The following is a 72089-nucleotide window of genomic DNA, read 5'->3' as shown; positions in this document are numbered from 1 at the left end:
GGGTTGGGTAGGAGGGGTTGGGGGGGAAACACTGTACAACTGTACAAGCAAAACTGTACATTGGAATATTGACAACCATCTATGGTTTGGGGGGGAAACATGCACTTTTAGAATCACCAGAAAGGCGTTCGAAATAGTGAAATGCCATGTTGGCCTCAATATTTTCAAAACAAATTATATGAAAAGGTTATGAAATGAACAAGAATGTGATAAAATATGTAATAAAAACGGAGCTCAACGCATACATTTGATCAGTAGAAATCCGTTTGTTTCCCCCAATACCAAGATGGCGGCGGTCTCGGACTGCAATTCGAAACTGGCCCCTACAAATGTCCTAACCCAGTTGTACAGTAAAGACCAAGTATGGCTTTGTCAGTATTCCAATGTACAGTGTACAGTGTCCCCCCCCCCTACCCAACCCCCCCCCCCACCTCCAATGTACAGCCCCACCCACCCAACCCCACCCCACCTACCCAACCTCCTCCAATGTACAGTTTCTATGTCAAATGTATATACTGTAGTGACTGTACATAATTCACACAGAACTGTTATTGGGAATAGTAGTTCCCCCCGGACGATATTGTGTGTAGCACTTCCTGCCACGGTCATTCATTCTATCTATCGATTCGACTACGTTGACATTGTTGTTATGTTGCTGATGAATAAAGGAATTAGGTTCAACTTCGATACACCGCCTCCGACTCCTTTATCTCAGCGCTACACTGGTGACCCCGACATTAGTCTCGAGGAAGTTTCCGAGAATATGACGAACATGGCAAACAACGCTGTTTTTCTCACACTGCCGGAGTTTTGGGAGCAGTCGGCAGCTGCGTGGTTCGCCCAAACTGAGGCGCAATTCGCCCTAGGGGGAATCGTGGATGACGCCGCAAAATACTTCCACGTCGTCTCGAGCCTGAACAACACTACGGCGGCGAGGACGGTAGGCTTCATTACCGCTCCACCGGCCCAGAATAAATATGAGGTGTTTAAGACGCACCTACTCAGGATTTTTGAGTTATCACAGTCTGAGCGGGCCCGACGCTTGCTGGATATACGGGGCTTGGGAGACAGCAAGCCGTCAGAGCACATGGAGATGATGCTGAACCTACTGGGCGCCGAACAGCCACATTTTTTATTTAAAGAGCTGTTCCTCAGACACATGCCGCCACAGGTACAGACGGCACTCGCCAATACAACAATTGTGGATCCCCGTGCTCTAGCAGAAGAGGCGGACCGTTTCTACCTGGCCACGCAGCACTTAGCCCCACAGGTGCTAGCCCCCACACGGGCGCACATGCCCAGAGGGGGAGGGGCGAAGATGGAGAGAGGCGCCGCGGCCGACGGCAATAATGACACAGGCCTGTGTTATTTCCATGCACGCTTCGGCGCGAGAGCAACAAAGTGCCGCCCACCTTGTACTTTTGTCAGGGCGGGAAACGCCAACACCTGCGCCCAGTAGCGGCCGTGAGCGCAGGTACGTCGAACAGGCTACTCTTCATTAAGGACACACTCTCCGGTCGAAAATTCCTCTGCGACACCGGAGCACAGAGGAGCGTCCTACCGGCGACGGTGGAGGACACCGCCGGCGGGGATGGGGGTCCGCGACTGACGACCACCAACGGTAACCCATTCCGCACCTACGGCACGAGAACCGTGGAGTTGTGTTTTGGGGGACAGCGTTTCACGTGGGAGTTTGTCACGGCCGACATCTCGTTCCCACTACTCGGGGCGGATTTCCTCTGTGCACATGGGCTCCTCGTGGACGTGAGGCACGGCCGCCTGGTAGACGCCCAGACATATGCTTCCTTGACCTGTGTGCGCAATGAAGTAGTATACAGCGGGCTAGCCAGCTCGCTTGCAGAAGGTGACGTGTACCAACGCCTACTGCGGGAGTTTCCCGGCTTGACACAGCCTACGTTCTCGGCCGCGACCACCGAACACAGGGTCGAGCATCACATCGAGACTCAAGGAGCTCCCGTGTACGCTAGGGCCCGCCGGCTCAACCCTGACAGACTAGCAGTCGCTAGGTCAGAGTTCGCCAACATGGAGAGGTTGGGGATTATCCGACGCTCGGACAGTCCCTGGGCCTCGCCGCTGCACATCGTGCCTAAAGCGGACGGGGGATGGAGACCGTGCGGTGACTACAGACGCCTCAATGACGCTACCACGCCAGACCGCTACCCGGTCCCCCACATCCAGGACTTCTCAGGGCACCTGGCGGGTAAGCTGTTCTTTTCAAAAGTAGACCTGGTACGCGGTTACCACCAAGTGCCGGTACACCCCTTGGACGTCCCGAAGACGGCGGTGGTAACACCCTTCGGTCTATTCGAGTGCCTACGGATGCCGTTCGGACTTAAGAACGCGGCACAGTCTTTCCAGAGGCTAATGGACTTGACGCTCAGAGACATGCCGTTTATTTTTGTCTATCTGGACGACATCCTCGTTGCCAGCTCCTCGCCCGAAGAGCACCTGGCGCACCTCCGGTGCCTCTTTACGAGGCTTGGCCAACACGGCCTAATCATCAACCCGGCTAAGTGCCAGTTCGGGTTGACCTCCATACAGTTCCTCGGACATCTCATCGACAGGAGGGGGGCGCCCCCCTCCCGTCGAAGGTGGAAGCCGTTTCCGCTTTCCCACGACCCCCGACGGCCCGAGCACTCAGAGAATTCCTCGGGATGGTGACGTTTTATCACTGGTTCATCCCCCGGGCAGCCCACACCATGTGGCCGCTTTACGAGGCTCTGAAGGACAAGTCCCCCAACCAGCCTGTCGACTGGACGGCCGAGAGGACGACAGCCTTTGCGGCCACCAAGACGGCCCTGGCGGATGCCGCCAGGTTGGCTCACCCGTCGCCGGGGGCCCCGGTCGCCATTACCACCGACGCGTCAGACTACGCGGTGGGCGCGGTTCATGAACAGTACGTTGACGGCGCCTGGCAACCGCTGGCGTTTTTCAGCCGTCAACTGACCCCCAGGGAGCGCAAGTACAGCGCATTTGACAGAGAGCTCCTAGGCCTGTGGTTGGCGGTGCGCCATTTCCGTTTCATGCTGGAGGGCCGGGAGTTTACGGCCTTCGTCGACCACAAACCCCTCACGTTCTCCATGTCCAAGGTGGCTGAACCGTGGTCCACGCGACAACAGCGCCAACTCTCGTATATTTCCGAATACACTACAGACATACGGCATATCGCCGGGAAAGCCAACGTGGTCGCAGACTGCCTATCCAGGGTCGTCATCGGAGCTGTGCAACTGGGCCTCGACTACATGGGCTCGGAACAGGCCTCCGACCACGACATCCAGGCCCTCAGGACAGCAGATACCAGTCTGCGCCTCAGAGACGTCGCGATTGGCGGCTCGGGCGCGTCCCTGCTCTGTGACCTCTCCACCGGGCACCCCCGGCCGCTGGTCCCTATAGGCTGGCGCAGGCGGGCTTTCGAGGCGGTGCACGATCTGTCTCACCCCGGTAGGAAGCCTTCAAGCAGGTTGGTGTCACAGAAATTTGTGTGGCGAGGGCTCAAGAAAGACGTGATGACCTGGGTCGACGCGTGTGTGTCCTGCCAACGGGCTAAAGTGCACCGACATACCAAGGCCCCGCTTGTGACATTCGTAGTTCCCGAGAGGAGATTCGACCACGTCAACGTTGACCTCGTGGGCCCGCTTCCTTCCTCTCACGGGTTTACCTACCTGTTCACTATGGTGGACAGGACCACCCGATGGCCGGAAGCCGTTCCCCTCGCCTCGACATCTTCCGACGTGGCCCGCACCTTTATCAGCACGTGGGTCGCATGTTTCGGCACCCCGTCTGACCTCTCCTCCGACCGGGGCTCGCAGTTCACCTCGGAGCTCTGGAACGCGGTCGCCAGCGGCCTGGGGGTTAAGCTGCATCGTACCACCGCGTACCACCCGCAGGCCAACGGGCTATGCGAACGTTTCCACCGGTCCATGAAGGCAGCGCTGTGCGCAGGCCTGACGGACGGCAACTGGGTGGATAAGCTGCCGTGGGTCATGCTCGGACTTAGGAGTGCCCCCAAAGAAGACCTGCAGTCCTCGTCCACGGAGCTGTTATACGGCGAGACATTGCGCGTCCCGGGGGATTTTATTCCGGATGCGACAACCAGCCAGCGTTCCACCCTGCGGGAAGCGGCTCAGACATTCGCCCCGATTCCCACGTCGCAGCATGGTACCCCCGTTTCCCGGGTGCCGCGCAGCCTGCACACGGCGGAGTACGTTTTTGTTCGCCACGACGCGCACCGTGGGCCCCTACGCCCCCCTTACGATGGCCCGTTTAGGGTCCTGCGACACGGTGTTAAGGACCTCATGGTCGACATGGGCGGTAGGACGGAGACCGTGTCAATAGACAGGATCAAGCCCGCTCACGTGGACGTTTCCCAACCTTTGGAGTTGGCCCTTCCCCCCCGCAGGGGTCGTCCGCCGTTGCCCCGGGAGCCGCCTCCCACAGAGTCACCGGCAGCCTCACCGATGCCAGTGCCCCCGGGTGTCGGAGAGGGTACGGGCGCTTGCGACGCTTCCCCCTCTCCGCCCCTGGTTTTCCGCACTCGCCGAGGCCGGGCAATTGTTCCCCCACGCCGGGGGGATTTTGACTATGGGTGAATTCTGGGGGGGCTTGTGTAGTGACTGTACATAATTCACACAGAACTGTTATTGGGAATAGTAGTTCCCCCCGGACGATATTGTGTGTAGCACTTCCTGCCACGGTCATTCATTCTATCTATCGATTCGACTACGTTGACATTGTTGTTATGTTGCTGATGAATAAAGGAATTAGGTTCAACTTCGATACACCGCCTCCGACTCCTTTATCTCAGCGCTACAATACACTCTTTTTCTGGACACTTTTTGTATCACAAACAGTACTGTATTTGCAAATCTGGTATGTCATAAATGTATAGATGTAGCAGTAGCCTACTGTCTATGGGTACGTGGGTTGGTCATTACCATTATTACTGTATTTATGACACCATCTGAACATCAGGTTAGTATATGTAAATGTGTTATGTTTTGTATGTGATGTGTGTGTGTGCCATGATGGCTAATGCTGTCCCTTTCTCTTTCTCTGTCAGGTGCCGCCCGTCCCTACACTGAAGAGTGCCGATTGCCTAATGAATGACAGCTGATGGCAATCACCTCGAGAGGGACGGGTGGACAAATGCCTGACAGCACACACACGTCCTGGCGCCTCTCTGTGTCAGTTACCAGTGACCAGGGTGTTGGAGGTTGCCACTGTTCTGCCATTTACCACTGTGTGTGGACAATTGTATATTGTGTTGGCCTTTGTGTGTTCCACTTCCACTGTTAGGTGGTAAGTTAATTTGGTTCACACTGTTGTTTTTGGTACTGTAGTTTCACTGTATTATACTACCCTTTGTTTCCACTTTGTGTGGCCTTATATATATTGTTGGCCTCTGTGCCATTCACCACTCTTAAGTGGATCCTTACATATATATATTGTACTGCCCTTTGTTTCCACTTTGTGTGGGTTTGTATGTGTAGTTGGCCTCTGGGCCTATTTTCTTCCCTGTTAAGGGATTACTATACATACTGTTGGCTTTTAGGCCATTTTTGCCACTGTTTCCCCGTGGGAACTTTATACTGTGTTGGCCCTTGCCAACACTTGTGCCTACTCTATTATATTACTTGTTTGTTCTCCCCTTACCCTTCTCCCTGTTTGTTAATTGTTTGTGGGTTGTTTTTTCCCTTCTTTATATATATATTCATATTGCATGTGGAGGTTTCAATCCTTACCACAGCTAATAAATATCATTTACCTTTTGAAAGCGCCTTTGTGTTGTTTCCTACCTGCCCGGGACCATGCTTTAAAAGCATCTACTGAGAGGGGCTGTTTTTTGTTCATGTGCAGCCTGCTTCAGTTATATTCTATTATTATTATTATAATATATATATATATATTATATTATTATTATAAATATATATTATTATTATTATTCTATATCTAAGTATTCTTGTTTACCAGAGAGGAGATCTGGTACAAGAATCTAGTTCTTTGGTTGACTTTTTTGATTACATTGGATGCCATTTTGTCACAGGAAAGATTTGCCTCTAGGATGGAACCCAGGTATGTAATTTCATCTTTCCTTGTGACAATATTGTCACCCACTGTAACTGCGAAGCAGTCGGTCTTGCTGAGTTTGTTATTTTAACCGAAGAGAATGGACTCTGTTTTCCCCAGGTGGTGTAATGATAGACACTGTACAAACAAACAAAATTGTACATTGGACTATTGACAAAACCATACTAGGTAAATGACTGTACATTGGAGGGGGTTGGGTTAGGATATTTACAGGGGCCAGTGTTGAATTGCAGTCTCCCGTAGGTGTCCCTTGAGAGAGGTTTTGAAAGTGGGTAGTGATCCACATTCCTTTACAGCTTTGGGTAGGGCGTTCCACATTGATGTGGCATAATTGCGAAACGTGTTTAGTCCCTTATTTGAGCCGAATCTGGGTTTAACATGATTTGTGGAGCTCCCTCTGGTGTTGTGATCGTGGTATTCACTGACCTTTGGGAAGTATTTTGACATGTACATGGGTACCTTGGTCGTGTAGTGTATCTTGTAGTAGTCAAGCGTACTATTTCACAAACGCAGCCCTTCAGTGCCGTGTTGTTTATGCAGTTTTGCAAGAGGAATGGATTGTCGTAGATAACGAGTTTCCCCACTAAACGGCTAAATTAATTAACTTCTCAGATGATTCTGTACGGTTCTAATCCTGACGGGCGACGGGGTTGTTTGTGTTTATTTTTAGGCATGTTGCCATTTCCCCATCATCCCCTTTTACGGAGATGAATGCCACAAGGAAGCATACTAGGACCGTTACTGTTCCTAATTTATGCAAATTACATTACAGCTTGTGACTGCAACTTGTTCCTGTTCGCGGACGACTCAGCCCTGCTGGTCGCTGACAAGAACAAGTTACAGGTTGAAAAAACCCTCAGCTCGGAACTCGGCAGAATCTGCACCTGGCTTCATTAAGGACACACTCTCCGGTCGAAAATTCCTCTGCGACACCGGAGCACAAAGGAGCGTCCTACCGGCGACGGTGGAGGACACCGCCGGCGGGGATGGGGGTCCGCGACTGACGACCACCAACGGTAACCCGATCCGCACCTACGGCACGAGGACCGTGGAGTTGTGTTTTGGGGGACAGCGTTTCACGTGGGAGTTTGTCACGGCCGACATCTCGTTCCCACTACTCGGGGCGGATTTCCTCTGTGCACATGGGCTCCTCGTGGACGTGAGGCACGGCCGCCTGGTAGACGCCCAGACATATGCTTCCTTGACCTGTGTGCGCAATTAAGTAGTATACAGCGGGCTAGCCAGCTCGCTTGCAGAAGGTGACGTGTACCAACGCCTACTGCGGGAGTTTCCCGGCTTGACACAGCCTACGTTCTCGGCCGCGACCACCGAACACAGGGTCGAGCATCACATCGAGACTCAAGGAGCTCCCGTGTACGCTAGGGCCCGCCGGCTCAACCCTGACAGACTAGCAGTCGCTAGGTCAGAGTTCGCCAACATGGAGAGGTTGGGGATTATCCGACGCTCGGACAGTCCCTGGGCCTCGCCGCTGCACATCGTGCCTAAAGCGGACGGGGGATGGAGACCGTGCGGTGACTACAGACGCCTCAATGACGCTACCACGCCAGACCGCTACCCGGTCCCCCACATCCAGGACTTCTCAGGGCACCTGGCGGGTAAGCTGTTCTTTTCAAAAGTAGACCTGGTACGCGGTTACCACCAAGTGCCGGTACACCCCTTGGACGTCCCGAAGACGGCGGTGGTAACACCCTTCGGTCTATTCGAGTGCCTACGGATGCCGTTCGGACTTAAGAACGCGGCACAGTCTTTCCAGAGGCTAATGGACTTGACGCTCAGAGACATGCCGTTTATTTTTGTCTATCTGGACGACATCCTCGTTGCCAGCTCCTCGCCCGAAGAGCACCTGGCGCACCTCCGGTGCCTCTTTACGAGGCTTGGCCAACACGGCCTAATCATCAACCCGGCTAAGTGCCAGTTCGGGTTGACCTCCATACAGTTCCTCGGACATCTCATCGACAGGAGGGGGGCGCCCCCCTCCCGTCAAAGGTGGAAGCCGTTTCCGCTTTCCCACAACCCCCGACGGCCCGAGCACTCAGAGAATTCCTCGGGATGGTGACGTTTTATCACTGGTTCATCCCCCGGGCAGCCCACACCATGTGGCCGCTTTACGAGGCTCTGAAGGACAAGTCCCCCAACCAGCCTGTCGACTGGACGGCCGAGAGGACGACAGCCTTTGCGGCCACCAAGACGGCCGTCGCCGGTAGGACGCTCCTCTGTGCTCCGGTGTCGCAGAGGAATTTTCGACCGGAGAGTGTGTCCTTAATGAAGCCAGGTGCAGATTCTGCCGAGTTCCGAGCTGAAGGTTTTTTCAACCTGTAACTTGTTCTTGTCAGCGACCAGCAGGGCTGAGTCGTCCGCGAACAGGAACAAGTTGCAGTCACAAGCTGTAATGTAATTTGCATAAATTAGGAACAGTAACGGTCCTAGTATGCTTCCTTGTGGCATTCATCTCCGTAAAAGGGGATGATGGGGAAATGGCAACATGCCTAAAAATAAACACAAACAACCCCGTCGCCCGTCAGGATTAGAACCGTACAGAATCATCTGAGAAGTTAATTAATTTAGCCGTTTAGTGGGGAAACTCGTTATCTACGACAATCCATTCCTCTTGCAAAACTGCATAAACAACACGGCACTGAAGGGCTGCGTTTGTGAAATAGTACGCTTGACTACTACAAGATACACTACACGACCAAGGTACCCATGTACATGTCAAAATACTTCCCAAAGGTCAGTGAATACCACGATCACAACACCAGAGGGAGCTCCACAAATCATGTTAAACCCAGATTCGGCTCAAATAAGGGACTAAACACGTTTCGCAATTATGCCACATCAATGTGGAACGCCCTACCCAAAGCTGTAAAGGAATGTGGATCACTACCCACTTTCAAAACCTCTCTCAAGGGACACCTACGGGAGACTGCAATTCAACACATGGCCCCTGTAAATATCCTAACCCAACCCCCTCCAATGTACAGTCATTTACCTAGTATGGTTTTGTCAATAGTCCAATGTACAATTTTGTTTGTTTGTACAGTGTCTCCCCCCCCCCCCCCCCTCAATGTACAGTTTTGCTTGTTTATACAGTGTGCCCCCCCCCCCCCCCCCCCAACCACCTCCAATGTAAATTACCCAGTATGGTTGTCAATATCCCAACGTACCCAACCCCCCCCACCCAACCTCCTCCAATGTACAGTTTCTACGTCAAATGTATATACTCCCTTTTCTTGACTCCTTCTGTATCACAAACAGTACTGTATTTGCAAATCTGGTATGTCATAAATGTATAGATGTAGCAGTACTGACTATCTGTATGTCATGTATGTCATATATGTCCTGATGAATTGAAAATGGGGGAACCTGATGTAAACAAGACGAAAGTCTTTCTCTGGTCTGCATCCCCTTAACAATTGTGTGTATTGAGCTGTACTGTATTGTACCCATTCTGCAATCTGTTAATAAAGTTTTCAATCAATCAATCAATCAGACTGCTGTCATTATGAATAATGCTGTAGACTGCAGTGTGCGTGTGTGGTATTGATTAATGCGGTTCGGGTGCGATTTTTAGTTTAGTTCACTTCACAGCAGCCTGGTGAGCGAGGCGCCGTGCAGCAACGTCCGCCTGCAACACGGAGATAACAAACACAAGGTACTCCGCTGTCTCCGCACTCACACTGCTGCTTTACCCTGACACAAACCCAGACTACAACTACCTACAGCAATGTTTGTCCAGTCGGTTCATACAACATTTAAACTACAACGTAAACATAACAGAAGGTGATAAGAAAATCTGGTTGTTTGCATGCATTTTTTGGGGTCAGCCCTATGTTCCCACAGCCCAATGGTCCCACAGCCCTATGTTCCCACAGCCCCATGTTCCCACAGCCCTATGTTCCCACAGCCCAATGGTCCCACAGCCCTATGGTCCCACAGCCCTATGGTCCCACAGCCCAATGGTCCCACAGCCCTATGGTCCCACAGCCCTACGTTCCCACAGCCCTATGGTCCCACAGCCCAATGGTCCCACAGCCCTATGGTCCCACAGCCCTATGTTCCCTCAGCCCTATGTTCCCTCAGCCCTATGTTCCCACAGCCCAATGGTCCCACAGCCCTATGTTCCCACAGCCCATCGACTTATTCATCAACTACAGCTCAGCATTCAATACCATAGTCCCCTCCAAACTCGTAGCCAAGCTCAGGGACCTGGGCTTGAACTACAACCTCTGCCAGTGGGTCTTGGACTTCCTGACGGGAAGACCCCAGGTGGTGAGAGCAGGCAACTGCACCTCCTCATCCATCACCCTCAACACAGGGGCCCCCCAGGGCTGTGTTCTGAGCCCCCTCTTCTACTCGCTGTACACACATGACTGTGTGGCACAGCGGAACAACAACACAATCATCAAATTTGCTGACGACACAGTAGTGGTGGGCCTGATCTCTGCAAACGATGAGAGGGCCTACCTGGAAGAGGTAGAGGATCTGGCGCGGTGGTGTCGGGAGAACAGCCTCTCCCTGAACGTCAGCTAAACGAAAGAGATGATTGTGGACTTTAGGAGGTCGGGGGTCAGGGACTACAGCCCCCTCAGCATCGACGGGGCACCGGTTGAGAAAGTGAACAGTTTTAAGTACCTCGGACTCCACATATCTGAGGACTTGACATGGACCACACACATTGACAGTGTAGTGAAAAAGTCACAGCAACGCCTCTACTTCCTTAGGCGCCTAAGGAAGTTCAAAGTGAGTCAGAAGATACTCAAGAACTTCTACTCATGCACAATAGAGAGCATCCTGACTGGTAACATCACCTCCTGGTTTGGGAATAGCACCGCACAAGACCGTAGCAGACTACAGAGAGTGGCCCGTTCAGCCGAACGCACAATTGAAGGTGGGCTTCCCACTCTCCAGGACATTTACAACAAGCGTTGCAGGAGCAAGGCTAAGAGAATAATCAAAGACTCTAGTCACCCAAACAACTGCCTCTTTGAACTGCTGCGGTCAGGCAAGCGCAACTGGAGTCTCATGGCCAGCACAGAAAGACTCAGAAGGAGCTTCTATCCCCAGGCCATCAGGCTGCTCAACGACAATGACACTATTTAACAACCCATCTTCTACACTCACTTTAAATAAACACTCACCGTAACACCCACTCTACTCACTTTAAACACTTTATATTTATTAGCAAAGATTTGCACTACAACTCATACCTCATTGCACCTTACCTTAAGTTATACCTGATCCCATTGCTGCATTGTACCTCACTCTTACTCTTTTCACTCTGTATTGTGGTATATTGTATGTATATTGATTGAACTTTGTTTACGTACTCTTGACTTTTTCTATTTTATACTTTTTATCTAGCACTCTCAGGAGCTCATACAGAAAAAAGCATTTCATGGAAAAGTATTCTGTATTTTACTATGACAACTACTTGAAACCCAATGTCCACACAGCCCTATGCTCCCACATTTCTAAGATTTCTTTTTCACAGAAAATGAGGCCCTATGTTCCCACAATTCTAAGATCTCTCTCAAAATGAGGCCCTATGTTCCCACATTTCTAAGATCTCTCTCAAAATGAGGCCCTATGTTCCCACATTTCTAAGATATTTCTCTAAATTAGGCCCCATGTTCCCACAGCCCAATGTTCCCGGACAAACCCTCTATACTACCAAAGGACAATTGGATAATAGGTTGGGTGTAATTGGCTACCAAATTAAGAGAAAGGGGGATCAAATCAGATACAAATGTATGAAAAAAGGAAATGTGGGAACATGGGGCCTAATTGAGTGGGAAAACAATCTTAGAAATGTGGGAACATAGGGTTGTGAGAGCACTGGGCTGTGGGAACATCAAGCCATTGGGTCTCATTCTCCAACAGACTTAAGACAAAAGATTGCTCTTAGGGCCATTTAAGACATCTTAGGGCCGATTTTGGGATTCCCCAACTGTCCAAGCTTGGATTCGGCCCTGACTAAGAGCAGGATTTAGGAGCAGTCTTAACTTGACACTGTTATGCTCAGTGTTCTTAAGGGCTTTATTTGGGAGGAATCATAGTGATTCCTTCATGTCAACTCTACAGGCCTCCTTGGAATTAATAAATCATCATTTAAATAAATGTGACAATGTGTTATAATTATTTAAACTTTATATTTACTGTTATGTTAGTAGGGACGGTTGGGGAATCCCAAAATCAGCCCCAAGATGTCTTAAATGGCCCTAAGAGCACATTTGTCTTAAGTCCGTTGGAGAATGAGACCCAATATTCTTTCGCCTATAAAAAAGGTTATTAAAAGTAAAATTGTTTAAGTCTACACAGTCAATTGAATGCAGGAAAGGTTTACATACATTACATTTCCCATTAAAAGAGAATGTCACGCTTTTTTCTTTTATTTATAGCATTCAGCTTTTTCTGGCCACGCAGGACCGATAGAGGGAGAACGGGAGGAGAGGTATGAAAGACATGCGGCAAATGGGTCGCCGGGACTGGGAAACGAACCCGGGACGACCGCCTCGCGACATGTGGTGTGGGTGTGCTACTGGAGCGCCCAATGCAACCCATTTTAACAATTGAGCGGTTTCTTCCTGTGCCTCTTCAGTCAGTATTGTGAACACCCACCGATCTCTCCTAAAGCTAGAAACCAGAGAGAACCCGCCAATCGGTGATGTCACTGGGATGTAAAAACTGGGGCTGCTCGATAGTCTAACATTGTATGATCAGAGTGCCAGTCTTACGCCAACATTGTATGATCAGAGTGCCAGTACCAATATTACTTAAAAATCATATGGTCTCAAATCTAACACTAATGCCTCATCTCCATTACTAGCCATGGCCGGGTTTTGGTATGGTATAGTTGGGTTTGAGTCTCCATTGAGTTTCTGGTCAACTCTCCAGTTACTAGGCAACCTTTCAAAATTCACACCACCAACTGTGGTACACGAGCTTAAATCCATGAGGATACCGGGTTAACTTTGGCCCGGTTGTGAAAGGTGGCCGTCCAGTCAGGTTCTAAAGACAATAGAGATGCTCACTGTGTGCCAGACAGGCAACAGCATGGCTGAACCCTGGCTAGTGGAGACGAGGCATAACAGTGAAAAATGCCACTTCTACAGCATAACTTGAGGCAGAGCTTTTGTAAAAATGGATAGCGATTAAACCATGGCAGGAAATACAGAAACTACTGCTAACCCATTTATGTGTACCCTTCAGTTTATGATGTGCATGTTTCCGTTTATGATAATATTAGGGCTGACCCCTATTAATCGGTTAGTCGACTAATCGGTCGAAAGGAGCCGTAGTCGACTGGCCAACCTCTTAGTCGAATATAATGAAAATAATTACACTTTTTTTTTGTCGACCAATAGTCGACTAACGGCATATTTTGGCCAATCCTAGTCGACCATCCAAATCCTTAGTCGGGGACAGCCCTAGATAATATGTACCGTACATCTTTCTAGCAGGGTGTAACAAAGCTTCATACTGCAAAACCCAGATGAAGTGTCTGGCATTATTATTGACTTTATGAAAATCCAGGTCAGAACAAGAAAACGAAAATGCATACAGAATAAATGACAATCCCAATTTATTCACAGCAGACAGAAAAAGGCAAAGAGAGTAGAGGAATTAGTGCAAGGAATGTCTCTGAACATCAGAGCCCATGTGCAACACAGAACTATATGACAAAGTCATCCTTTGTGACCATCATGACAAGTACTCGTCTTTGAAGTAAGCTTGGGTTTGCACAAAGCGACCCCATTTCCCCCAAGCAGTAACAAACAGCACCTAATGTGGTCCGTCAGGTAGAGAGAAGCTCAAGCCTCCTCGAGCTCAACAAGCACGCCGTCACAGTCTTTAGGGTGAAGAAACATGACCAGTTTTCCGTGAGCACCGATTCTGGGTTTGGCCGACAGGGTTCTGATGTTCCTCGCCTTCAGGTCCGCGATCGCAGCGTTGATGTCGTCAACCTACAACCACAGGAAAAACTTCAATAAATCTTACTTGCATAAACCACTCTTCCACCCAGTCATCTTCCTCGTCTACATTACCAACTACTATACCAATATGTCTACTACTATGCACTCAACACTGCAGCACCCACGTTTAAACAACGTTTTGATGAACATGGGTTACTCGGCTGAAAGAGTTGTACCCTTCCTGCTGACTTGTCGTACAGAACTTTTAAGTCGCTTCAAAAGCATCAGCTAAATGACTAAATGTAATTTGATACATCACTAAGAAAAGGTTGGAATAGAAGCTGTAATATATATTATGCAACGGTTGTCATATCGTCACCTCAAACTTCGATGCCCCAAGGGAGTTTTGAACCCTGGTCTCCCACGCCATAGCACCGCTACTCACCACAGTCACTTCACAACATCTGTAGTCCATCGTGACTGGGCCTCGCGGTACCATCCGTTACATATACATTTTTAAAGCACTTATTGGTAAACAACCCGTTTATATCTCTTCACTGTTAGATTGGAACCTATTCAACTCGATCGAATGACTGGATGGTTCTTAGGGTTCCTCAGATTTGTTCTGAGCTAGGGAAGTCAGCCTTTTCCTTTGATGCCTCCAACTCATGGAATGTCCTTCAACTCACGCTAAAATTGGAGGTTCTCCCTTCCCTTGGAATGTTTAAATGTATGATTTCAGACCATTGTGTGACTACCTGTAACTGTTTTAGTTGATATTTTAAAATTATTTTTAAACGTTTTAAATTCTCTGGTGTTTAAATTTGTGAATATTGTTTTCATTATGTACTGTACAATAGTCGTTTCTGTAAATGAGGGAAACCTCAGATGCTTACGATTTTAAATAAAGATTGAAATGAAATACACAGTATACTGTATGTGGGGACACATTCTATCAAACTTGATCAGGTCACTCACCTCAATGCAGATATGGTGCATCCCTCCAGATTTGTTCTTCTGCAGGAAGCCAGCGATGGGGCTCTTCTCACCCAGAGGATGAAGCAGCTCCAGCTTGGTGTTCCCCAGCTCCACAAATACAGTGTAGACGCCGTGTTCCGGCAGGGGCACCTTGTCGCTGACCGTGGCCCCCAGGACGTCTCGGTAGAGAGCCGTGGCCTTCTCCATGTCCGGCACGGCGATCGCAATGTGGTTCAGCCTCCCTAGCTTCCACAGCGAACTGGGGACTTCCTGGTGGACCGTGGCGGTGGTGGAGTGCGCTCTCAGCAGTGTGTGACGCGCACACCTGGAAAGACCTGAAACTGAACAGAAACATGAACGCGATGAGATATGTATAACATGAGGTTTTTATAAGATGTCAGCATTTGTCACATAGTGAAATGCTTGGTTCTGTGCGAGAGTTCCCCCGAGATTGTGCTTCATACCAGAAAAGTATGAAGAATAAAGACCAAACACTATACAAAACTAAAGATTTACTAAATGCAAAAATGCCAAGTGCAAATATGAGGTAGTGCAGGGAGGGGGGAGGAGTAGTCCTCTACCTACCAGGCAAGGAGTAAGTTGATCCTAGCCAAAGGTTAAGTTGAGCCACACATGTGAGCTCAACTGACTTTTTCCAAGTAAAAGATTAACTGCATTTCTTAGTGTAAGACTATGGAATTAGCCAGCCGTTTTAATATGGCTAGCGATTCTACTTGAACTTGTATTTTTAGATCCTCTTCTCCCCCCCCCCCCCCCCCCCCCCCCCAAAGGGTGAGGGTGAGTCAACTTGCTTAAATAAAATATTTTGCTAAATCCAAGCCTCATTGCATTTGCACAGATGGATCTCTACCGAATTGAGTCGTGCGCCATCATGTGGGCAAACTCTAAAGTGTTCACAGAACATCACATAAGGAATAGCCTCCCGTTTGTACCCCGTTGGTTTGTACCTAGGCTAATCATGATATTGGCCATGTGGCAAGAGGGTTAATAAGTGTAAACGGACAAAAACACCCGGCGCTTATCAAACATTGCACTTGAAAGTTAGAAAAAAGCAGAGTGCAAGAACACGAGAAATGTAACGTTAGATAAACTATGCTCTTCTCGCAGACAAACATTAGTTTCGGCTAAGTGACATTGATTGATTGAAAAGTTTATTAACAGATGCAGAATGGGTACAGTACAGTACAGCTCAATACATACAATTGTTAAGAGGATGCAGACCTGAGAGACTTTAGTCTTGTTTCCATCAGGGTCCCCCATTTTCAATTAATCATATGACACACACGACATACAGATAGACAGTACTGCTACATCTATACATTTATGACATACCAGATTTTCAAATACAGTACAGTTTGTGATACTAAAAAAAAAAATCCAGAAAAAGTGTATATACATTTGACATAGAAACTGCACATTGGAGGAGGTTGGGTAGGTGGGGTGGGGCTGTACATTGGACTACTGACAAAGCCATGCTTGGTCTTTATTGTACAACTGGGTTAGGACATTTGTAGGGGCCAGTTTTGAATTGCAGCCTCCCGTAGGTGTTCTTTGAGAGTGTTTTTGAAGGTGGGTAGTGATTCACATTCCTTTACAGCTTTGGGTAGGGCGTTCCACATTGATGTGGCATAATTGCGAAACGTGTTTAGTCCCTTGTTTGAGCCGAATCTGGGTTTTACATGATTTGTGGAGCTCCCTCTGGTGTTGTGATCGTGGTATTCACTGACCTTTGGGAAGTATTTTGACATGTACATGGGTACCTTGGTCGTGTAGTGCATCTTGTAGACCAGGCCCATTGCAAGTTGCTGTACTCTGTCGTCTACTCTAAGCCATCCTAGGTTGGCAAAGTGTGCAGGGGTGAGGTGGGTTCTAGGAGTCAGGTCAAGCAGTAGTCTGACTAGTTTGTTTTGAGATGTTTGTAATTTGGTTTTTAGTGCCTTTGAGGTGCTTTGGTACCATGAGGTGCAAGCATTGTCGTAGTACGCTTGAATGAGTGCTCCTGCCAGAGTCTTCAGGGTATTCTTGTTTACCAGAGAGGAGATCCGGTACAAGAATCGAGTTTGTTGATTGACTTTTTTTATTACATTGGATGCCATTTTGTCACAGGAAAGATTAGCCTCTAGGATGGAACCCAGGTAGGTAATTTCATCTTTCCTTGTGACAATATTGTCACCCACTGTAACTAAGAAGCCGTCGGTCTTGCGGAGTTTGTTATTTGAACCGAAGAGAATGGACTCTGTTTTGCCCATGTGTAATGATAGTTTGTTGTCGGCGAGCCATATGCAGATTTTGCCTAGTTCAGAGCTGAGGGTTTTTTCAACCTGTAACTTGTTCATCATGTTACAACAACCAGAGAGAAATCACTCAGACCATACATTGTAGTTCATGGCCCATAACACCAAATATTGTCCATTTAGAAACGTAGTTATGACAAGAAGATCATTGACACACACTCACCTGCAACCTTTAACACGCTGGACGCCATATTGGATGATGTTGTTGTAACTCGGAACCTCTTGCGATATATATAGTGTTTCGGGGGAGCCTATTAACCAGTGACACGTTTTATTTTTATTACGTTTGTATAGGGTGGTGATGTTAGGCTTGGGTATTTTGTTTTGTTTATTCTGGGTTTATTGGTTTTTCTTTATTGTTTTCTTTTCTTTACCTGGTTCTTGCCTTATTCTCGAAGTCAACTTCCTGTCTGTATACCAAACCAAGCCGCATTTCTCGGAGACGCTCTCTGATTGGCACTGACTGACGCTCTCTGATTGGCCACTGACGCGTTTGCCCAATCCGTGACGAGCTGTGTCTTTGCCCATTTCCACGTCAAACAGCCTGCAAACTACCTGGCGTTCTATCGCCATGCTCTAAGACAGACCTGGGCATTGTACGGCCCGTCTGACCGGCCCGCGAAATTTTACATGATAATATATATATATATTTTTTTAAATTAAAACAAATAATTTTAATTTTTTTTCTTTTACTTTTTTTTTCTTTTCGTGTCAACGTTCACACGCACAATATACGCTTACCTAGGATTTGACTTGATTCAACAACAAAGCAGTCGGGGCAAGCCGAAAACGGTCGAAAGTGTGGTTATTTGAAGTTTGGATTTTTTTTTCACAACTGAGGTAGGTAGATTACATTTTTAGAGACTAAAGTACAGAAAAAAGGTACCGTTGGGTACCGGTATCGATTCACAGGTACCGGTACCCTATCGGTTCAAATGTGAACGGTACCCATCCCTACTGAACACACAACTGCAGGGCAAGGGCATTTTTGCTCATGAAATGCATAGCCATGTGAAAGCCTTCATGACAAAGTTGCAATTAATTTCAAGGCAACTAGGCAGCAACAATCTCAAACACATGAAAACCCTGAAAGAAGTCAAACCATCAGCTGATCACCGGCACAGGTACTCATCCATGTTGGGAGCACTGCATGATGAATTTAAGGCGTTTTCAAGATTTCAAAAAGGTTGAGGATGAAATGCAGCTGGTTTCCTCTCCCTTTCCCTGCAGTGTTGATAGTTGTTCAGCTTGAACTCATTGACCTGCAGTCTCATTCACTACTGAAAGAGCACTTTAAGTCAGCATCACTGCTAGAGTTCTACTCTGCTCTCAAGGAGGAGAACTTTCCAAACATGAGGAGACATGCTCAGAAGATGTTGGTTCTCTTTGGATCCACCTACATATGTGAACAGACATTCTCAGTCATGATGTTTACCAAGTCCAGGTACAGATCCTCTCTCACTGATGAACATCTGGCAGCTGTGCTTCGCATCTCCACCTCAAACATGCAACCTGACTTTGATGGACTTGTTAAAGCTCAACAGAGACTGGATTTCTCACACTGAATGAAAAAAAAAGAACTGAAGAACACTAAAATGTGGAAATATAACAAGTGAAATGGGACACTTGATATTTTTTTTCTTTTTTTTGCACAATTCTGAAAACATTAAATGTTTAATATAGGCATGTAAAGTAAAAAAGGCTACAAAACTGGGACACTTTTCTTTACACAGTTCAGTGACATGTCTTGTTTATTTTTGCTATAAGATGGTGTGATGTCTTTAGAAAGCTAAGAAAATCCTTGTTTCAATAGTATATGAAACTCAAAATGCCCTTTGTTATTAATGTTTCACATTTTGTTTATCATTTTGGAAATATATTCTATTTGAATAAATGATCTTTTTGAAAGCGAACCTCACCTTTTAATTGCAAAATAATAACATACACTGTTACCAGGGGTCAAAACAATGCCATTTACTGCTTTTTATATTGAAATAAAATTTATATTATGCATAATTGAGTTTGGAATTTTGGCCCAGCCCTCCAACATATTTTCAGTTGCTCATTCGGCCCCCTGGGAAAAATAATTGCCCACCCCTGCTCTAAGACAAACTCTAACCTTAACCAACTTCGAAGAGTGCCTAAGCTTAACCAGTGTAGAAACAGGCGTCGGCCAATCAGAGAGCGTCTCCGATAAATGCGGCTTGGTTTGGTATTCACGCGTCTAAGTGCATGTCTGATTGATTGATTGAACTGTATTAACAGATTGCAGAATGGCTACAATACAGTACAGCTCAATACACACAATTGTTAAGGGGATGCAGACCAGAGAAAGACTTTCGTCTTGTTTACATCAGGGTCCCACATTTTCAATTCATCAGGACATATATGACATGACATACAGATAGACAGTACTGCTACATCTATACATTTATGACATACCAGATTTGCAAATACAGTACTGTTTGTGATACAAAAAGAGTCCAGAAAAGAGAGTATACACATTTGATGTAAAAACTGTACATTGGAGGTTGGGTTTGGTAGGAGGGGTTGGGGGGGAAACACTGTACATTGGAATATTGACAACCATATGGTTTGGGGGGGAAACATGCACTTTTAGAATCACCAGAAAGGCTTTCGAAAGTGAAATACCATGTTGGCCTCAATATTTTCAAAACAAATATGAAAAGGTTATGAAATGAACAAGAATGTGATAAAATATGTAATAAAAACAGAGCTCAACACATACATTTTGATCAGTAGAAATCAGTTAGTTTCCCCCAATACCAAGATGGCAGCGGTCTCCGACTGCAATTCGAAACTGGCCCCTACAAATGTCCTAACCCAGTTGTACAGTAAAGACCAAGTATGGCTTGGTCAGTATTCCAATGTACAGTGTATGTATGTATGTCACTGGGATGTAAAAGCGGGGGCTGCTCGATAGACAGTCTTACACCAACATTGTATGATCAGAGTGCCAGTCTTACAACATTGTACCAGTACCAATTTTACTTAAAAATCGTATGGTCTCAAATCTAACACTAATGCCTCATCTCCATTACTAGCCAAGGCCGGGTTTTGGTATGGTATAGTTGGGTTTGAGTCTCCAATGAGTTTCTGGTCCAACTCTCCAGTTACTAGGCAACCTTTCAAAATTCACACCACCAACTGTGGTACACGAGCTTAAATCCATGAGGATACCGGGTTAACTTTGGCCCGGTTGTGAAAGGTGGCCGTCCAGTCAGGTTCTAAAGACAATAGAGATGCTCACTGTGTGCCAGACAGGCAACAGCATGGCTGAACCCTGGCTAGTGGAGACGAGGCATAACAGTGAAAAATGCCACTTCTACAGCATATCTTGAGGCAGAGCTTTTGTAAAATGTATAGCGATTAAACCATGGCAGGAAATACAGAAACTACTGCTAACCCATTTACGTGTACCCTTCAGTTTATGATGTGCATGTTTCCGTTTATGATAATATTAGGGCTGACCCTTAATCAGTTAGTCGACTAATCGGTCGAATATAATCATAAAAATAATTTACACTTTTTTTTTTTGTCGACCAATAGTCGACAAAATCCTAGTCGACCATCCAAATCCTTAGTCGGGGACAGCCCTAGATAATATGTACCGTACATCTTTCTAGCAGGGTGTAACAAAGCTTCATACTGCAAAACCCAGATGAAGTGTCTGGCATTATTATTGACTATGAAAATCCAGGTCAGAACAAGAAAACGAAAATGCATACAGAATAAATGACAATCCCAATTTATTCACAGCAGACAGAAAAAGGCAAAGAGAGTAGAGGAATTAGTGCAAGGAATGCCTCTGAACATCAGAGCCCATGTGCAACACAGAAACATATGACAAAGTCATCCTTTGTGACCCATCATGACGAGCACTCGTCTTTGAAGTAAGCTTGCGTTTGCACGAAGCGACCCATTTCCCCCCAACCAGCAACAGCACCTAATGTGGTCCGTCAAGTAGAGAGAAGCTCAAGCCTCCTCGAGCTCAACAAGCACGCCGTCACAGTCTTTAGGGTGAAGAAACATGACCAGTTTTCCGTGAGCACCGATTCTGGGTTTGGCCGACAGGGTTCTGATGTTCCTCGCCTTCAGGTCCGCGATCGCAGCGTTGATGTCGTCAACCTACAACCACAGGAAAAACGTCAATAAATCTTACTTACATAAACCACTCTTCCACCCATTCATCGTCCTCGTCTACATTACCAACTACTATACCAATAGGTCTACTACTATGCACTCAAACACAGCAGCACCCACGTTTAAACACCGTTTTGATGAACATGGGTTACTCGGCTGAAAGAGTTGTACCCTTCCTGCCGACTTGTCGTACAGAACTTTTAAGTCGCTTCAAAAGCATCAGCTAAATGAAATTTGATACATCACTAAGAAAAGGTTGGAATAGAAGCTGTAATGTAACGTTTGTCATATCGTCACCGCAAACTTCGATGCCCCAAGGGAGTTTTGAACCCTGGTCTCCCACGCCACAGCACCGCTACTCGCCCCAGTCACTTCACAACATCTGTAGTCCATCATGACTGCAGCCTCGCGGTACCATCCGTTACATATACATTTTTAAAGCACTTATTGGTAAACAACCTGCTTATATCTCTTCACTGTTAGATTGGAACCTATTCAACTCGATCGAATGACTGGATGGATGGTTCTTAGGGTTCCTCAGATTTGTTCTGAGCTAGGGAAGTCAGTCTTTTCCTTTGATGCCTCCAACTCATGGAATGTCCTTCAACTCAAGCTAAAATGGAGGTTCTCCCTTCCCTTGGAATGTTTAAATGTATGATTTCAGACCATTGTGTGACTACCTGTAACTGTTTTAGTTGATATTTTAAAATGACTTTTAACGTTTTTACTCCGGTGTTTAAATTTGTGAATATTGTTTATTATGTACTGTACAATCGTCGTTTCTGTAAATGTGGGAAACCTCAGATGCTTACGATTTTAAATAAAGGTTGAAATGAAATACACAGTATAATGTATGTGGGGACACATTCTATCAAACTTGATCAGGGTCACTCACCTCAATGCAGATATGGTGCATCCCTCCAGATTTGTTCTTCTGCAGGAAGCCAGCGATGGGGCTCTTCTCACCCAGAGGATGAAGCAGCTCCAGCTTGGTGTTGCCCAGCTCCACAAATACAGTGTAGACGCCGTGTTCCGGCAGGGGCACCTTGTCGCTGACCGTGGCCCCCAGGACGTCTCGGTAGAGAGCCGTGGCCTTCTCCATGTCCGGCACGGCGATCGCAATGTGGTTCAGCCTCCCTAGCTTCCACAGCGAACTGGGGACTTCCTGGTGGACCGTGGCGGTGGTGGAGTGCGCTCTCAGCAGTGTGTGACGCGCACACCTGGAAAGACCTGAAACTGAACAGAAACATGTGATGATATGTATAACATGAGGTTTTTATAAGATGTCAGCATTTGTCACATAGTGAAATGCTTGGTTCTGTGCGAGAGTTACCCCGAGATTGTGCTTCATACCAGAAAAGTATGAAGAATAAAGACCAAACACTATACAAAACTAAAGATTTACAAAATGCAAAAATGCCAAGTGCAAATATGAGGTAGTGCAGGGAGGGGGGGGGGGTAGTCCTCTACCTACCAGGCAAGGAGTAAGTTGATCCTAGCCAAAGGTTAAGTTGAGCCACACATGGGATGTGAGCTCAACTGACTTTTTCCAAGTAAAGATCATTCTGGACATAAGATTATCTATTCCTTTATCAAATACAACTGAACAGCCCATTTTCATTAAGTTTACATTTAACAATTCACTGCATTTCTTAGTGCAAGACTATGGAATTAGCCAGCTGTTTTAATATGGCTAGCGAGCTTCTACTTGAACTTATATTTTTAGATCCTCTTCTCCTCCCCCCCATCACTGGCTCATTTGACACAGTCACCATTTTGAAGAAATTGCCCAAATGCAGCAATTCAAAGCCAAGTAGCTAACCGTTTCACATGTTCCTATACCTTGTGGTAGTTTATGACCATGTATGCTATACATTTCAAACCCTGCTGAATTTGCAGCGACAGTCCTGAGAAATAGGATGGGTTCTTCTTCCTACATTTGTGGTGAAATTACAATTATTTGACCCAAGTTCAACCACACATTTAGGAAGCACCCATCATTTTACTCAAGTTTCTTTATTAGTTGTCATACAGAATTATATAAAATGCTTCCGTTTTGCGCCAGATTGTGCTAGATAGATAAGTATAAAACTACTCTGGACTCAAATTGCAATTTGTAATTTTGAGGGTGAGTCAACTTACTAGACTCTCTCCAATTATGACTTGCTTAAATTAAATATTAAATATTTTGCTACATCCAAGCCTCATTGCATTTGCACAGAAGGATCTCTACCGAATTGAGTCGTGCGCCATCATGTGGGCAAACTCTAAAGTGTTCCCAGAACGTCACATAAGGAATAGACTCCCGTTTGTACCCCGTTGGTTTGTACCTAGACTAATGATATTGGCCATGTGGCAAGAGGGTTAATAAGTGTAAACGGACAAAAACACCCGGCGCTTATCGTCAAGCATTGCACTTCAAAGGTTAGAAAAAAGCAGAGTGCAAGAACACGAGAAATGTAACGTTAGATAAACTATGCTTTTCTCGCAGACAAACGTTAGTTTCGGCTAAGTGACATCATGTTACAACAACCAGAGAGAAATCACTCAGACCATACATTGTAGTTCATGGCCCATAACACCAAATATTGTCCATTTAGAAACGTAGTTATTATGACAAGAAGATCATTGACACACACTCACCTGCAACCTTTAACACGCTGGACGCCATATTGGATGATGTTGTTGTAACTCGGAACCTCTTGCGATATATATAGTGTTTCGGGGGAGCCTATTAACCAGTGACACACAGGTTGAATTTTATTTAATTTATTTTGTTTTGTTTGTGTTTAGGTTTTATTTTTATTATGTTTGTATAGGGTGGTGATGTTAGGGTTGGGTATTTTGTTTTGTTTATTCTGGGTTTATTGGTTTTTCTTTATTGTTTTCTTTTCTTTACCTGGTTCTTGCCTTATTCTCGAAGTCAACTTCCTGTCTGTATACCAAACCAAGCCGCATTTCTCGGAGACGCTCTCTGATTGGCACTGACTGACGCTCTCTGATTGGCCACTGACGCGTTTGCCCCATCCGTGACGAGCTGTGTCTTTGCCCATTTCCACGTCAAACAGCCTGCAAACTACCTGGCGTTCTATCGCCATGCTCTAAGACAAACTCTAACCTTAACCAACTTCGAAGAGTGCCTAAGCTTAACCAGTGTAGAAACAGGCGTCGGCCAATCAGAGAGCGTCTCCGAGAAATGCGGCTTGGTTTGGTATTCACGCGTCTAAGTGCATGTCTGATTGATTGATTGATTGATTGATTGATTGATTGATTGATTGATTGAAAACTGTATTAACAGATTGCAGAATGGGTACAATACAGTACAGCTCAATACACACAATTGTTAAGGGGATGCAGACCAGAGAAAGACTTTCGTCTTGTTTACATCAGGGTCCCCCATTTTCAATTCATCAGGACAATTATGACATACATGACATACAGATATAGACAGTACTGCTACATCTATACATTTATGACATACCAGATTAGCAAATACAGTACTGTTTGTGATACAAAAAGAGTTGACAACCATCTATGGTTTGGGGGGGAAACATGCACTTTTAGAATCACCAGAAAGGCTTTCGAAATAGTGAAATGCCATGTTGGCCTCAATATTTTCAAAACAAATTATATGAAAAGGTTATGAAATGAACAAGAATGTGATAAAATATGTAATAAAAACGGAGCTCAACGCATACATTTTGATCAGTAGAAATCCGTTTGTTTCCCCAAATACCAAGATGGCGGCGGTCTCGGACTGCAATTCGAAACTGGCCCCTACAAATGTCCTAACCCAGTTGTACAGTAAAGACCAAGTATGGCTTTGTCAGTATTCCAATGTACAGTGTACAGTGTGTGTGTCCCCCTACCCAACCCCCCCCTGTCGTATTCGATTAAATAGAATAATCTTCAGGACGAGGAGATAGCGTTTATATGTTTATTCAAAGGTAAGCATCGTTCAGCATGAGTGTAACTCCATTCACGGCTGGCAGCCAACTGCCTGTGAGGACCCCTGGTCAGGTATACATAAGCAAGGTGCGCCTGGCGCACCTGTCGTAAATGATATATTCACAGCATGAATAATATAGTAAAGATATATTCAAAGCATGAATATTACATCCTCCTTCTTTTAGAGAAAGCTTAATAAGCTATGAACAAAATTGAAATTAGGAATGGTTGTGCAATACTCTGTAAGAGTTTCTTTGTAAACAATAACAAGTGCGTTACCTGTGTCAGGACCAGGCAATGTAAACAGGTAGGATTAATATGTTAAACATAAAGATTCATGTATCAAGGTATTATAGTTCGTATTGTGTGCCCTCTTATTCTGGATAGTCTGCTTTAATATTTGAATACTTCAGCTGTGAATAAGGTATGTATTCATGGCTTATTTGGTTGTGTCTCAACACTCTTACCATATGCAGTTCTTATTTGTAGAAGTAGCTTGCTAACAAAATGGGAATATATCGACAATTAAGCAAGGTAAGTAGGTCATAGATTCAACACATATAGTAAGTCATCATTTCAGCATACATTAATATTTGTTACATTTCACCACCCCCTTTTTTTTTTTTTTTTCTTTTCAATGGGGCAAATGGTGTTATAATAGGGCAGCGATCCGCCTGCACCCTGTACATTTATAGGTCTAAAATGTCCCGAGGCTTCACTGCTCGGCCGGATCTGGTGTAGTATGAAGCTGAGTTCTCTTCTGAGTCCTCTGGCAGTTCAGGGTCGTTGGTCTCCGGCGGTTGATCGACGCTCTCTGGACTCGGCATACCGTCGCTGTCCTGGAAGTGTTCCTCTTTCGTGTCCCTCAGGTGCCTGCGGTTGCGGCGGTATTCGCGTCCATCTTGGGTGCGAACGTGGTATGACCGCGCAGTGTCAGCTGGTTGTATGACTACTGCTGGCCTCCAGCGTCCAAGTTCTTGTAGTCTGACAGATTCACCACAATGTAGTGGGGGCAGCGGTCTAGCTGACCTGTCATAGTATTTCTTCTGGTGCTGTTGTTTTTGCACTCGCTTGTCATGTCCATCTTTTTGGCTTACTATCCCTGGCCGCAGCTGTTGGTTGGTGCTCGGGAGGGTTGAACGTAGCCTGCGGCTCATCAACAGTTGTGCCGGCGATTTGAAGTTGTCAACTGGGGTATTACGATACTCCAGGAGGCTTAGGTACGGGTCTCTTCCGTCTGCCTTAGCCTTGTCCATGAGTGATTTTGCCGTCTTCACGGTTCTCTCCGCTAGTCCGTTGCTTTGCGGATAGTGTGGGCTTGACGTGACGTGTGTGAACTCCCACGACTTGGCGAATGCCTCGAACTCTTTAGACTTGTATTGTGGTCCGTTGTCCGAGACTATGGTCTCTGGGACGCCATGCCTGGCACAGGCTGCCTTTAGCTTGTGGATAACAGCTGCCGATGTGGTGCTGTGAAGTCTGTCTAGTTCGAAGAATCTGCTGTAGTAGTCGACGGTCACAACATAGTCCTGGTTGTTCCAGTTAAAGAGATCTGTCCCTACAACCTGCCAGGGGCGGTCTGGGATACGATGAGGCATCATGGGCTCCTTGGTGTTTGATGGGCGGCGCTCTTGGCATATTGAGCACTTCTCCACGACTTGCTCTATATGTCTACCCATTCCAGGCCAGAACATGATGTCTCGTGCTCTCAGTTTGCATTTTTCCATTCCCATGTGGCCTGCATGGATCTTGATCAGCATATCTCCTCTGAGGCTGGTAGGGATGACTATTTTCTCCCCCTTGAAAATTATTCCATTCGTCTTGGATAGTTCATCTCTGTGATTCCAGTATTCGGTAATGTTCTGGGGGCATTGTTTTCTTTCCTCAGGCCATCCCTCCAGGATAGCCTGGCTGAGCAGCTTTAGCTGTGTGTCATTGTCTGTCGTTTCTCTGATCTCCTGTAGCCTGTCGTCGTGTACAGGTAAGCTGTTGTACACCATGTGTACCTGAAGGTCCATCCCTTCACTGAGACCGTCGTCGTGAGAGGTGAGTGATTTCCTGGACAGCGTGTCGGCTACTGGGATGTCTTTCCCAGGGCGGTGCACGATCGTGAAGTTATACTTGTGTAGTTGCAGTATCATCCTCTGTAACCGCGGTGGGGCTGCGGCGATCGGCTTCTTCATGATCGACTCCAGGGGCTTGTGGTCAGATTGCACCATAACATGGCGACCGTAGGCATATTGGTGGAAACTTTTGAATCCATAAAGGACTGCGTACATCTCCTTTTCGATTTGTGCGTAGTTGACCTCGCTGTCCGTGAGTGATCTGGATGCGTAGCTAATGGGCCTTCCTTCCTGCATCAGCACAGCACCCAGACCATACTTTGATGCGTCCACTTGTAAGCTGAGCTCCTTATCTGGGTCAAAGTAGATGAGGACTGGCCCAGGTTCACTGGTAAGTATGTCTTTCATCTTTTGGAATGCAGCGTCGTGCTGCGCGTCCCACAGGAATTCATTCGATTGTTTAAGCAGCTGTCTCATGGGTGCGTTGATCTCGGAGAGGCTCGGGGCGAATTTCGCCAGATAGTTGACCATACCTAGCACGGTTTCCAGTTCTGCACGGCTCTTTGGCGCCTCCATCTCCTTGATGGCAGCTATCTTGCCTGGGTCAGGCTTCATGCCGTCAGCTGAAAGGATGTGCCCGAAGTAGCTCACTTCGGTGGCTCCGATGGTGCACTTGTCTGCGTTGAGCCGAACGCCTCTCTCCCGTGATCTCACCATCATTGCATGTAGGTTCTTATCGTGTTCCTCTCTGGTCGCGCCATATACAAGGATGTCGTCTACTATAGCTGCTACTCCGTTCAGTCCCTCGTATGTCTCGTCGATTTTTCGTTGGAACTCGTCTTGGGCAGAAGCGAGCCCAAATGGTAATCGTAGGAATCTGTACCGTCCAAACGGTGTGTTGAACGTCGTCAGCTTCGATGATTCTGTGGAGAGCTTGATGGACCAGTATCCCGACCTTGCATCCAGTACGCTGAAATAGCGTGCGCCTGTTAGTCTGGGTGTGATGTCCTCTAGTGTCGGCAGAGGGTAGTGCGGGCGCTTGATAGCCTTGTTTAGCTCCTTAGGATCCAAACAAGCAACTCAAATTGGTCTTAAAATGTTTTTTTTATCTCTTTTATCATAACTTGGCTTTTATTTCTTTTATCATGAGTTGCTTTTAAGGGTTTGCGGATTTTCTTTTAACATTAGTTAACTGTATGAGTTGTCAGGTTAGGTGTTTTTATAATTTTTTTTTTTTTTTTTTAGAATGCGTCCTGTCAGTGTACATGTCCATTTGTGTTTCTGTGCCTTTTTATGTTCCATGTATGGACCACAATGGAAACAAGCCTTGGCTTTATTGTGTTTTATCCATTTTTGACCTGCGTTATTGACACTGTTATTGTCTTGTCTTTTAAAATGTTTTTTTTGTCATACGATTTGTGTCAAAATAAAGTATTCAATTCAAACATAGTCTGAGCTTGCCTGTGCGTGGCTTCTCAACAATGACCAGTGCACTGACCCACTCCGTTGGTTCGATGATTCTAGCGATGATCTGTGTGTCTTCCATACTCTGTAGCTCCTTCTTTAGTCGGCCACGCAGGGCGATCGGTGTCCTTCTCAGTGGGCAGACTACTGGCTTGGCGTCTGGGTCTATATGGATGTGACACTCTTCTGGGAATAGTCCTATCCCTTTAAACACGTTGTGGTATTCTTCCATGATGGACTGTTTATCTGTGTGTGCATTCACTGACAATACTAGTTTAATGAGGTCCATATTCAGGCATGCCTGTAAGCCTAGAACTGGGGGTGCCTGAGTGTCTACTATGTAAAAGTCTAACAACATGCCACGCTCTTTGTATTTACACTTTAACGTGCATGTGCCCTTTACCACTAGCTTCTCTCCACCATATCCTGTCAGTCTGCGTGAGGTAGGCTGTATTTTGCGTTTATCTTGTAAACTGTGATACTCTCTCAAAGGAATTACATTTACTTGTGCACCTGTGTCTAACTTAAATTTAAGCTCTGTGCCCTGGTTTCCTACTTGTATGTCTGCGAACGCTTGTTCTGTTGCATCAAACCGTCTGTCTGTCACGGTGTCTACATACAGTTCGTCTGACTCTTCTCCTGACTCAGAGCGCATGCTAATCTCGTGTACTGACTTTTTCTGGAAGCTACCGGCCCTGCAGACTTTGGCAAAGTGGTTCCATTTTCCACACTTCGTGCACTGTTTTCCCCTAGCTACACAGTTATCCCCTTCCTTGTGAGCTCTACCCCCACAGTATCCACAGTTCTTACGTGTGTCTGTGTCGCTCGCTCTGTTCGCTCTCTCTGTCCACTCTGCTCTGGGGCGATATCTCTGAGCGCTATGCTTCTGTTCATGTCTGTGCACCTCGTGCACGAGCTGCTCCTGCGCGCTGCACGTGGCGCCAGTAAAGCTCTTTATCTGTGATTGTGCTAGCTCGTGGGCTCTAGCTATATCTATCGCGTTGTCTAACGACAAGTCTGATCCTACGTTTAATAGTTTCTCTCTTACTTTTGCTGAGTGTATGCCAAACACTATGCGGTCTCTAACCATCTCATCATTGTTCACATATGCACAGTCTTTCACCAGTAGTTTCAATGCAGTGACAAATTGTTCGAATGACGGTTGCTGGGTTTTCTCATGGAATTTGTACCTGGCGAAGATTGTGTTCCTCCTTGGAAGTACGTATGCTTCGAAATTGTCATAGTAGCTCTTCAGTACCTTTGCTTCATCTGCACTGAGAGTCCATGTGTTGTGAATGTCTCTCCCTCTTTCTCCGCTCCACAATAGCAGGTAGCTACATTTCTCGTCCTCTCCTTTCTTCTTGAGTGGGCCCGAAAACATCAACTCTGCGTGCTGCCTGAACTTCTTCCATTCTCCCGGTAAGTCCAGAGAATCCCAATTCATCCGTGGCGACGGGACTCCGTTGATATCCATGTTCATCCTGCTTCTGACACCATGTCGTATTCGATTAAATAGAATAATCTTCAGGACGAGGAGATAGCGTTTATATGTTTATTCAAAGGTAAGCATCGTTCAGCATGAGTGTAACTCCATTCACGGCTGGCAGCCAACTGCCTGTGAGGACCCCTGGTCAGGTATACATAAGCAAGGTGCGCCTGGCGCGCCTGTCGTAAATGATATATTCACAGCATGAATAATATAGTAAAGATATATTCAAAGCATGAATATTACACCCCCCACCTCCAATGTACAGCCCCACCCACTTTATATGTCAAATGTATATACACTCTTTTTCTGGACACTTTTTGTATCACAAACAGTGCTGTATTTGCAAATCTGGTATGTCATAAATGTATAGATGTAGCAGTAGCCTACTTGTTACAAAGGGTCAGATTAAACCGAATATATATATTTATTACTTGAGATATATTGTATAATATTTGTATATCGTCTGATATCCCTTGTATATTCGTTGTACATATACACGGAATATCCCTTTACCTAGGTACAGGCCAGACCATAATATTCGTTCTCCTATTGGACAGCGACCCCTAGGCGCCAACGACCATACCCCCAATGTCGAGTTCAAAGCTACCGCTAAGATATGTCTCAACATGCCCAGGTTTGCGCAGTAATACGAGACAGAACTGAGGTTGGCACTAGATTATTCACCCTACGTATAAATACGTCGCAGGTGGATACAGAAGCACTTAGCCTAAAAGTGACTTAGACCAAAACGTTGAAGCCTTCACCACGATACAACGTGCCGTGAAGTGGGCCCTTTTTGCCCCTAAATAGAGCCTTGAGAACCGCGTGCGAATTGATAGCTAAAGTGTCAGAGTTTAACGCTGTATCGTCGAGTTCGACTTATTCTATTGTAAAGTAATAGTCTATTATGTATAGTGTATCGTGCGGCTACCGTTCTACAGTGACCAGCATTACCACCGGTTTGTCGTACCGAGCTAGTGCACTTATCCAGGCTGGGTGGCCTAACCTCGTGCCGCCATCCGAGGAGTCCTAGACGAGAACCGTGTGGATATGTACACCGGAGAACCTACACCGACGAATGCATAGCCTTTTCCGGCTGGATTATATTGCTTTGGTACTGTGGCTGCTGGAGCAGAGAACCGTCTACCCCACTGCTGTGTGGGATCTACCCTGTGAGGAGCACCGTCGAGCCCGCCTCTAGGACCCACAGAGGCTGGCTAGCTTTCATCCATGCTGCCATGCATACCGGAGTATAGCTGTTGCTTTGTCTACGGACCAAAGGATTATTGCACCGTCTCCTGTATCTGGAGTCTCTTTATTCCTCGTTGATCCAGACTTTTGCTCCCGACAATTCCTCTCCCCTGCTGGCTTACAACCGGAGGGAACCCCCTTAGTATCTCCAGCTGACTACGAGTGTGCCTTATATAATTCTTATGCTACAGGTGGTATTAATTATACCCATCTTAATATGCTCATGGACTTACGCTCTTGACCTACTTAAGTGTTCTTCGCCATATAATTCATTATTCTCAATATTGTAACCTACTATTGCTGCTCTGCTAATAAATACTTCTAAATATGACTTTCTTTGTTAAGCCGTATTATTGTGTGGGTGTTCACCATATATACCGTGTACTGTATGGCCAGTAATTAAAGTACATAACTAAGTAGTGGTTTAATGATACCATACTCTCAATACAGTCAGGGAATTGTACCCCTCAGTTACACTACTGTCTATCTGTATGTCGTGTGTGTCATTATGATGAATTGAAAATGGGGGACCCTGATGTAAACAAGACGAAAGTCTTTCTCTGGTCTGCATCCCCTTAACAATTGTATGTATTGAGCTGTACTGTACTGTACCCATTCTGCAATCTTTTCAATCAATCAATCAATCGTGACGTCAGAGTGTCTTCGAGACACTGCAGTTGCTGGGGTGTATACACTAGGTGGCGGTATTCGCCTTTCTGTTGTTGCGACCCGCCATTAACTCCAGAGAAGAAGAAGAAGTCCTCCCCAGTCCCATGTGAGGAGAGTAAAAGAAAGATGGCGGCTACCGGAGGGGTGTCGGTGATACTGGAGGACTGTTTAGATAAATTAAACATTAACACCGCGCAACCGGAGCACTTTCTAAGGTAAGTTCGTGTGTGTTTTCAACACAGTTGAAAAAAGGTGTTGTTAGCGACACTGCTTCATTTTGGCTAGGCTAACATACAGTGTAGCTGGCTTGCTAACAGGCTTGCTAACAGGCTATACCAGCACTGAGCAGCTGGCCTGGTCCACATGTGCATTGCACGGTTTGATTGATTGATTGAAAACTTTTAACAGATTGCAGAATGGGTACAGTACAGTACAGCTCAATAATACACACAATTGTTAAGGGGATGCAGACCAGAGAAAGACTTTCGTCTTGTTTACATCAGGGTCCCCCATTTTCAATTCATCATAACATGTATGACACACGACATACAGATAGACAGTACTGCTACATCTATACATTTATGACATACCATATCTACAAATACAGTACTGTTTGTGATACAAAGATAGTCTAAAAAAAGAGAGTATATACATTGCATTGCACGGTGTATCCTTTGCCAGGTATTACAAAATACAGTAGTATAGGTTGTGCAGTTGTGGCTAGGAGGATATTGACGTTTGAACTGAACACTTCAGGTGTCTGGTTGGGTTCCCAGACTGAATAATGTTACATGTCTTTCAGTATTGGATGATTCCATTCAAAGTACAAAGAACGAAAATAAGTTTGGCATCCAACCAGAGTGCAAAGGTAACAGTAAAGTGCAATATACAATGTACAGGTGGTTAAACTGGGTACAAAATATACAAGTTAGTACTATTGACGTATTGAGTGTAGTGCTAATCATTGTGTATTATTTACAGAGTTGTATTGTATAAATACGAGACAGTATGACTACTCCTACTAACTAGACAGTTCAGAGTTTATGTGGGGGGGGGGGGGGGGGTTAAAGTGGCACAGAGTTCAGAGAGATTACAGACGAGGGAAAGACGAGGGTGGCTGGTTGGCGCAGCGGACATTGCGCTCGTCACCAACACAAGAGACACCGGGTTCGAATCCGGCTGTCGGCGTTGCCTCCGGCTTGGGCCGGCCGTCATCTGGACGTTGTGGACAGCGACTCCTACAGGTCGGTTGGGGGGCGCCTGCACAGCAGAGACGGGAAGTGGCGGGGGCAGCGTGAGCCTCCCACACGTTACACCTCGCCAAATGAGAGTCCGCGCTGGCAGGTGAAAAGATGTGACAGGCTGCCTCCTCGTGTACCGGAGGGGACACGTGATGCAAGGCTTCTATCCTCACTACAACCGGCCAGTGGGGGGCATACTTACGTTCAAGACAGGGGAGGGGAGAATTGGCAGAGCGAAATTGGGATGGGAGAAAAAAAGAGGAGGAAAAAGTGGATTAAAAAAAAATATGAGGTAAAGAAGCTGTTCCTGAGTCTGCTTGACCTGGAGTGGAGGTTCCTGTAGCGTCTCCCGGAGGGTGGAGGGCACACAGTCCCTGACAGGGATGAGAGGTGTCCTTGACAATGCTGCGTGCCTTCCTCAGACACCGTTTGTTGTGGACAAAACTGACTCCCTTTTTTCAACTGCAAAGTAAAACTTTGTCAACATGTTTTATCTAATAAAATGAAGTTCAGTCTGTTCATCTCACTTCAATCATTTTTATTGCAGAACGTGGTATTTTCTCAAGCAGACGGATGTCAACACTGTAATCTGTGTTGCATGTACCTGACAAACTGAACTGTTTGTATTACAGTCATATTCCAACTTAACTGAATGCACATGTGTGTCTGTGTGTGTGGACTACTGTACTATTACAGGTATTGAAATGATGAAACAATGCAACTTCCTTATACAAAAAAAAGATAAAAAAAAAAAAAAAAAATATTACAACAGCCTTCTTGACCAGTGCTGAGGTGTTGAGGTCCTCGGCGAGTTTAACAATGTTGACATTATCTTTTGTATTTTCAGTCTCCAAGATGCAGCGGCGGCAGACTTCACCTCCCTCACGAAGGCCCTGTACGACCTCCACAAGTCCCAGGAGCCCGCCGGGTGCAGCGGCAGCCCCCTGGAGCAGCTGGTGGTGGAGAACTTCGACGACGAGCAGATCTGGCAGGAGCTGGAGCTGCAGAACACGGCCGTGTTGAAGAACTTTGAGACCGTCGTCGGCGAAGCCGTCTTGGACGACTCGATACGCCTCCCGGAGGAAGAGGAGGGAAACGTCGACGACGGAGAGGATGGTGTTCGGCAGGAGATGGGGGGTGAGGAAGAAGAGGGACCATCCAGGAAGTCTAAAACATTGCCCGGGGGGGCAGAGGATGCCGGAGGCGAGGACTCTGATCTAGATTTTGACGTGGACGCTTTGGAAAAACAAGCGAAGAAAAAGCGACCCTTGGCAGCGGCGGCGGCGGGGGGGAAAGACTCCAAGAAACCCGGGGGCCGTGCGTCTCGGGTCGACGACAGGTTCTTCAAGCTGTCGGAGATGGAATCCTTTCTCGACGACATGGACAAGCGGGAAGGGAAGGACAAGGAGCCAAAGGATGATGTAGACTACTTTCAGGACTTGCCCTCTGGTGACGACGATGATGATGAGGAGGAGTTTGACATAGGAGACATTTCCTCTAAAAAAACAAAGAAAGGAAGCACTGTACGTATTGTCACCCGAATCACCGTTTAGTCTGATCCCGCCCACATAGCATATACTTCACTCATCACCGTTTAGTCTGATCCATAGCCTTCACTCATCACTGTTTAGTCTGATGATCAATAGCCTTCACTCATCACTGTTTAGTCTGATCAATAGCCTTCACTCATCACTGTTTAGTCTGATCAATAGCCTTCACTCATCACTGTTTAGTCTGATCAATAGCCTTCACTCATCACAGCATAGTCTGATCAATAGCCTTCACTCATCGCTGTTTAGTCTGATCAATAGCCCTCACTTATCACTGTTTAGTCTGATCAATAGCCTTCACTCATCACAGCATAGTCTGATCAATAGCCTTCACTCATCACCATTTAGTCTGATCAATAGCCTTCACTCATCACTGTTTAGTCTGATCAATAGCCTTCACTCATCACTGTTTAGTCTGATCAATAGCCTTCACTCATCACTGTTTAGTCTGATCAATAGCCTTCACTCATCACAGGCTACAGCATAGTCTGATCAATAGCCTTCACTCATCACTGTTTAGTCTGATCAATAGCCCTCACTCATCACTGTTTAGTCTGATCAATAGCCTTCACTCATCACAGCATAGTCTGATCAATAGCCTTCACTCATCGCTGTTTAGTCTGATCAATAGCCCTCACTTATCACTGTTTAGTCTGATCAATAGCCTTCACTCATCACTGTTTAGTCTGATCAATAGCCTTCACTCATCACTGTTTAGTCTGATCCAACACACATAGCATAATTCTGCACATTGATGCCGATTTGATTGTAGCATCAGCAACACGATAAACAAAGATATGTCTGTGCTATAAAGTTGGTGGAAGAAGGGGATGATCTAGATTTTCAAGAAGCCTGTCTGATTTCAGTACACCCACAAAGCACTTGCTCCAGTGTTTTGTGTTTATTTTTTCTATTTTTTTCTATATATATATATATTGGATAATGGATATTATTATATATTATATTGTATTTGGCATGGCATGATAGTAAGTAACACATTTTCTGCTTCCAATATCTCAAATAAGTATATATATGCCCATTGCCCAATATGGTGTAATTCATAGGTCCTTGCAAATGTGTTTACATCTCTGGGTATACTTTTTGTTTTTGTTACTGTACAGTACACATCAAATGGGTCAGGAGATAATTATTTATTTTTTTAATTATGTTTTTGGTAGATTTTTTTTTTATTGGTTTTTCCTACCGGGCAGTCCGGTAGAGAGAGAGAGAGAGAGGAATAATGGGAGACAGAGCAGAGGGGGAAGACATTCGGCAAAGAACGCCGGGTCCGGGAATCGAACCCGGGTCGGCCGTGCCGCGACGCAGTGCGTTACGTGGTTCGCCACTCGGGCGCCCCCCCCCTGGGTCAGGAGATCATTTCAAGTGCTTTTCTAGTGAATTTATTTGGAATCTGGTCTGTGTCGACTGGCATATATTTCTGTGGAATAAGCAGCACTGGTTAATGTCTGTCGTCCACACAGCCCTCACTCCACTGGACTGGCAGCGAGGACCGTGTTACATTACCTACTTATTCCATGTTCCAATGACACAATCCTCGTTTCCAAACCATCAAATATCTTAAAAGAGACCCCCAGTTGTGCCAAATCATCGATTGATTGACTTTATTTGACGTAATAAAATACAATACACAGGTGCATACAGTATAAAAATATATCAGGACAGTGCAAGAAAGTCCTTAGACTTTTTCCCATTGCGGTCCCAGGATGAGGCAGGCAGAGCAAAAAGAGGGATGGTCTTCTTAAAAATGTCTGCTATCCCTTTACAATCAGTGTGATTTGATCATACATATGAGTGATATATTATATATAATAGGACAGACAATTAACACCATTTATTATAGTTATTGCAACAGTTTTAACAATAACATATTATGTATGTTATGTAACAATAACATGGTATTGTTAAAACAACAGCAAAAACTATATATAAACAATGGTCGGTCCTGTTCCGTGTTGTCTTACAGGTGAAGAGCTCCAGGAATCTGAAGTACAAGGACTTCTTTGATGCTGTGGACGGTGAACCTGCAAAAGCGGATGACCAATCAGAGGAGGAGGATGACGGTCCGAATGGGCTGCAGGAGGAAGAGGACATTGGTGATGATGAGGAGGGTGATGATGATGAAGATGTCAATGGGTAAGTCCTTAAAAGCGGAACTACGCCCACTTTCACAATTGTATGTTATTCCTCTGGTCTACGACGGTACAAAAACATTGGGGAAAATGAACAACTTGGAAAACATCCAAAAACTAAACCTCAAACATGTGATGTTGTCATCATCAAGTATAAAGTCTGAAGCTGCTCCATAGACAATGAATTGGGAAATATGTCATAGGTGACACTGAGAGACACCCAGGGGAATGTTCAGAGTTCATAGGTACATTTTATGTTTCAGAACTGAGACCACTACTGTGGGTCAGTGGGTCCGCAAAATCAGTCTCCCATTCATTCATTGATTTGATTTGATTAGACTTTTTTTTTTTTTTTTTTTTTTTTTTTTAAATAAATACAAGATTCCAGAAAAACGTCAAGGATGCTACACAAAAAAAAAGTCAACACTTATTTCCATTGTGGTCCTTGGTCTTGGACGAGCGATACAAAACATGACAATGGAGCAGTTCCAGACTTCATACTTGATGACATCACATGTTTCGGTCTTACTTCTCTGGAGAGAGAGAGACTCTCTCATGTTCTCGAGACGTTGAACTGTCTTAGGATGGAAATAACATATTGAAATGTTTCCTTTCAGTGGCGTTCCCCTTTGAAAAATTATTAAATAACTTGTTTCTTCTTTGAGGGGTTAGTTGTCATCAGATAATCTCATATAATTTACTGATGGAAATCTATTTAGCTTTTTAGTTACATTTTAGCTTTTGTTTAGTTAAAAAGTATTTTCTTATGTGGTGCTGTTGACAACAACACAGAGTAGGGCTGTTCGATATGACAAGATATATCATGGGACGATGGAACTATCGCTAGATATTTGTCTTATCGCTTCTATCAATATTGTCGCAGAACGAAACACAGAAGGAAATCAAGCGCACCCCATCTCACACGCACGCCGATACAAATATCTCGGCTTTTCAAATAAACGCACAGAGCATTACCTGCACCTGCATTGTGTTCTTATTGAATACAAATCAATCAATCTGCTTTTGAGGACCTGATATTCAGCCTTTAGTTATACCTTTATGTTTCTATTTACTCCACTCGAGCCGTGGTATTATTCGGTTGCGTCCAATTTGACTTTATCAAGTGGATTATTGCTCATTCATCATATCTACTCTGAAATCAAATCTCTGGAAATTGTTGATTTTGCGCAAGATAGGTGAAAGGCAAGCTGCAGTAGAAAAAGATATGTGGTTGTTTTGTACAGACTAATGTTTTATTGAATTTACAGAAAACGCACTATCGTGATATATATCCTTATTGTGACATGACATTTCCCATATCGTGATAGAAGATTTTGTCCATATCACACAGCCCTAACACAGAGGGTCATTGGCTTCTGATCTTATTGTGTCAAGTGAGGTCAAGGGTCGAGCATTGTTTTGATTGTTTGTGTCTTTGATCTCTTCTTTGTGGAACATGAACAAAAGGTAAAGAAAAAGGATCTGAACATGTATTTTTAATGTTCCAGGGACTTTGATGAAGACGAGGAGTGCAGACTGGCCAAGGAGGCTCTGAAGAGTGTGACCTTTGACCTCCCTGGAGAAGAGGACAGCGAGGGAGAAGACGTGGAGGCTATTTTGGGAGGAAAGGCCGCAAGCTCCGAAAAGTCTGAATCCAAGTCATCCTTTGAGAAACGTCAAGAAAAGGTATCCCGGTTCTTAACAATGTTCTCATTTGATGTTCCCATTTATTAAGTATGAGTCTGGACATAATGTTATCAAATGGCTGCAAGTTTCCTCCACTGACGTACGGCTTTATGTACTTGGGCGTATTTACCATTTATCATCTCGGGAGCTCGGTTGGAGCATTCCATTATCCATTGTGATTAACTACATTACAAACGTCGAAGAAAGACTGGCCCAGGAAGTCCGTAAATATAGCCATGTGTACAACATGACGGTCTAGCGGCCACGAGCAAAATATCTCCAGTACGTTTGAGAGTTATTTTTATGCCTATCTATTTGCAGACTGTAAAGTTGGGATGTGGGATTTACATTCCTAGCTATAGACAGTAGAGGTTACATACCTTCAACATCCACACTAGTCTAGACAACTGATCCACTAGTCTAGACGACTGATCCACTAGTCTAGACGACTGATCCACTAGTCTAGACGACTGATCCACTAGTCTAGACGACTGATCCACTAGTCTAGACAACTGATGCACTAGACAACTGATCCACTAGTCTAGACAACTGATGCACTAGTCTAGACAACTGATGCACTAGACGACTGATCCACTAGTCTAGACAACTGATGCACTAGTCTAGACAACTGATGCACTAGTCTAGACGACTGATCCACTAGTCTAGACGACTGATCCACTAGTCTAGACGACTGATCCACTAGTCTAGACGACTGATCCACTAGTCTAGACGACTGATCCACTAGTCTAGACGACTGATGCACTAGACTACTGATCCACTAGTCTAGACAACTGATGCACTAGATGACTGATCCACTGGTCTAGACGACTGATCCACTAGTCTAGACGACTGATCCACTAGTCTAGACGACTGATGCACTAGACGACTGATCCACTAGTCTAGACAACTGATGCACTAGACGACTGATCCACTAGTCTAGACGACTGATCCACTAGTCTAGACGACTGATCCACTAGTCTAGACGACTGATCCACTAGTCTAGACGACTGATCCACTAGTCTAGACGACTGATCCACTAGTCTAGACGACTGATCCACTAGTCTAGACGACTGATCCCATAGTCTAGACGACTGATCCACTAGTCTAGACGACTGATCCACTAGTCTAGACGACTGATCCACTAGTCTAGACGACTGATCCACTAGTCTAGACGACTGATCCACTAGTCTAGACAACTGATCCACTAGTCTAGACAACTGATCCACTAGTCTAGACAACTGATGCACTAGACGACTGATCCACTAGTCTAGACGACTGATCCACTAGTCTAGACGACTGATGCACTAGTCTAGACGACTGATCCACTAGTCTAGACGACTGATCCACTAGTCTAGACAACTGATCCACTAGTCTAGACAACTGATGCACTAGACGACTGATCCACTAGTCTAGACGACTGATCCACTAGTCTAGACGACTGATCCACTAGTCTAGACGACTGATCCACTAGTCTAGACGACTGATCCACTAGTCTAGACAACTGATGCACTAGACGACTGATCCACTAGTCTAGACGACTGATCCACTAGTCTAGACAACTGATGCACTAGTCTAGACAACTGATGCACTAGTCTAGACAACTGATGCACTAGACGACTGATCCACTAGTCTAGACGACTGATCCACTAGTCTAGACGACTGATCCACTAGTCTAGACGACTGATCCACTAGTCTAGACGACTGATCCACTAGTCTAGACGACTGATCCACTAGTCTAGACGACTGATCCACTAGTCTAGACGACTGATCCACTAGTCTAGACAACTGATGCACTAGACGACTGATCCACTAGTCTAGACGACTGATCCACTAGTCTAGACGACTGATCCACTAGTCTAGACAACTGATGCACTAGACGACTGATCCACTAGTCTAGACGACTGATCCACTAGTCTAGACGACTGATCCACTAGTCTAGACGACTGATCCACTAGTCTAGACAACTGATGCACTAGACAACTGATCCACTAGTCTAGACAACTGATGCACTAGTCTAGACAACTGATGCACTAGACGACTGATCCACTAGTCTAGACAACTGATGCACTAGTCTAGACAACTGATGCACTAGTCTAGACGACTGATCCACTAGTCTAGACGACTGATCCACTAGTCTAGACGACTGATCCACTAGTCTAGACGACTGATCCACTAGTCTAGACGACTGATCCACTAGTCTAGACGACTGATGCACTAGACTACTGATCCACTAGTCTAGACAACTGATGCACTAGATGACTGATCCACTGGTCTAGACGACTGATCCACTAGTCTAGACGACTGATCCACTAGTCTAGACGACTGATGCACTAGACGACTGATCCACTAGTCTAGACAACTGATGCACTAGACGACTGATCCACTAGTCTAGACGACTGATCCACTAGTCTAGACGACTGATCCACTAGTCTAGACGACTGATCCACTAGTCTAGACGACTGATCCACTAGTCTAGACGACTGATCCACTAGTCTAGACGACTGATCCACTAGTCTAGACGACTGATCCACTAGTCTAGACGACTGATCCCATAGTATAGACGACTGATCCACTAGTCTAGACGACTGATCCACTAGTCTAGACAACTGATGCACTAGTCTAGACAACTGATGCACTAGTCTAGACAACTGATGCACTAGACGACTGATCCACTAGTCTAGACGACTGATCCACTAGTCTAGACGACTGATGCACTAGTCTAGACAACTGATGCACTAGTCTAGACAACTGATGCACTAGACGACTGATCCACTAGTCTAGACGACTGATCCACTAGTCTAGACAACTGATGCACTAGTCTAGACAACTGATGCACTAGTCTAGACAACTGATGCACTAGACGACTGATCCACTAGTCTAGACGACTGATCCACTAGTCTAGACGACTGATCCACTAGTCTAGACGACTGATCCACTAGTCTAGACGACTGATCCACTAGTCTAGACGACTGATCCACTAGTCTAGACGACTGATCCACTAGTCTAGACGACTGATCCACTAGTCTAGACAACTGATGCACTAGACGACTGATCCACTAGTCTAGACGACTGATCCACTAGTCTAGACGACTGATCCACTAGTCTAGACAACTGATGCACTAGACGACTGATCCACTAGTCTAGACGACTGATCCACTAGTCTAGACGACTGATCCACTAGTCTAGACAACTGATGCACTAGACAACTGATCCACTAGTCTAGACAACTGATGCACTAGTCTAGACAACTGATGCACTAGACGACTGATCCACTAGTCTAGACAACTGATGCACTAGTCTAGACAACTGATGCACTAGTCTAGACGACTGATCCACTAGTCTAGATGACTGATCCACTAGTCTAGACGACTGATCCACTAGTCTAGACGACTGATCCACTAGTCTAGACGACTGATGCACTAGACTACTGATCCACTAGTCTAGACAACTGATGCACTAGATGACTGATCCACTGGTCTAGACGACTGATCCACTAGTCTAGACGACTGATCCACTAGTCTAGACGACTGATGCACTAGACGACTGATCCACTAGTCTAGACAACTGATGCACTAGACGACTGATCCACTAGTCTAGACGACTGATCCACTAGTCTAGACGACTGATCCACTAGTCTAGACGACTGATCCACTAGTCTAGACGACTGATCCACTAGTCTAGACGACTGATCCACTAGTCTAGACGACTGATCCACTAGTCTAGACGACTGATCCCATAGTCTAGACGACTGATCCACTAGTCTAGACGACTGATCCACTAGTCTAGACGACTGATCCACTAGTCTAGACGACTGATCCACTAGTCTAGACAACTGATCCACTAGTCTAGACAACTGATCCACTAGTCTAGACAACTGATGCACTAGACGACTGATCCACTAGTCTAGACGACTGATCCACTAGTCTAGACGACTGATGCACTAGTCTAGACGACTGATCCACTAGTCTAGACGACTGATCCACTAGTCTAGACAACTGATCCACTAGTCTAGACAACTGATGCACTAGACGACTGATCCACTAGTCTAGACGACTGATCCACTAGTCTAGACGACTGATCCACTAGTCTAGACGACTGATCCACTAGTCTAGACGACTGATCCACTAGTCTAGACAACTGATGCACTAGACGACTGATCCACTAGTCTAGACGACTGATCCACTAGTCTAGACAACTGATGCACTAGTCTAGACAACTGATGCACTAGTCTAGACAACTGATGCACTAGACGACTGATCCACTAGTCTAGACGACTGATCCACTAGTCTAGACGACTGATCCACTAGTCTAGACGACTGATCCACTAGTCTAGACGACTGATCCACTAGTCTAGACGACTGATCCACTAGTCTAGACGACTGATCCACTAGTCTAGACGACTGATCCACTAGTCTAGACAACTGATGCACTAGACGACTGATCCACTAGTCTAGACGACTGATCCACTAGTCTAGACGACTGATCCACTAGTCTAGACAACTGATGCACTAGACGACTGATCCACTAGTCTAGACGACTGATCCACTAGTCTAGACGACTGATCCACTAGTCTAGATGACTGATCCACTAGTCTAGACAACTGATGCACTAGACGACTGATCCACTAGTCTAGACGACTGATCCACTAGTCTAGACGACTGATCCACTAGTCTAGACGACTGATCCACTAGTCTAGACAACTGATGCACTAGACCAGTGGTTCTCAACTGGTCTAGCCTCGGGACCCAACATTTTCCTTAGTCATTAAGTCGCGACCCAACATTTTGAACCACTATGATTTATGTAAAAAAATAATATTTGCAGTAATACGCAATCTTTCAAAACATGAAATAAACACAAAAAAGTGCAACAAAAGTGCAACTATTGCTAAAAACCCAATGAAATAAAAGAATAATAAATAATATATGCTTCTTAGCAGATTTCTTAGCTTAACATAACAGACCTAAATTTGGGGGAACTAATGGGATAACTGAGTTTGCAACAAAAGTGCAACTAGGGCTAAAACCCAATGAAATAAAATAATAATAAATAATATGCTTCTTAGCAGATTTCTTAGCTTAACATAACAGACCTAAGTTTGGGGGAACTAATGGGATAACTGGGGTTGCAACAAAAGTGCAACTAGGGCTAAAAACCCAATGAAATTAAATAATAATAATAAATAATTATGCTTCTTAGCAGACTTCTTAGCTTAACATAACAGACCTAAGTTTGGGGGAACTAATGGGATAACTGGGATTGCAATAAAAGTGCAACTAGGGCTAAAAACCCAATGAAATAAAATAATAATAAATAATATGCTTCTTAGCAGATTTCTTAGCTTAACATAACAGACCTACGTTTGGGGGAACTAATGGGATAACTGGGGTGTCGTATTCGATTTATATAGAATAATTTTCAGGACGAGGAGATTGCATTTAGATATTTATTCAAAGTAAAGTATCCGTTAAGCATGAGTGTAACTCCATCCACGGCTGGCAGCCAACTGACTGTCAGGACCCCTTGTCAGGTATACATAATAGGAAGGTGCGCCTGGCGCGCCTGTCGTAAATGATATATTCAAAGCATGAATAATATAGTAAATGATATATTCAAAGCATGAATATTACATGGGGTTGCAACAAAAGTGCAACTAAGGGCTAAAAACACAATGAAATTAAATAATAATAATAATAAATAATATATCCTTCTTAGCAGAATTCTTAGCTTAACATGCAGGGGACTAATGGGATAACTGGGGATGATGTTTGCTCCTGACAAGAGTCGCAAAGTCTGGGGTGATGGTAGACAAAGCAACTCTGAGGTCATGCTCAATGTCCAATCTGTTCCTCCGCTTTGTCTTCAGCTGGACCAGAGCTGAGAAGCCACTTTCACAAAGATGGGTAGTAAAAAATTTTTTTTTTAATTTTTTATTTTTTTACACGCACATCCGCGACCCACTCAAAATGGCCCCGCGACCCACTTTTGGGTCGCGACCCACCAGTTGAGAAACACTGCACTAGACGACTGATCCACTAGTCTAGACGACTGATCCACTAGTCTAGACAACTGATGCACTAGACGACTGATTCACTAGTCTAGACCAGTGGTTCCCAAAGTCGAGGTCGCGACCCAAAGGTGGGCCGCGAACAGCCACGGGTGGGCCGCGAGATGATTTATAAAAAAAAAAAAAAAAAAAATATTATTATTATTATTTTTTGTCAGGTCACTGAACTTAGAAGCAGGCCAGCACAGTGTTTATAGTTGTATTCTAAAATTCTATTCTATTGTATTCTAAAATGTGACTATATGGTTTTATATTAACTTAATAAATAAACAAAAACGAAAAATCTACTTATTTCAACGAACATTTCAAACTAAATAACAGATTATGCACATAAAACGCTGAAAACAACCGAAGCAACAATAGTATTTTAATGAGGCTATTATTATTATCATTATTATTTTGCAACAAGTTAGCCCTCTCATAAATAGCACATATAAATGAATAACTAACTTGAACTAACTTAATAGGATTGAAGTGATATGTGGCTTAAAAAATCGGTCACCTGGCAAAAAAAAGAAAAAAAAAAAAGCCTGACGATGTGCATTGGGCCGCGGCTCTCTGACGCCTTATTTTCTGGGTCCCGGCCTGAAAAGTTTGGGAACCCCTGTTCTAGACAACCGATTCACTAGTCTAGACAACCGATTCACTAGTCAAGACTGCTGTGCCTATGCTGGCGGAAACATTTCAACATGGACGTCTATGGTCCGTCTTCAGTGATGAGCGTTTCCGCTTCCGCCCTCAGATGTCGGTGAAGATCCAGGAGCTGGAGAGCGCGTCGCTGGCGGCGAAGCCATGGCAGCTGTCTGGAGAGGTGTCTGCCACGACCCGCCCGGAGAACAGCATGCTGGAGGTGAACGTGGAGTTCGACCAGGCCTCCAGGATGGGTGGGTTTCAAGCCTATCTCTCTTACTCCCCTCGTATGAAGTGTCAGCCATGTTGTTATGTTGAAGAGCATGTGTCATCAAACCATGTTTTTGAGGAAACGTTGCACAGGCTAATGCACTGGAATAAGGCCATAGTAAAGTGTTACGAAATATAGATGTGTATATATATACACGCATACAGATACACGTACACACATACACATACTGTTCACATACACACACATACAGATACACGTACACACATACACATACTGTTCACATAGACACACACACGTTATCAATACGATGTCCAGCTCATGAAAACCCAGACATCGTATTAGGTCTTGGTTTGTAGTATGATGAAAGAAAACCCCAAAACAACTAAAACATCAAAGTTTTTGATAGAAAACATCATTTGCAAATGATCTGTTGTGACATGTGACTGAAAACAATAGAACACGTTAAATGTATGACCGTAGTACTCTTGATAATGATTACACATTGCTTTATCGGCCTAATCACTTATGGTGAGCATTTCTTGCTTTGTGTCCGTTCATTGAAATGGGAAGTTGTGTATTTTGTTCTCTCTCAGCCCCTGCCGTCACGGAGGAAACCACAATGCAACTAGAGGACATCATCAAGCAGAGAATTAAAGACCAGGTCCGTATATACATGGGGCCCAACATCTCTCTTGTTTGTGTCTTCAGAACCTGATGCCTTTACAAATTGATCCAGAATGATTGGGGGCGTCTATGGATCAGTCTGTGTTCAAGCGTTAGTTATATGTAGTGTAGGAGCCATTTCATTTGATTTAATAGTTTTGACTAAATAGCGCCGCCACTGGTCGCCTCGTAAAATGGCACCATGGTGCTCCTATTAATTATGGCCCAGCTGTGTGTAGGGACACGCCAGACGAGAAACAGTTTTTCAACCGCTCGCTTGCTACACACACACACAGCGCAGATTGAATGAATGAAAGACTGAAAAGAAAGACTTTGCTTAGAATCATTATGAGTTTATTTGAAACCCTTTTGCTGCGCCTGTTTGTTTTGAAACCTTTTTAGTACAAGTCTGGAGCCTGTTTTGTTTCATTTGTTTGCCCCGTTATTATTTGAAACTTTACGCAACTCCTTCCATAAAACTCAACCGGTTCGAACCCATCGGATGCAACTATCAACAACATCAAACAGTGAGTAACAAGACAGCCCAAGTCAATGTGGTGTGAGCGCGTTGAAGACGTATCCTGGCTTAGATAGGCAAATTGAGCCTACATTCAAGTTGAAAAACTCTCTGAAGGGGAGCTCCAGTAGCTCACCACGTACCGCGAGTGCTATTTCAGCGCCGTGGACAACCGTGCTCGTCACGGATCTGGGGCTGAGCGCGTTCGAATCCCGGACGGCAGCCGTGCCTTTCCCAGAGTGTCTTTCCCCCCCATCTGAACCCTTTCAGCCTGCTTCTGTCGGTCGAACTTGACCAAGTATGAATGCGACGAAAAAGCGATAAACGCTAAAAAGAACCAGCTGACTGGTCAAAGTTTAAAAAAAAAAAAAACTCTCTGATACAGGGTTCGAAATTAACGGGGGCTCGGGGCAAAATGCCCTTGAAAATGGACAAAATGCCCCCAAATATAAGTTAAAGGGGGCAGAAAATGCCCCCGACAGTTTACTAATTATATATATAATTATATATATGATCTACAGTGCGAGCATTTCCCTTGTATTTGGCCCTAATAATATGTGTGTGTGCGCCACCCGGAAAAATCATTTACTCGAGACGAGTGACGATTACAAAACAGCTCCGCTGTTATAATAGTCCCACAAGGCGCATAAACGTCCAATCACAGTAGCGCCCGAAAACAAAGTCACGGTACCGGCTTAGGCAAGTTATACATTCAGAATCAGACAACGCAAAAAAATCAGCCAGCCATGAAGCCCATTCATTTTTATTTTGAGCAAAAGAGAGACGAGGAGAAAGAGAGGAATCCGGCTGACATGGCTTTTGAATTGATATTCGCACGTGTTTTTGCGGGTCCAGTCCCCACGGTATGTTGACAGAATTCGCAAAACACCTTATCGACTGAAGCATAAAAGTCATTAGGATACTGCTCTGCTCTGAATTTAGGGCTTAGTGGGGAATTTCTTCCGACGTTAACGTTAACGACGCACCGAAGCAGCTAGACCATTTCTCCGTGTTGTGTGTAACACGCAGCGGTCCCCGCCTTCTCCCTCCTTGCAACAAACGTTCCACCCAAAAACGGAATTTCTATTTCATAATGAATTAAATAATTGTATAAAGAATTTTCAATGTTCTGTCATCTAATAATATATTCCATTACCTTTCCTATCTGTATCAAAGTCAAAATGTTGGTATCATAACAACACTACAACATACAAAAGCAGCTTGACAACCGATATCCTTTGCGTTTGATTGATTGAAAACTTTATTAACAGATTGCAGAATGGGTACAATACAGTACAGCTCAATACACACAAGTTAAGGGGATGCAGACCAGAGAAAGACTTTCGTCTTGTTTACATCAGGGTCCCCCATTTTCAATTCATAGTGTGCACACGCACAGTATAATAATGCATGAGATAAATAGTTAATAAACTCTGTGTTACTTGAACAATTTTCACTGTGCTCCTAAATTTCTTTGTGTGCTCCTAAATTTTTATTTCGATTTTATTTATTAACATTTTATTTAGGAGCACATGTGCTCCTTGGGAAAAAGGTTAGCGTAGAGCCCTATATATGGAGACATTAACATTACATTATCAAACATAGGGACGAAGACTGTAAAAAAAAGTGTCAACAATGTTTTATAATCCTTATGTTAATTTTCATCATAAAAATTCAGTGCCCCCGAAATACAAAAAAAAGCCCCCGAAAATCAATTAAGGGGGGCAAAAAAAGCCCTTGAATTTTTTTTTTAATTTCTAACCCTGCTCTGATACGGACACAATTAATGGAATTTGATGGATCAAAATGATCTAATGGATGTGTCACGCTATTGAGAACAATGGAATGTGCAATACAATTGGATAAATGAACGCGAAAGATGCGCATTTAAAATGGTATCAAACTGATCTAATGGATGTGTCACGCTATTGAAAACAATGGACTGTGCAATATGATTGGATACATGAACGCGAAAGACGCGCATTTAAAATGGTATCAAACGGATCTACTGGATGTGTCACGCTATTGAAAACAATGGACTGTGCAAATATGATTGAATAAATGAACGCGAAAGATGCGCATTTCAAAATGGAATTGGAGGATCAAAGTATCTAATGGATGTGTGATGCTATTAAAGACAATACAATGTGCGATAACATATGGACGCCAAAGACGCGCATTTCAAAATAGAATTGGAGGATCAAAGTATCTAATGGATGTGTGATTCTATTAAAGATAATGCAATGTGCGATATCATGTGGATAAATGAACGCCAAAGACGCGCATTTAAAGTGGATTTGAAGGAATATGTCGTCATCAAATAAACCTGTGCACCGTTATAAATAGATAAATAGATGCTGCTTAACGATGTCTGGGCAAGATAAAGAGGAATTGGGCCATTCTGATGCAGCTGCTGTGATTGTGACTGAAGGTTCTGATGCAGCTGCTGTGATTGTGACTGAAGTTACCACCGTTCACACTTCTGATACAAATGTTAACTTGCCTGTGGTTGAAGGAAAGAGACAAGTGAAACCCACGCAACGGGCACTTGAGGCTAATTATACAAAACAATGTAATCGAAGAAAAGCTAAACTTGGACAACTCACAAGCAAAAGAAATGTGTTACAAGCACTTATGGTAGATTACAGAAATGTTGAATTGGTTAAACAAGAATACAATGAATTTAATTCTAAAACAAATGACTTCAAATCACTTCACAAAACAGTACAGCAGCTGTTATCAGAAGAGGAAGCGGCAGAAGAACAAGATCAGTGGTACATGCCGAAGTTCAAAATCATATGTGAATTTCATGATAAGGTTATAGAATGGATAAATAATGCCCCTGCAGCTATGGCACAAAAGCCACCAGAAGTGACACCAGCAGTGACACCAGCACAAAGTGTGAAATCATTTGGCAATAATTCAGTTGGCATGAAATCCACTTCAAGCACCGCAGCATTAAGACAGGTAGAGGCCGAAAGAGCCAATCTAGCCACACGTTCTGCTTATCTCAAACAAAGACAAGCATTTGAATTTCAGGAGGCACAGCTCAAAGCAAGAAAGGAAGCATTTGAATTGGAAGTGGAAATTGCAGCTGCTGATGCCAGGTTAAAAGTTCTGGATGTTACTAAACATGTAGACACCAGGCTTGATGTTAACCCCTTAATCCACATCAATGAGTATTTTGACTCAATGCAATCCTTACCAGTGGACAGCCATAAGGTTAATTATAGATTGGATGATGAAGAGGAAGATGATGACTATGAAGAGAATGATGATGATGATGATGATGATCATGATGATGATGATGATGATGATGATGATGATGATGATGAAGATTATGAATTTGAAGGAGCAGCTTCCCATCCACCACTGAGACGAAGGTCTCAACATGCCCCTAGTGGCCAATTACGGCAGCCACAGAAACAAATGGCTCAGCAGCCTACAAGCTCACGAATGCCTGTTGCTCACCAACAACCTCAACAGCCTAACCCAAACTTTGGCTTGCAGGATGGTGCTCAGGTTAATGTTCAACCAGGCGGAGCCATGATGGACATTTTGAGAAAACAAAATGAAATCACAGAAATGTTAATTCAAGAACAGAGGTTCTCACTCTTGCCTTCTAGAGAGATACCTGTTTTTAAAGGTGATCCATTAAGTTATGTCTCTTTCATTAGTACATTTGAACATTGTATAGAAAGCAAGACGAGTAACAACAGAGATCGACTGCTCTTTCTTGAACAATTTACAGATGGAGAACCAAAGGCAATTGTGAGAAGCTGCCTTCACATGGATTCCCAAAAAGGCTATGTGAAAGCAAAACGGCTGCTATGCAAACATTTTGGAAATGAGGTTTTCATTGCTGCTGCCTATCAGGAACAAATTCTGAATTGGGATGCAATCCGATCGGAAGATGGTAAAGCCTTACACAAATACTCACTCTTCTTGAGAACATGCTGCAATGCTATGAGCAATAATGAAATTCTGCAAGACATGAACAATCCTACACACTTGAAATCTGTCTTGTCAAAACTGCCATTCAAGCACAGAGAGAGGTGGAGGACAGTAGCATATGGTTACTATGAGCGTACACACAGAAGAGCTAAGTTCCCACAACTTGTAAATTTCATTGAAAGGCAAGCAAACATTGCCATTGATCCCCTCTTTGGAGAAATACAAGACACAAAACCGAAAGACAAGAGGACAATCCCTTCTCCCCGAAATAGTAATTTGAAATACATACCAGTTTCATCATACACTAAGAGCAGTTTTGCCACAGTAACCGAATCCTCAGAACCAAAGTCACAGTCAAGCACAAGCAGCTCTGCAGCCGTGCAACAGAAAACATGTTTCTTTTGCAAAGAAAACCACAGCACAGACCTGTGCAAGACATTGGATAAGAAAATACACAAAGACAAAGTTGAGTTCTTTAAAGTAAATGGTTTATGTTTCGGTTGTGTGACTCAAGGTCACATGAGTAAGGACTGTGAAAGACGTGTGACTTGTAAGATATGTACAAAGAAGCATCCTACTGTGTTGCACATTGAATTTAAAAAAGATACAAGTCAAACTAGTCCAAGCACCGATAGCATGTCAGTGGGCAGTGCATTAGTCACCATGAAAAGGCCTATCCATACTGGGGCCGGTGACCAACAAAAATTGTCAATTGTTCCTGTGCAAGTCAAGTTGTCAAATTCGAATCAGGTACTTCAAACGTACGCTTTCCTTGATCCAGGAAGCACTGGAACCTTCTGTACTGAAGCTTTAAGGAAGCAACTGAATGCTAAGGCGACACCAACTCGAATCCTACTTCGTACTCTAGGACAAGAAAGGGTCATAAGTATTAACCGAATCAATGGGCTGGAAGTGTCAAGTCTTGAAGGAGATGATTTCCTAAAACTGCCACCACTCTATACTCAAACAGAAATTCCTGTAACCAAGCAACAAATTCCCACTCAGGATGATGTGCAAGAATGGAACTACCTAAAAGAGGTTAAGTTGCCATATATTGATGCAGATATTGGACTCCTGATTGGTAATGATGCAGCTAAGTTTATGGAACCGTGGGCAGTAATTAATAGCAAGGGTAATGGGCCCTATGCTGTAAAGACAAGACTTGGATGGGTGGTTAGTGGGCTTCTACACAAACCCACAATAAGCCATAAGCAGCCAACCCATATTTCCGGCAATCGCATATCAATAATACATTTGAATGACCTCATGATCCAAAAAAGGAAATTCAAGAAAGATGTGGAGTTTCACAAAGAGTACACTCACTTTCTTGAAAGTGTCATTCAAAAGGGACACGCTGAAGCTGTGCCACAAGAGCAGTTAAATCTAGAGGAAAGAAGGACTCACCATGGAGTACGCCACCCAAAGAAACGCAGACTGCGTGTAATCATGGCAAAGGCAAGAGACGCCCCCTTGAAACGGGTTACAACACCCAGAATGGAACTTACTGCTGCAGTACTAGCAGTGAAAGTGAACAGGAATGTGGATGAAGATACATTCAGAACCCAAGTGAACACCAAGATCAACCCTACAGACCATGTGTCCCGAGGTCTTACAGCTGATGCATTTTTAAAGTGTGAAAACTGGAAGAAGGGACGGGACTTCCTACAGGAAAAAGAAGAGACATGGCCTAACTTACCTGCTGATCTCACCCCCATACCAGCCGACGATCCGGAAGTCAAAAGAGAGAAGGTTACAGTCAATACCATTCAGATGATGGATCAAGATCCTACTAGCACTCTCGTACACCACTACTCAAGTTTCTACAAATTGAAAAGAGCTGTAGCATGGATGTTGTATTTGAGAACTCACCTTTTGCAGTTGAGTAAGAAAAGGAAAGATCTGATGCAAATTCAAGAACCAGACGCAGACAAACAAAGACAGACAATTGAAGTGGAGATGAAAAAATTCAAAAACACTGTAAAGGCACACAACCTCTCTCTGGATGAACTGGACATTTCAGAGATAGCCGTTGTAAAATTCTGTCTCAAACAAGGATTTCAAGAGGAAATCAAAACATTGCAGAAAGGAAGTTTGAACGTGCAGAAACACAGTTCAACCTACAAGCTTGATCCCAAACTTGAAAACGAAGCCATAAGAGTGGGTGGGAGATTAAGCAGAGCAGCCATGCCAGAAGATGCAAAGCACCCTGCTATCCTCCCAAAAGACCATGTGTATGCAAAGCGCCATTGGAGACAAGTACAGTACCTGTCAGATCTATTTTGGACTAGATGGATAAAAGAATACCTACCTCTTATGAATGTACGTCAAAAATGGAACCGCATCCGCAGGAACTTTGAAAAGGAAGACATTGTGATCATAGCTGACACGAATGCACCAAGAGGATCCTGGATGTTGGCTAGAGTCCTGGAAACAATGCCAGACTCGAGAGGACTTGTGAGAAGTGTGCGTCTTCAGACAAAAACCAGTGTACTTGAAAGGCCCATCAGCAAGATTTGCCTGCTGGTGCCAAACTAAAATTAGGTACTGAAGATTCAAACAGGCCTATACACCATGCCTGTTTCCCACCTCACAAGTATTTATTTTGTTTTGAACATTTTGTATGGCTCCAGCAGTTTTTTGATTTTGTATTGTTATTAGAGCCTGCCCATAACAATAGGGGCCGGCTATGTAGGAGCCATTTCATTTGATTTAATAGTTTTGACTAAATAGCGCCGCCACTGGTCGCCTCGTAAAATGGCACCATGGTGCTCCTATTAATTATGGCCCAGCTGTGTGTAGGGACACGCCAGACGAGAAACAGTTTTTCAACCGCTCGCTTGCTACACACACACACAGCGCAGATTGAATGAATGAAAGACTGAAAAGAAAGACTTTGCTTAGAATCATTATGAGTTTATTTGAAACCATTTTGCTGTGCCTGTTTGTTTTGAAACCTTTTTAGTACAAGTCTTTGTTTAATTTGTTTGCCCCGTTATTATTTGAAACTTTACGCAACTCCTTCCATAAAACTCAACCGGTTCGAACCCATCGGATGCAACTATCAACAACATCAAACAGTGAGTAACAAGACAGCCCAAGTCGATGTGGTGTGAACGCGTTGAAGACGTATCCTGGCTTAGATAGGCAAATTGAGCCTACATGTAGGGCTGCACGATTTTGGGAAATAATCAAATTTTTTCTGACAGATATTGCGTTTGCGATTACATTTGCGATTTATAATTCTTCTTTTTAAGCAGCCCCACAGAGGTTTATTGTAAAATGCGGCTTGCATCTGGCCTACGCGGTGGGTCTGTTCGGGACACAGAGCCTGAAAATGTTTCTTTTTACCTGGGAATCGATACCGGTACCCAACGGTACCTTTTTTCTGTACTTTAGGTCGCTTTCACACAGGGGCTGTTTGGTCCGGACTTTCGGACCAGAATTCGATAGTCCGGTTTTTCGGGTCTGTGTGAATGCGCGTCGAACTCGGTCCGCGGACCAAGCAGGCGAACTCTAGTCCGCCTGAAAACGTAGGTCTCGGTTCGGCTTCAGCGGACCAAACGCGAACCAAATATAGGAAGTGATTATTATTACCACTGCTTGCAGCACTCACTGCAAAACAAGCACACTGCATCTAATCTCTCTATCTATCTATCTATCTATCTATCTATCTATCTATCTATCTATCTATCTATCTATCTATCTATCTATCTATCTATCTATCTATCTATCTATCTATCTATCTATCTATCTATATATCTAACTGTGCATCTTGGGAAGAAGGAAGAAACACGCGGCTTATTATTATTACCGAGGCGCACGGCATTAATAATGGATCAATGCCACGTCAATACTATTATTATTATTATATTATTATTATTGGTCTACAAGTTGTTTAGCGAGAGGATGGTGGTAATGTGCTTCAATAGAACAATGGATCAATGCCATGTCAAAACTCGCTCCGCTGATCTGGCTCGCAGACAGCACACACAGACACACACGCGCGCGCGCGCACACACAGGCTTGCAGCCACACACACATTTCCACTGTCCAATAGACAAGCGCCCTTTTCAACCGTGTGACATTGTTCAGAAGGTCTCGGTCCGCTGACAGATTTCTCTATGTGAAAGCAGGCGAACCAAATGAAGAATGCAACAATGTTGCAACTTCACCCCCAGAACCGCACCGAGTCCTCCAAAACTCTATGTGAAAGCGACCTTACTCTCCCTCTCTGAAGTCTAAACTTCACAACACACACAATCTAAAACCCCTTACCTCCCTCTCCCAAACTGTTCCTACAACAATTTTTTTTATGTTGCATGATCATGTATATTTATTTGTATTATAATTTGTTTTGTGTTTGTATCTCAATGGGACTTCCTGGTATATTTATTGCAGGCCTGGCGATTTTTTATTGCGTCCTTTCAAATCGAGATTTCGATTAAAAATAGATTAATCGTTCAGCCCTAGTCATATGCGATATGTTGGTTACTATTGGCCAGATTTGAATGAAACGTAGGTGAGTGATGCTTTTCATTGAGGTCTTGCATTTGCATAATTTCACTGATAGGGTTATGGGCACGCTTTTAATGTAGGGCTGTTAGATTATGGCAGAAATCAAAACCACAATTATTTTGCTCAATACTGAGATCACGATTATTTAACACAATTACTTATTGACTTTGGAAACAAGTAAACAACATGCATTTATTGAACTACAAAACCTACATAACCTAGCTAAAAGTTGATTATCTTGCCAGAATTGTAATTATGTTTGCAAGGGATTGATTGATTGGTTGATTTAATGCAAGACTTTTATCCACCATATAATGGGACATTGTCACTGATTGGCCCAAAGGCTGCACTATGTGTCCGTGGGCAACACACGATTCACCGTTGGCTTGCTGTGTTTTCTCAGGTGTTCGATGACGTGGTGCGTAAGGAGAAGCCCAAGGAGGAGGCATTTGAGTACAAGAAGAGGCTGACCCTGGACCACGAGAAGAGCAAGCTGAGTCTGGCTCAGGTCTATGAGCAGGAGTACCTCAAGAAGACACAGGTGGGTCTTCTGTCCTCTCACGGTGTGTCCCGCTGCTGAAGCAAACTGATCTGCAGTAGGGGCTGAGCCCAAACGTTCGGACCTTCGTTCGTTATGTTGGCATTCGAATTCTAAATCAACATTTGAATAATTTTTTTTTATTAAAAGAAATATATATATATATATATATATATATATATATATATATATATGTGTATATGTGTATTTCTTTTTTATGTGTATTCTGTTTAAACCAATGGTGTTTTTCTTCACAGTTGCAGATAAAGATTAGGCTACACTAATATTATAGTATTAAAACTGATGAGTTATGTCGCGTATTTACACAAACGGCTGAGAGTGGACACAGGTTCTACTTAGCTTTTGGCACAGCAGGAGTGTGTGTGTGTCCAGCTCCTCCGTCACATGGACATTTATACTTTTCTGGTTGGCGTTCTAAGCGAATGAGGTGGCTAAGCGAATGAGGTGGCTCTCTTCCAAATTAGCAGCGTGGTTCAGGGCTTAACAAATTACTATACAACAGTTGAAATAGCAAGGATCTAGAATTTGTCTGTATCCTGGTGGTTTCTGAAGGACAGGCAGGGGTCATGGTGACACATAGGCCTTTGCTTGTTTTAATACAATATAACAGGGGGTGGCCAACCAGTCAGAGACTAAGGGGCCTTTCTCTAAGAGCCACAAAAATGACTGTGGTACCACAAAGAGCCACACCATATACCAGCGTTTCTCAACTTTTTTTTTCAGTCACGGCACCCTTCATGTGTTTATAGGTCTCACCCTCTGGCCTCTGAAGTTGCTAATGTCTTTTTTTATTTCTGCCTCACAGAAATAAACAAATGTTTATTTAAATTTTTTTAAGCATGTATGTATTGGTCCTGTTGTTCAGCCTCACAATGCTATTTGATAGTAAATGTGTTTATATGTCCCACCCTCTGGCATCTGAAGTTGCTAAATTAAATTTGGGCCTCACAGGGTTAACCTCTTAAGCCCGAGATATACAGTAAAAGTGTATATTTTCAGCATTACATTTGTTTACCAATGATTCTAACTGTTATTAGTGAAATATAAGATTATAGAAATCTCAGGGCATTGAGTCGGAAACCGGCGAATTTAGAAAAACTACCCTACCCAGCTCACGCCAGCCCCTGTCAATCATCTGACTTCTGGATTTACTTTTTTATTTCTCTTATTTTTTTAGATTATCTCCCACAAACCTGAACGTTATTGCCATAAAACAGAATGCAGTTAGTTTCTCTACCTTTCTGTGAACGTCTAGCAAAAAACAGTGTTGCAATATGATGAAAAATGGTGGAGAAATTTACATTATAAAAAAGATGGCAGAATTCAGTACTGTATCTACAAAACCTTCTGTTTAATCATCTTCCTCTATTCATTTGCTTAGATTTTTCAGGTCTGGTAAATTTGAGCATGGTGTTATTCACAGCCAAAGATAATTTTATTTTTTTATTCTCCTTTGGTTCATTACAATTTACTCAAGCCTAGTAACAGACACACTATTTCTGACACTGGGAATACATTCCCTGAGATCTATAGATGTCCCTAGATTCAGATACCAAGAACATGCAAATGGACCATTTAAAAAAAATCTGTAAATGTTTATTCTACGTCCTTATTTAATGAGTGTCATACAAAAAAAATATTTTAATTAAACAAATATATATATATATATTTTTTTTTATAGATGGAAGAGCCACACATTGACGGGCAAAGAGCCACATGCGGCTCACGAGCCGTGGGTTGGCCACCCCTGCAATATAATAACACATTTTAATGGTACACACATTTGTAGATATTTGTCTATACATCCTTACAATAGATAAATGGAACAATAGATTGATTCATACATAGCATACATTTTGTGAGTACTGTAACCAGTTTTCCTCTAATCAGCCAGAATTGTCGCCTCTGCAGTCCTTGGGCCTGTGACTTTAGCAACGGATGCACTGACCTTCCGGTCACAAATAGATCTTGACCACCTCAGTAGCTACAGACAGGCTGAGACATGATAATAAAAGACATGGAGAAATGTATCTAGGGACATAAATAAATGGATCTTAGCCCACAGTTATATTCATTAAAGAAAGTTGATTTAATAAAAGACTAATTTAATCAGATAATTTTGTTTGAGGATTTGTTTGAGGACGGATGCGACTAATAGACTAACAAAGTTACAAGTGACTAACAAAACATGACCGATTAATTTATCTCGTCTGAGGAACGAATAAATACTGTACTGTCTTTTACTACCTACTATGCTAATATGTCTTTCTTTACTACTATGCACTCAACACACTTAAGTTTCAGCACTGTTTGAAGAACAGTGTTACTCAGCTGAACGAGTTGTACCCTTCCTGCTGACCTGTTGTACAGAACTTGTAAGTCGCTTTGGATAAAAGCGTTCAGCTAAATGTAAATGTAAATGCACAGTTCAACAGTTGTGATTGGAAGATACAAAAAAAGAGTGTGGGGTTTGGGATAGGCTGATCAACTTAAGAGGAGGGAGCAGCCCTAGTTGGAAGGATAGGACCAGGCCATTCTTTTCACAGTTCTACTGTTGGTGTAACTAACGTGTGCTTCGTTTTCTGTGTTTCAGAAAAAGACTGAGGAAGAAGAGAATCCAGCCCATGTGGAAATTCAAAAGCTCATGGACACGTTGTTCTTGAAGCTCGACGCTCTCTCCAACTTCCACTTCACACCCAAACCAGTAAGTCTTCCTGTCGGCATTGACTGAAATTGGTGCAATTTAATTCATGCATTTATTTTCATTTTTATATAGACCTTTTCTAACGTGACAACGTACACATTCTAAATAGGCCCCTTTTGTATTACAGTTGCTGACAGGAAATAACATACTTCTGAAAAGGTCTATAAAAGTATTGGCACATATTCTATCGGTAAAAGCCATTATTGAAGCAGCAGCCATTAACACGATAAACACAAGGGTTACAGTGGGTAGATGGAAGAGGTAGGATCAGTTAGGAACCAGAACTAGAACCAAAACAACTAGAGGAATGAGGTAGAGCGCAGAGTCTTGGGTTGCGTTCACACCTACCCTGTTTTGTCCGTTTTAAGTGAACCATGGTCCCTTTAAATCAATAGTCCGTTTCGTTTGGAGAGGTGTGAACACAAACCAAACTATTGTGAGGACCAAACAACCGAACCAAGTTAGGACCCTGTCCCTTTCAAAAGTGGAGCTGTTGGTGTGAATGCAATCGAACTTTTATATAGTACCTAATCTAGGAAGCAAAGTAGCCTACAGTGCATTGTGGGATGAAGATGGACGCCACCTAGCGTTGACATGATGTGTAGCAACGCTACATCGATCCCAAGTCTTGCTTCCTCATACTCTGCCTATACCGCTCGTATTTGGCAGGCACACCATAACAAAACAATGACGGCCATGATGGCAATCGCAAAAACCGGCGGCGTGGCTCCATTGTTGCCGTCATTCACTACAAGGATTCAGGCGGGATTTTCCCGAAAATTATCTGTCCAATGACCTGAGCGACTGATCTGTCCAATAGATGGACGACTTGGCGACTGCATGTCCTTTGTTTACAAATTGGGCTCAAAAAAGGGCTGTGTGAACGCAAACCAAAATCAAACGATGTATCATTCTCGCATTTGGTCTGCGAGAAAGTCCGGACTATCCGTGGACTTTTAGATGTGAACACGGCCTTAAAGGGGCACTTCACCAAAAAAACAATGCTAATTATATGATATTTTGATACAGTTTAATTATTGTGGTTATTGATGTAATATAAGAAGATATTTTGTTACTTACTGATGTAAAGCACTTTGAACTGCAACCCCTTGTATGAAAGGTGCTATACAAATAAAGTTTGTTATTATTATTATTACTGGACTTTTCCCCCACTAACTAACCGTGCTCTGTGCTCTTCTCTCCTCCTTCCAGCCCGTTCCGGAGGTGAAGGTGGTGTCTAACCTGCCCACCATCTCCATGGAGGAGGTGGCTCCGGTCACGGCCAGTGAGGCGACGCTACTGGCACCCGAAGAAGTCAAGGTTTGTTGGGTCGCCAGACTTCGCCACACTCTTCACTATTTATCGGATCCGTCTCAGGGATGGGTACCGAATTAGGTACTTTTAAGGGTACCGACCGAATCACGTCGGTACTACCGGTGCCACATTTCGATACTGTAAAAAAAAAAAAAAATTACTTACATTTTCTTTTTAAACCGGAACTATTTTACTATTTCTTTCACTATTTGGGCAATTTTACACAATTCCTGTGAGTTTATGGAACACATCTGTAAGGTTTTTGTCAAAGAAATTCTATTGTTTTGTATTTTTAATCAAGTACTCAAAAACAGCATTTTTCTACCTCAAAATTTTAAGCCGTTTTGAGGCTGGGCTCCGCCGATACTCAGAATGCGATTTGAGTGACAGAGAGCGAGAGAGAGAGAGAGAGAGAGAGAGAGAGAGAGAGAGACCTTGACGCGCAGGGGCCAAGCGGTCTCTCTTAATGAGTAATACAGGTGGCTGGCAGTTGGCTACAAGCATACCGGTAGATGCATAGTTGGCAGTTGGCTACAAGCATAGATGCATAGCTGGCAGTTGGCTACAAGCATACCGGTAGATGCATAGTTGGCAGTTGGCTACAAGCATAGATGCATAGCTGGCAGTTGGCTACAAGCATACCGGTAGATGCATAGTTGGCAGTTGGCTACAAGCATAGATGCATAGCTGGCAGTTGGCTACAAGCATAGCTGGCAGTTGGCAGTTGGCTACAAGCATAGATGCATAGCTGGCAGTTGGCTACAAGCATAGATGCATAGCTGGCAGTTGGCAGTTGGCTACAAGCATAGATGCATAGCTGGCAGTTGGCTACAAGCATAGCTGGCAGTTGGCAGTTGGCTACAAGCATAGATGCATAGCTGGCAGTTGGCTACAAGCATAGATGCATAGCTGGCAGTTGGCTACAAGCATAGATGCATAGCTGGCAGTTGGCTACAAGCATAGATGCATAGCTGGCAGTTGGCTACAAGCGTTATTATGCAGATGAGAAACCTCTGACGTCGCATATATGCTAAATTTCAGATGACTCACTTGAGTGAGGGACAATATTGTGAGATGAGAATTGGAAGAATGCGCCAAATTGAGAATTAGAGACATGGATCCTCTTAATATAAGTCCACATAGCTAGAAAATAATGCTAAACACTGGAAAATGCCATTTATAAGATAGTTCCCCTTTTAAGTCCGACGACATCAATGTTTAGTTTACCGCGAGAACGAAACCTATGAAGTGTGCCGCACGTTCAACGTGAACAACAAAGCAGTTGGGGCAATGGCAAGCCGAAAACGGTTGCAAGTGTGGTTATACTTTACAAAGCTAGATGCAGACAACGCTCTGCATTATATATTATATATGATAATAAATCAAGTTTGGATTTTATTAAATTTTTTACAACTAAGGTAGGTAGATTACATTTTTAGAGACTAAAGTACAGAAAGAAGTTACCGTTGGGTACCGGTATCGATTCAAATGTGAACGGTACCCAACCCGATTCCGTCTGCGTTCTGTGTGTATGATGAAGAGTGTGACGATACGTCTTCCTCTGACCGCAGGAGAAGAACAGGGCGGGCGACGTGCTCGGAGACACGGAGAAGACTGAGACGGACAAGAAGCGCGAGAGGCGCAAGAAGAAACACGCAAAGCGCATCAGGATCCGAGAGAAGGAGACGAGGAGGAAACTGAAGGAGGCCAGCGGCAAACCCGGAGAGAACAGGAAGGCGTCGAAGGCGGAGGTGGCGGACACCCTGAGGAAGCTCTCCAAGGGAGGCAAAGCCACCATACTGAAGGTCAGTGGGGGCTGTTTCTGCTGTCGGTCACTTTGTTTCACAGCTGGATGCATTCAACGTTCAGGTTCTACCGTGTGGTTGGGTAACAATTTAGCCAAGTCCCGCCCCCCCCCTATGTTCAACCAACTTTAAACTCTGCTACTTTCCACTATCCAATAATATGGACCTCAAGACGCTCTGGATTGCGTGTATCATGGAATCTCCAGGTTCAGATTCCTTTTATTGTCATTCAGTCCCTTTTTACAGCAAAAGAATAGTGAAATTCGCTTTGTTGTGGACCGTAGCAGCATCCAATATAATATAATGTAAAATAAAATAAAAATAAAATAAAATAACGGCAAGATGACTACCGGTATATACAATTCTAACAGTGCGCAGTATGCAGATATTACACTATATCAAATACAAATTGGATTGGATAAATAACAATATGGCTATGTACAGTTCCAACAAGAAAAAAAGAAAAAATCTGTAATCTCCTGTAATAACCTTTAACCATTCCCCCCCCCCCCCCCCCCCGCTTCATTTGACTTCCATCTTCACGGGCCGTCGGGTTACGCCAAACGCCCCTCACTGTTCTTTCTGAATGTGTTTCTGGAGCATCAGCGCCCCGAGGCCACAGATGCCGCACCGCTAGGCACATTATTGTCGGATCGCTGCCTCAGTCATTATTTTGCAAAGGGTCAATTGCCTCTTCGCTTTCGGCATAATGTGACCAAGTGGGGCTTGCCGGGGCGAACTGGGATTGTTCTTCCTACCATGGGATTAGAAGCACTAGTATCACCACAGCAGGCGAGGAGGTGACTAAAGAACACAGTCATGTTGTTTTGGAGAAAGTTGGAGTGGCATAAGTAAGGACTAAGACCTTGTTAGCCTTGGTTAAAGGAAAAGGAAAACATTTGGGAATACCGGGTAGCATAGCTAGCCATTGTCCAACTAACACCTCTCCCAAAGGCTATACGGGCATGTCCGCTTCCATTCATTGTGCCAAGCTAGGCTAACGTGCAGCCAGATAGCTTTCTACTGAACGCAGAGAGAGGAAACTGGTATCTATCTTCTTGTCTCTCTCTCTGGAGAAGACTGTAAGCTAATTTCCCAAAATGTTGGAGTTTTCCTTTAAAGTCAAAGTCATGTTTATTGTAATTTTCCCATGGGACATGGAAGCCCGAAATACAGTACTCTCTACTCGGGTCTCGGTTATAGCCATTAAATACTAAAATGACAAAATAAATTATCCTCGTGATAAACATGCAAACTGATTCAATAAAACAAATTTCATTCACTGATTGAGAGAGAAGTGCCATGAAGTGCTACGGTGCCGTGAGCAGAGGTATGGCAGTGATGAACAGTTCAGTCTCGCAGCATCCGAGAGGAAGCTAAACCCTGTAAGGTCCAGTCAGTATAACTTTGGATCAAATATCTTAAAGGGGACATATTTGAGTCATTTTCAACAAGTTAATATACGTCTATGAGGTCCCCTAAACATGTCCCTTTAAAGTTTTTTTTGTTGCTTAAAAAAACACTCAGATTATGCATTCTAGCAGCCTCTATACCTCTCTGTTTCAGTCCTGTTCTCATTCTAGCAGCCTCTATACCTCTGTTTCAGTCCTGTTCTCATTCTAGCAGCCTCTATACCTCTGTTTCAGTCCTGTTCTCATTCTAGCAGCCTCTATACCTCTCTGTTTCAGTCCTGTTCTCATTCTAGCAGCCTCTATACCTCTGTTTCAGTCCTGTTCTCATTCTAGCAGCCTCTATACCTCTCTGTTTCAGTCCTGTTCTCATTCTAGCAGCCTCTATACCTCTCTGTTTCAGTCCTGTTCTCATTCTAGCAGCCTCTATACCTCTCTGTTTCAGTCCTGTTCTCATTCTAGCAGCCTCTATACCTCTGTTTCAGTCCTGTTCTCATTCTAGCAGCCTCTATACCTCTCTGTTTCAGTCCTGTTCTCATTCTAGCAGCCTTTATACCTCTGTTTCAGTCCTGTTCTCATTCTAGCAGCCTCTATACCCCTCTGTTTCAGTCCTGTTCTCATTCTATCAGCCTCTATACCTCTGTTTCAGTCCTGTTCTCATTCTATCAGCCTCTATACCTCTGTTTCAGTCCTGTTCTCATTCTAGCAGCATCTATACCTCTGTTTCAGTCCTGTTCTCATTCTAGCAGCCTATATACCTCTCTGTTTCAGTCCTGTTCTCATTCTAGCAGCCTCTATACCTCTGTTTCAGTCCTGTTCTCATTCTAGCAGCCTCTATACCCCTCTGTTTCAGTCCTGTTCTCATTCTATCAGCCTCTATACCTCTGTAATCGCGTAATCGCGGACGTAATCGTGGAATTAACCAATAAAAATGGAATCAACTGCAAAACGTGGAATATTGCAGAATTTGGCCTAATCTGGACTGAAATTTCGTTTTTGGGTGGAACGTTTGGTGCACACGCGACCGGGGAGGCGGGGACGCTACAGCGTGTTACACACAACACAGCGGTGCTCAAGCGTCTGGCTGCTTCAGTGTTAACATCGTCAAGAAGCTAAAAAAATCCACAATAAGCCCTCAATTCAGAGCAGAACAGTATCCTAATGACTTTTATGCCTCCGGTGATAAGGTGTTTTGCTAATTCTGTCAACGTTCCGTGGACTGGACCCGCAAAAACACTTGCGACACTATTGTGATTAAATAGCTATAACGTTGGGACATGATAGCTTCTAGCTAAATCTAGTGCACCCATCCATTTGTTTAATGCAAACGATTGTCATTACACACTGTCCTTTATAAACTAAATACACTTAAATAGCTATGTAACGTTATAGGACTATAGATGGAAATGATAGCTTCTAGAAGTTCTAGCTAAATCTGGTGCACCCATCCATTTGTTTAATGCAAACGATTGTCATTATACACTGCCCTTTATAATCTAAATAAACTTAAATAGCTATGAAACGTTACAGTACATAGGACTATAGATGGAAATGATAGCTTCTTGCTAAATCTGGTGCACTCATCCATTTGTTTAATGCAAACGATTGTCATTATACACTGCCCTTTATAATCTAAATAAACTTAAATAGCTATGAAACGTTACAGTACATAGGACTATAGATGGAAATGATAGCTTCTTGCTAAATCTGGTGCACTCATCCATTTGTTTAATGCAAACGATTGTCATTATACACTGCCCTTTATAATCTAAATAAACTTAAATAGCTATGAAACGTTACAGTACATAGGACTATAGATGGAAATGATAGCTTCTTGCTAAATCTAGTGCACCCATCCATTTGTTTAATGCAAACGATTGTCATTATACACTGTCCTTTATAATCGAAATAAACTAAACTAAAGGTGCCTAAATTATGCATTACTATATTTCATCACAATATAATAGATATAGCTAGGTTACTGACATTGTCATTGTGATAATGTCAGTAGTAGCTAGCTGTATCTATTGTTTACACTTGAAATATGTATTTTTATTTTGTCACAATATTAATTGAAAAATATTGTGTAAAATTGAACTGTATTTCTGAGTTGCAGCACTTAAAAACATTAAATGGACTGTTATATCTTATTCAATTGTGGACATTTATTCATTCCCACTTATTAGACACTATTTCTGATGGTAAAATGAGCATAAAAAGCAAAATACAGAATTCTGAAATATTAAAACGGAAAAAATTGAACTTAAAATGGAATTTGGAAAATAATAAAACTGATTTCATATGGCTCTAGCCTCTATACCTCTCTGTTTCAGTCCTGTTCTCATTCTAGCAGCCTCTATACCTCTCCGTTTCAGTCCTGTTCTCATTCTAGCAGCCTCTATACCTCTCTGTTTCAGTCCTGTTCTCATTCTAGCAGCCTCTATACCTCTGTTTCAGTCCTGTTCTCATTCTATTCTCATTCTAGCAGCCTCTATACCTCTGTTTCAGTCCTGTTTTCATTCTAGCAGCCTCTATACCTCTGTTTCAGTCCTGTTCTCATTCTAGCAGCCTCTATACCTCTGTTTCAGTCCTGTTCTCATTCTAGCAGCCTCTATACCTCTGTTTCAGTCCTGTTCTCATTCTAGCAGCCTCTATACCTCTGTTTCAGTCCTGTTCTCATTCTAGCAACCTCTACCACTCTGTTTCAGTCCTGTTCTCATTCTAGTAGCCTCTATACCTCTCCGTTTCAGTCCTGTTCTCATTCTAGTAGCCTCTACCTCTCTGTTTCAGTCCTGTTCTCATTCTAGCAGCCTCTACCCCTCTGTTTCAGTCCTGTTCTCATTCTAGCAGCCTCTATACCTCTCCGTTTCAGTCCTGTTCTCATTCTAGCAGCCTCTATACCTCTCTGTTTCAGTCCTGTTCTCATTCTAGCAGCCTCTATACCTCTCCGTTTCAGTCCTGTTCTCATTCTAGCAGCCTCTATACCTCTCTGTTTCAGTCCTGTTCTCATTCTAGCAGCCTCTATACCTCTCTGTTTCAGTCCTGTTCTCATTCTAGCAGCCTCTATACCTCCGTTTCAGTCCTGTTCTCATTCTAGCAGCCTCTATACCTCTCTGTTTCAGCCCTGTTCTCATTCTAGTAGCCTCTATACCTCTCTGTTTCAGTCCTGTTCTCATTCTAGCAGCCTCTATACCTCTCTGTTTCAGCCCTGTTCTCATTCTAGTAGCCTCTATACCTCTCTGTTTCAGTCCGGTTCTCAACAGGCCTTTTCTGTGCGTGTAACAAGTGAGCCGCTTTTATTGTACAAAAATACGATAATTATCGTACATCTAGCGCTGGTGCACAAAACTATACTGTTGAACGGAATTCAGATCAAACTGTCAAACCAGATCAAATATGTGCGGCAGGGTGGTGTAGTGGACTAAGCACTCGCCTACCACCGCAGAGACTCTGGGATAGAATCCAGCTGTCACCGGTACCTCCGGCTTGGTCAGTCGTCCCTACAAACACAATCGGCAGTGTTGGCTGGTGGGAAGCCGGTGGAGTAGGTGTCCTGGTCGTTGCAAACAGCGACTCTGGTAGATCGGGCGCCTGTTCAGCAGGGAGGGGATCGGGGGGAAATAGCATGCGTTGCGTTCCCCCAGTGAAACTTCTTGCTGTCGGGTGAAAAGAAGCGGCTGGCGACTCCACATGTATCAGAGGAGGCATGTGGTAGTTCTGCACCCTCCCCAGGCCGACAGTGGGGCAATGAGCGCAACGACCAGGAAGGGAATTGGCATAACGACTAAATTGGGGGATGGGAGAAAAATTTAAAGGCAAATAAATTACAAAATCTGCATATCAAATTGAAACATTTATTAAATAAAAGAAAAGTACATTTTAAAGTTCAGCTTTAGGTAGAGAAGATTTACGAGCGAGCCGCCATTTTGCACGTGGACATTTTTTGTACGTGGCTGATGTACAACATTGTGAACTGATTTAGATGAGATGCTTAACGGGAACTGTTCTCCGACAGGACGAGGGGAAGGACAAAGCTCTGCGCTCCTCCCAGGCCTTCTTCACGCAGCTTCAGGACCAGGTCAAGAGCCAGATCAAGGGGGCCAAGGAGCAGGCCTCCAAGAAGAAGAGACGCAAGGAGGTCTCTGTCAGCAAACTCAAATTATGAGCATAATTGACGTGTTCTTATCGTGATTGATTGACATATTTCATTGTACAGATTTTTTTTATGATAAAGGTGCATTATGGTAAATCGGGTCAGTGCTTGTACATGTTGTCCTTTTCATTCAAATAAAATAAAAAAGTATTTGAAGTATTCTTGTGAAGGAAGGAACAATTCTCCTCGAGTAGGTTCTGAGAGGAGATGAATTTGTAAAAGACGTCTTCCATTTGAGGAACACTTGACGATTTTTTCCATAGTCCTTTTGACGTCTGGATTCCAAGTCATTCTTGCCGTCATACAAAAAGCAAGGTGGCGTTTTTGCTTAATCTTTTACCATTAGAGTTATTTTCTGAGCATTTCCCACTGCTATAGCCTTCCATTGTGTCTGAAAGTGTGTCTTGGGCTACGTTTAGACGGAGAGAGTCTGAACAGAAACCGCAAGTCGTCTTACGGTTTCACTTTTAATTTTGCGTTTAGACGAGCGTTTTGGGATGGAATTCTCCGTGCAGACGAGGCTGTAACGACTCGAGACAACGGAGCCCCGCTGTCACACGATTGGCGCATATGTCACATGACGTGCTGTGAAGACCCGCCCTACTCTGCCTCTGATTCGCAGACTGTGGGTGGGGAATGTGATTGGACCAAAGCAGAGTCACTCACAGACAGTGGGTCCAGTCACGCCGCGGGACAGCTTCTTGTGTATTTAAAAGTACTGCCAATGTAGCCTTCAGGTGATCGCCATGGATAGAATCAGACATGCTTTGTTTACGCTTCTAGGCTACTGACGCATGCCTGTGATGTAAGCAGTACGCGCGACGAGAGCCTTGACAACCCTTTCGTCATCGTTTTATGCGGTTTGACAGTTTAGATGAGAGCGCAAAGGTTTATCGTTTCTAGGAATTCCACCCTGGAAGGTGGTCTCACTTTTTTGCGGTTTACCCCCGTAAAAACGCTGTTTCCGTATAAACGAAAGGCACATCCGAAAAAATATTTTTGCGGATTCACCTGATAGCGTTTTCGTCTAAACGGGGCCTTAAAACACCACATAATCCCATGGAGGTCACGGCAGCTAACCAAAATGCCACGGGGACATCTGAGGAGCATTTATTTCCCGAAATCCGCAACGCCCCAACCCTGGACACCTTCAAATCCGCTCTAAAACACACCTCTTCACCAAGGCTTTCCCCATCAGTTAGTTTTAGATTAAATTAGGTCCATTATCCCCTACTTTCCCGAAATCCCCTCTTCCCCCTCCCCCCCTACTTTCCTTGCCCTATTTTTTGTCCTGATTGTAAAGCGACCTTGGGTTCTATGAAAGGCGCTATATAAATTTGATTTATTATTATTATTATTATTATTATTGAAAAGCTTTTGATGTTAGCATCGTGGCATTGTAGTCCAACGTGGAGGCTTTCCTCGGTTGATACGGTGTTTAAGACACGTGTTTTCAGATACACTTGAAGCCAATGGCAGTAGTGACTCGGCAGAAAATAACTGTCAAATGTTTATGGTTTATGGGGGAAAAAGGACATATTGGTTTTTATATCAAGGTCAGAATTACTTGGACACACGGGTCAAAAAGACTGGTATGGTCCTTACTAAGGAATGTCTAGATACAGCTGGATTAATTCAGCTGGTTTTCACGAGGACTGCTAACGAGCCACCTTCAGGAACATTGAGCTGTTTAGAAACATCTCTAGCTTTTTTTGTAAGTCTGGTAAAGAAAAGCATTTTTAGGCTTCAGCAGGTGCTATATGTTACTACAACGATCATTTCTACTCATCAGACTGCAAGCCATCTACATTATATTGGCGTACTGCGCAGATATGAAATGCAAAGGTATCTGAACATGCATCAGGCTGGTGATGAGAGACAGTGGTACAGGAGTGAGTAGTTTACAGAGGGGCCAAGGCTGATGTTTTTTACCAAACATTTTCATGTCTGGAGAGAGATTTGGGCATTTCAACCCTGGTTACTTAAAGGTGGGATAGGCGATTTCAACCCTGGTTACTTAAAGGTGGGATAGGCGATTTCAACCCTGGTTACTTAAAGGTGGGATAGGCTATTTCTGAGAAATGAGCGACAGTGATCTTACATGGGTACTTTACGATAATGAACATTCGATTTGATTTTCTGTCATCATGCAGCACAGATACAGTACAATGAAAAGAAGTCTGGCATCCAACCAGAGTGCAAATGTAATGGTAAAGTGCAACAGTAATATACAATGTACAGGTGATTCAACTGCGTATAAAATATATAAATCAGTACTACTGGGTGTAGTGCTAATCAAATCAAATCAAATCAAATTTATTTATAGGGCCCGACAACACACGTTAATGTCCCCATGGGCCGTACAGGTCTTCTTTAAACAAGTTAAGAAGACAACATAACAATAAGTCAAGAACAGAACAAGAACACCATAGGGTCCAAACATTTTTTAGATGAATGCAAATAAATGAAAGAATGCAAGCACTCCCAGACATACCCCACGCGAAGGTAAGGAAAAACTCACTAAAACCTAACAATAGGGAAAAAAGCTCCACAGGCAATGTGGAGGAGAGAAACCTTAGAAGGGCCGTTCAAGGGGGGATCTCCCTTCTTAGATGTCGGTGATAGTAGTGTTGCAGACGGACAGTTGGTAAGCATGCACTCATGTGTGTAGTGAAACACAGATGAGTGCATGCAATAGCAACTGTACATTTTGAAAAATTAAAGATAGAGTTGATAGCGGATCTATTTGAAGCACAGGGGCGGCGCAAGAGGGTCACGTCCTCCCCGTCTTAGTCACGGGACATTCAGCACTCCGGTCGTTGCACAGGGACAGCCGGAGACAGGGGGAAGGGGGGGTGGCACAGAGAGGGTCGCGAACTCCCTGACATCATCGCGGGACATCCGGCACTCCGGTCACCACTACGAAACCTCCGAAGACAGGGGGGCACGCAGAGGGGGTCGCAATCTCCCGGCCTTCGTCACGGGACGTCCAACACTCCGGTCAACACTCCAGGACAGCAAGTCATAGGAAGACAGGGAGACGGGACAGGCGTTAGACAGCTCATGAGATTGTAGTAGGCGGACATAGCAATAGATACAAGTGGTAGGCATATATGTGAATGGAGTAGATATATGAAGTAAGCGTATTATGTGAATAGAATAGAAGTACTTAACCCAGCAATGAAACCGCGTTGACTGTTAATCTGTTAACAGTCTGTTAATCAGTTGACAGGACCACGGACAGACGGCGGTGAATAACTGATCCAATGCCTCGGAGGTGCATGTAGAGCAGTCACTACAAGCTTGGCCAAGACCCCGAGGCATCCATCACCTTGGTCAGCGCCAGGAGACGGGTACTCAGAGAGAAGGGGGAGGGAGAGGGGGGGGGGGGGGGAGAGGGGGGGGGGGGGGGGAAGAGTTAGAGAGTTCCCATGTTTGTGGTGCTGCAAAGGAGCAGACATGTAGTACCCTGTAGTGCCATGTAGTACCCCGTAGTGCCATGTAGTACCCTATAGTACCCCATAGTGCCATGTAGTACCCCGTAGTATCCTGTAGTACCCTGTAGTGCCATGTAGTACCCTGTGGTGCCATGTAGTACCCTGTAGTGCCATGTAGAGCTGTGTAAGCCATGTAGTACCCTGTAATGCCATGCAGTACCAAGTAGTACTCTGTGGTACCATGTAGTACCCTGTACCCTAACTAAACTACCCTATAGTAAACTACCCAGTGGTACCATGTAGTACCCTGTACCATAACTAAACTACACAGATTAATCTAAAGGTCAGTCCCCGACCAGGTGAGATCAAGGTAGGTTGAAGGAGAGAGAGAAAAGATGAGTCTTAAGCAGGGATTTAAAAGCTTCGACAGAGCAGGCGCCCCTGATGACGGCAGGTAATTTGTTCCACAGGTAGGGAGCGCGGTAGACAAAGGCTCTGTGGCCGGCGGATTTCTTTTTAACCCTAGGGGTCGATAGAAGCCCCGCATTTTGTGAGCGCAGAGCACGAGCGGGCGAGTATCGGGAGATGAGATCAGATAGATAGAGCGGTGCAAGCCCATTTAAAATTTTGTAGGTGAGGAGTAGCACTTTAAAGTCAGAGCGGGCTTGGATAGGAAGCCAATGTAGGGCGGACAAAACTGGTGTGATGTGATCAAATTTTCTAGTTCTAGTTAGTATCCGTGCAATCGGATGTATGTACAGAGTTGTAATATCAATATGTACAGTGATAAAGGTATAAAGACAGTATGGTTGTCATACTGGCCAGCAGCGTAACATGATGGTAGCATTCGTTTTCCAATGTGACCCGAGGAACACAGCTTGACGGGCCAAACACATCTGATTGGTTTGCTCAGATTCAGGCCACCCTGAGATTTTGGAACGTCTGATTACAAGGCCTGGGAGTCACAGAATTAATTAACTGGTTCGTTACTCAGTCATGACAGTGATGATGAAAACAAAGAGTAACTGCAGTGAGCCTCATCAACAAGGCTCGGGAGTCGGGACCCTCACTGACCCCCCCTGTGTTACATTAACACACCCCTACTGGACTAAATACTTGC

At 44.3% G+C, this 72089-nt stretch overlaps 3 protein-coding genes across 3 annotated transcripts; 1 reads left to right on the top strand and 2 right to left on the bottom strand.

Moving 5' to 3' along the window:
• Positions 1-13940: 13940 nt before the first annotated feature.
• Positions 13941-17535, bottom strand: LOC311222785 (methylmalonyl-CoA epimerase, mitochondrial-like; the record flags this gene model as incomplete). The annotated part of the gene is made up of 3 exons (XM_084307412.1): positions 17499-17535; positions 15021-15361; positions 13941-14093 (listed from the first exon to the last, which is right to left on the bottom strand). The coding sequence occupies exons 1-3, from the start codon at positions 17524-17526 to the stop codon at positions 13941-13943; spliced, it is 522 nt and encodes a 173-aa protein (XP_084163538.1). The 5' UTR covers positions 17527-17535.
• A 3546-nt stretch (positions 17536-21081) lies between these two features.
• mcee (methylmalonyl CoA epimerase) lies at positions 21082-24179 on the bottom strand. Its single transcript, XM_084307483.1, has 3 exons — positions 24143-24179; positions 22395-22735; positions 21082-21484 (listed from the first exon to the last, which is right to left on the bottom strand). Exons 1-3 carry the CDS (start codon positions 24168-24170, stop codon positions 21332-21334), a joined length of 522 nt encoding a protein of 173 aa, XP_084163609.1. The 5' UTR covers positions 24171-24179; the 3' UTR covers positions 21082-21331.
• Positions 24180-32499: 8320 nt separating this feature from the next.
• mphosph10 (M-phase phosphoprotein 10 (U3 small nucleolar ribonucleoprotein)) lies at positions 32500-67682 on the top strand. The gene is made up of 11 exons (XM_084308787.1): positions 32500-32598; positions 34472-35147; positions 37159-37328; positions 38833-39010; positions 45820-45961; positions 46533-46600; positions 55992-56129; positions 58741-58851; positions 60064-60171; positions 61737-61970; positions 67395-67682. Exons 1-11 carry the CDS (start codon positions 32510-32512, stop codon positions 67542-67544), a joined length of 2064 nt encoding a protein of 687 aa, XP_084164913.1. The 5' UTR covers positions 32500-32509; the 3' UTR covers positions 67545-67682.
• Positions 67683-72089: the final 4407 nt, after the last annotated feature.

This window comes from Notolepis coatsorum (assembly GCF_963971535.1).
Source record: "Notolepis coatsorum genome assembly, chromosome: 2".
Lineage (NCBI taxonomy): Eukaryota > Metazoa > Chordata > Actinopteri > Aulopiformes > Paralepididae > Notolepis > Notolepis coatsorum.
Note: the sequence above shows the minus strand (reverse complement) of the source record. Positions and strands in the feature narration are given on the sequence as shown.

What these genes read in the sequence shown, in the direction of transcription:
- mcee (XM_084307483.1), bottom strand. Translation starts at nt 24,170, where the DNA reads ATGGCGTCCAGCGTGTTAAAGGTTGCAG. An exon ending in CAGCGTGTTAAAGGTTGCAG is followed by an intron (nt 22,736 to 24,142) that starts GTGAGTGTGTGT and finishes GTTTCTGTTCAG; the next exon opens with TTTCAGGTCTTTCCAGGTGT. An exon ending in TGCACCATATCTGCATTGAG is followed by an intron (nt 21,485 to 22,394) that starts GTGAGTGACCCT and finishes CTGTGGTTGTAG; the next exon opens with GTTGACGACATCAACGCTGC.
- mphosph10 (XM_084308787.1), top strand. Translation starts at nt 32,510, where the DNA reads ATGGCGGCTACCGGAGGGGTGTCGGTGATACTGGAGGACTGTTTAGAT. An exon ending in CAACCGGAGCACTTTCTAAG is followed by an intron (nt 32,599 to 34,471) that starts GTAAGTTCGTGT and finishes TTGTATTTTCAG; the next exon opens with TCTCCAAGATGCAGCGGCGG. An exon ending in AAACAAAGAAAGGAAGCACT is followed by an intron (nt 35,148 to 37,158) that starts GTACGTATTGTC and finishes GTTGTCTTACAG; the next exon opens with GTGAAGAGCTCCAGGAATCT.